The sequence below is a fragment of the Vigna umbellata genome, chromosome 1, assembly GCF_029865625.1.
Source record: "Vigna umbellata cultivar VRB3 chromosome 1, Vumbellata_1.0, whole genome shotgun sequence".
Classification (NCBI taxonomy): Eukaryota; Viridiplantae; Streptophyta; class Magnoliopsida; order Fabales; family Fabaceae; genus Vigna; species Vigna umbellata.
The window spans coordinates 57,496,837-57,568,925 of NC_142165.1; the positions used below are offsets into that span (position 1 = coordinate 57,496,837).

Below are 72,089 nucleotides of genomic sequence, written 5' to 3' on the forward strand. Positions count from 1 at the left end.
GTTATAAAAGTGTTTTACATTAGTCCTAACTTTTAAAATAGTGGGTCAGATTGGTCCGGATGATGATGTGACACAGCTTAAAGCTGATGTGTTAGATTGGTCCCTCGTTAGCTTTAAGTTGTGTCACATCATCATTCATTAATTTTGTTAACTTATGTTTAACAGAAAGGACTAATCTGACCCACTATTTTAAAAGTTAGGACTAATTCAAAACACTTTTATAACGAGGGACTAAATTGAGATTTTTCAACCAAAGTGAGGACTAAATTGGCTATTAAACCTATTTCAATATAAATAGGATTTCCAACGTCGTATTTACTGCCATTAATATTCGCCATGCTTGTTTATGTTTTTTTTACCAAGAGAACTTTCAGATCAAAAAAATAAAAATATAATTAATATCTTACATCACTAACGACCATGTTTTTTCTAAAAGCACACTGCATGATGCATTATTATGAAAAAAAACAATTTTTTAAAGTTTGTGAGTCCATTGCTAACAACATATCTGCATTAGGTGTTGACATATAAACTTGAAGAGTGATACTGTCTAAGTGCATTATTTTTTTGTTGATGAGATTAATTCTTTGAAGAGGGATCCTTTCACGTGATTTTATTGGCATAAAAGAAACCATAGAGCTCTGTTTTATTACCTCATGGCATTTGCTAGCCTTTCTCATATTCCTCATAGAGTGAATTTTATTTGTGAACAACCGACAATATTTACGCTTGTGAGATCATTAATCTTTTTTAATAAAGTCATTAAATTACATTCAAATTTATCCGTAAGTAATTAGAAGATAACTACATATATATTTAAATCCTATTTAACCTTTTTCTTTATATTTTGTAAAACAAAGATTTCAAAAGATTATCAAAAATTTTAAAATACTATTCAACCTTCTTTATATTTTTATCCTTTTTCATACATTAAAAAAAATATAAATTATAGAAAAACGAATAATTAGGATAAGAAAAAAAATATGTAGATCTATTCAGATTGTTATTTGATTTTTTTCTCACGACTAATTACAATAACATAAAATGATATTTGTATTTTATAATCAATCTTTTCACAACTATCATGGATGTTTATGTTTGGTAATATTAGAGCGAAATGCCTATTTTACAAAAGAAGGAATTCTTTAAGGAATGACGAGTCAGATATCATACACAAGCAATTGAAGTAGATAAAAGAGGAGGTTGCTTTAAATATTTTCCTCGCATTGTTTGAAAAAAAACATTAACATATCGGTTGAATATAAGAAATTTGCAACTGATTCACAGATCTTAGCTTAGAAATAGTTTTAAAAAATTATTATAAATATGTCCTAAAAGAGTAAAAGTCAAATTCTCGATCAAATAAACTAAATAAGATTTAATAGAAAACGAGTAAAGCCACGAAATGGATTCGGGACTCAACGACTTAAAAATTTTAAATTCTTCGCAAGTCGGTGAGAAATATTATTTAAGTGGGAAATGGAGGTTGCCAGGTTATTTCTTAAAGAAATTACTTAAATGAAAAATAAGATAATAAATCTATTTTGTACATGCTAATTGTTAATCATTCATAAGTTCCTGATTGTATTTATTGGATAAACTTAAATATAATAAAATTAAATGTGTTTAAGAGTTTTGTTTGTTTTAGACAATAAGGATATAAGGTGTCTTAGTGATAGAGTTTATGATTTTTTAGGTGAAAAATCTATATGTAAGTTTATAGATTGTAAATGTCTTATTGTACATACATATATTCATAAATATCTAGTGAGTGTTATATATTCTAATAAATTAAAATCAGAGTTGAGAGAATGAGTGTTGGAGTGAGAAAGAGATAGTAAGAGAGAGATAGTCAACCCAACAAACTGTGTGTCCTTGTCTTAGTGATGTGATCATAAATAGGGCAAAGGATGAAGAGGTTAAAATGATGAAAAAAATCATGACTAAATGAAATCATCTTATTTCTTGGCTCTTTTACAACTTTGTACAAAAAGAGTAGTGTATGTTTCATGGCTTGTACTTTTCCTTTAGTAGGATAAGATTTCTTAGGCTTCTATTTGCTTCTCTTGTTTCTTTTTCTTAGTTTTGTTGTAGACAAACTTATATATTCTTTTGTTCTTTAAGGTGAATGTGAAATTTCACATAGTTTGAACTTCAAAGAAAGAAAAATAAATAAGTCAGTTCTCCTTTTAGTTGCTTGTAATGCAAGTTATCTTATGTATAGTTTTAGTTTTGATCTTTAGACTAGTTAGGTAGCTTATATACCCTTAGGAAGTTATAGAATTAAGAGATGTGAGACTTAAAACAACCTTGAGAGCTATTGTCCATACTTGTAGGCCTCCAAGTCCTATATCTATTAGTTTTCTCCACCTATTTAATCTTCTAGTGTTATATAAGCAACCTAAGGTCTCCTTTATACATAAACATTCAAATTTGAATATAAAAAGTGTTTTGCATTCAATTGCATTACTTTTTTGAGAAGTTATTTTCTCTCTTTGGAAGAACATGTAGAGAGCTGTATCTTAATATCAGATATCACAGTCACGAGATTGATACAATTCAATATGGCTTGAGGTTGAAAGAGGTGGATGTGGAGAAAATGAAGGTTGAACTGAAGGTGAAGAGTTGGGAGACTGTAGTTCTTGATTCTAAACTTAAAGAGAAAAAGAATCTTTGAATGAAGTGAGCATAAGGGAGTTGAGCTTGAGGAGAAAGACAAGAAAGAGAAAGCATCTAATGTTTTTGAAAAAAGAAACAGAAAAAAAAAAACTTATATAATGACTAGTGAATAATAAGTCAGAAAAAAAAAAACAAGTGGGTCATAAAGTAGTTGAAGTAGATAAAATGGTGGTTGCTTTAAATAAATGTATTCCTCGTTTCCTCGCATTATTTGAAAAAAAACATATAGGTTGAATATAAGAAATTTGCAACTGATGAACAGATTTTAGCTTAGAAATAGTTCAAAAAGAAATTATTATAAATATGCAAAAGTCAAATTTTCGAGTCAAATCAACTAATTAAGATTTAATTGAAAAAGAGTAAAGCGGGCTATTACGAGTTAAAAATTTTAAATTCTTCGAGTCGGTGAGAAATACAATTTAAGTGGGAAATGGAGGTTGCCTGGTTGTTTCTGAAATAAATTATTTAAATGAAGAATAAGATAATAAATATATTTTGTACGTGGTAATTGTTAATCACTCAGAATTTTGTTATTTCTACTTCAGCAGCATATTAGATTTCTTTATAATTACTTTATGTTTCGAATATTAAATAGTTTTCAAATTAAATATTTAATAAATTAATTATTCTTTATGGAAGTTTCTTTATAATACTTTCTCTATAAGTTAAGTTTCCTAAAATATAAAACAATAATATACATTAATAATTGAGTTGACTTTAATTAATTGTTATAAAACTGAGTCGACTTGGACTATTAGAATTGATTTATTTGTATTAAAAATTAATCTTATTTTTGCGCGTTGTTAAAATAAAAAGAAAAGTATAGATTAACAAATTGAAAAAATATAATATTAGGAACTTGGAAATTTTTTTAAATAATATTGTATCAAGGAATAATTTTTAAGTTGATGGTGGTATTGTCACTATAATTAAATTCTTAAAAAGCATGCAATTTTAATGATAAAAAATAATTAATATGTTACTAATTTATAAAATTAAAATTATTGGTATATAAAATAGTGAGCCTCCATTATGAATAAAAAATTATAATTTACTTGTAAATTAGACTCTAAATTAGTCCTATTTGATTAGTGCTAAATTGGTCACTAATTAATTAGAGACCAATTTATAAATAATCTATTTGATTGTCAAATCTTTAATAATTAATGACTAATTTAGTATTTATTTACAAATAAATTAAAAATTTTGTTCACTATTTTAAATATTAATAACTTTAAGTTTATAAATTAGTATCTAAATTAATCGCTTAATTATTTTTTCTCTAAAATTGTTTGCTATTTAAGAATTTTCTTATAGTCTGTGGTATATTATTACTTTTTTCATTGGTTTAAATAAGTAGGAGTATTTTGGATAATGTTGTTAGATGTATGACTGTTTTCTTGAAATACTATATTATGTGATTGATGAAAGGTGATGCGGTTTGGTTATTTTAATGATGTTGGTTTTTAGATGTATGGTTAATTCATTGACTTACTATGTTTTATGGTTTCTAAGAGGTGATGAACAGAAGTTTAATTGTTCTTATCAAAATTGATCGTTTATAAGGTTTTGAGAGGAACAAAGAAAGTTTGATTCTTAAGCATGTCAGCTGAGATAAGTGGTTCTACTGTAGGTAAAATTTAAAATTATAAACAATCTTTTTAAAATTAGGAGAATGAGTAAGAATACCTAAATAAACTAAAATAGTCAATTGATGTAGTTAAGAGTGATATACTATTAGGAAAATGAGACTTTAGAAGATAAACTGAGTTTAAGTTTGGGATTAAGGAAATTCTTTAAGACCAGACGATGTTATTTTGCAAAGTTAAGATATATATAGAAGACAATGTTTCTAAATTAATACAGTCCTTAGTCGGTAAAAGTTAAGTAGATGAATACTCTCTAAACGATTACTTGTTGAATGTGGTATTTAATGGAGGAAGTACTGATCAGATCATGTACTTGATAAACAATCTATTCGTTAGACGATGTACTTGATAGATAATGTATTAGACGATGCATTTGTTGAAGGAGTCATGCACTTCTTGAGCAAAAAAGTAGTGTTTTAAAGTATTTGTAAATGATTTTGTTAAGACAAAATCGTATAGAAACTAGACCGTCTAACAATTCAGGTTTTGAAAGAAAAAACATTAAACGAAATATAGCTATGTAAGAAAAGTTGTTTTAAAGAAATAACGTCTAAGAAAAATATATTTTAGAACATCTTTTATAGACGAAAACAAGTTTATAATAATGTTTTCTAGACTATGTTGTTTGATGAAAAAGTTTTATAAACAGTGTATAAAGAAAAGAAAGAGTCTTTCTCAAAGTATCATCTAATAGAGGATTTGGGTAACAAACATTGTTTTTACAAACAACTTCTAAAACGTCTAAGTAATAACGTCTTACAAGCTAGCATTTTATGAACAAAAGCATCTATCTCAGTGTCAACACTAAAGCTTAAAATGTGTTTTATTTAAAACAATGTTAATTCAAGCAAGAGTCTTATGAAATGAATCATCTAACAAATGACCGCAAAATGTTGCATAACTTAAACAACTTTTGATAGCATCTAATGTTGTATATCATATGATGATCATATATGTTGAATGCTTTACCAAACGATACATTTATTAGTGAAAGGAAAAATGATAAAAATGTTTGAACATAATACAACCTAACATTTATCAATGTTCAAAATATTAATGCATGTACGATAAAGTGCTTTAACGCTTATATACATTGTTCTTGATATTAGTGCATATCACAAAATGCAGAAATACTTTATTAGAATCACTACATTTAAGAAAAAAGATGTTGAGAGATATGAAAAACATTTTGGAAATGTTTCCTTTGAAGCCTTATGCTCTGTCACATCGTACAAGCTACGTTTTGCTAAATGTTATGACAAAGCATTGTACCTCTGCAAAGTAGACTTGAGTCTGACTGCTGACCAAAAGGCTACCTACTCTATATGAATTCAACCTCTCAATCTAATGGTCACTTCTAAAAAAAAAGATATAAATAAATAGAAGCTTGAAGAGAAGATAATAAATACATAGTGAACTCGTGAACGCTCAAACAAGCTTATTGTGTTCATATATCGTCTAAAGCTAAATTTTGCAAAAGAGAAAAACCTTATCAAATTCTCAGATTTCTTTTTATTATTTTTATCTGTTCCTTGAGAGTTATCAATATGTATTTGCTCATAACACTGAATGTGTTGTACATTCTAAAGATAATTAAAACATTTGATGTTTAGCTTAGTTAAGTTAAATAGTTTAGACGAGTTCTGTAGGGTGGGACTAGAAGTGATTATAATACTTATATACCAAGAGTTGTTAAACTCGAACTAGTCGTGTTGACTAGGTGAACCAGAAATGGTGAGAATACTTGCTGTAAATCTGGAGAGGTAAAACTTGTGTAATCTTCTTGAAGAATAGTGGAAACCCTTAAGAGTTCTTAAGGGAGACTTGGATGTAGCTCAAGTAGAGTGAACCAATACAAAATCTGTGCTTTATTGATTTTCTATTTTAAACGTTTTCCATATAAGTCAATCATAAAACTAACGTCTAAACATCTTATTTAAATTATATATCTTTTACCCATATCTCTCATATGGGTAAAAATAAGTCACTCGTTAGTTTTGATAACAATAAATTAGTTTTAATTAATTATGTTCATTGTTATGGTGTGTGTGTGAAAGTGCTAGAGACTGCATTATGAGAGGTTAAACTTTGTCATTAAAATTCTATGTGGTGAAAGAATTTTAGCTTAAACAAAGTTTTTAATGATTTTCATATTCCTTATGGGTGATGTATGATTTGTAGCAACACTTGATAAAAACACCTATATGAGTGTCGAGTTGGGCCGCTTGTATAAGATCTTGGCATGATCTCTAGAGCACTCATGAATACCGGGCATGCACATGGCCTAATAAGCGCAACGCTACGATAACAACAAGGATTGTTGAGGTGTATTTTAATTGATAAACCTCTAACACACGTCAAGTGTCTTTGGTTCTACACTGTCTATTAAGTTTTCTTGATCTAAGACTGGTTCATATAACTTGCTACACTAATTCTGATGCATTACAACCTATGAAACTCGAGATAAAAGTTTATTATCTTTCTTTTGCAATATGTAGGGGATTATTATAAAATAATAATAATTACAAAAGAAATGTTAGTTTTAAATGTTGGCCAACAATTTTTATTTTCTCCTTAACGTTCATAAATGCATAGTTTTTATTTTCTCATTAAGCCTATGTTCACTTGAATGGATTTAAGGGAGAGTGATTGAATGGATTTGAGAGGATTTGAAAGTAAATTTTTTGTTGTTTATTTGAGTGGATTTTGAAGGTAAGTGCGAGTGAATTTGGAAGTAAAGTTTATGAGAATTAATGTGAATTTGATTAATGTGACAGATTAAAAAAATTTACTTCCAAATCCACTCTCACTTACCTCCAATATCCACTCAAATAAACAACAAAAAATTTACCATCAAATAATCTCAAATTCATTCAATCACTCTCCCCAAATCCATTCAAGTGAACAAGGGCTAAAGTTCATAAGTGCCAACAATCAATTTTTATTATTCATTATTGTAGCAATAATTTTTGACCAGGTTTATGCTCTATAAATAGAGAATTTCCTGCATTCCATAAAATACACCAAGTTAAGCTTTCCTTCTTCTCTTAAAAGGAAACTTTATTTCTCAAGCTATATTCTTAGTTTTTCTTCCTTTCTTTTCTTGTCCTCTTTATATCTCGGGTTTATTCTTTTGCTCTTTTTAGAGTTCCTTGATAGTTCTGAGATCCTTAGAAATTTCTAAGAAGTTCCTCTTGTATATTGGGGACTTGCGTAATATACCGTGGATAAGTTCTTAAGGACAATGAACTACGCACCTTAGGAAATACTGTTCGTGATTTTGTTAACAATTTTTACAACAATTTCCATACGATCTAAGTTAGGAGTGTTATGATAGTTAAAGAACTTGTCCGCTTTAAAGATCCACTCTAACAATGGAGTAGAACTATCAAAATGAGGGAAACCAAGTGAAATATCATTACAGGAACAATGTTGATCGGAGTAAATTTCATTGTTGATCTTGAGTTTGTTAAACTTCCATTAGATTGAGAAGCATTTTCTAAAGATTACTGCAATGCAAGTTGGATCTGATCTATCTTCTTTTCCTGTGATTTGGATTGAATTACAAGAGCTACTTTGAGCTTCTTCACTGTTACCAATAAAGAACACATATCATCCATATTGTTTTTTACATTATTTTATAATTCCTTCATACATGTGTTCTCAACCATGGAGTCAATGAAAGCAACAATATAACAATGCTAAAGTTGAGGGGAGCTTTAATGTCCTTTTGTATTAATTGAAAATCGTAATAATGTTTGAATCTACAATCAATAGAGAAAATGAAACAACAACGAATTAAGGAACGATGAATTAATGGCAGTAGAGGGTTATAAAGGGCGTGTTCTTGAAGGGAATAACTTGAGGGACAGGAAGTGAATGGATTTGAGAGTAAATTGAGTGTTGTTTTTTTAAAGGATTTGAAGGTGAGTGAGGGTGGATTTGGAAGTAAAGTTTGTGAAAGTTAGTATAGGATTTAACCGATGTGATAGATAAAAAATTGTTTTAATTGATAGAAAATAAAGATTACCAAAATGACCTTAGTGATAAAAGTAATATAAAATGATATTTATTAATAATATATTTAATGCTAGAAAAAAAATCAAAATTAATATTAATAAAATAAATTTGTATTTAAGTAAAATCAAATAATTTTTGTTTATTTTTTTAAGAATATAATTTAAATATTTATGATAAATCAAATAATGAAGTAAAGCTATAATATTGCATATGAACATGTTTTCATTGACAAAATTTTTAAAATTATCATGCAAATCGCTTTAGGCATGTAGTTCCTTTCATGTGTTTTAAAGTGCATGTTTTCATTTACTAATATTCATATTATCTTCATTTTTTTTCTATTGCACATAAAAATGCTGACTCGGAGAAATATGGTTATCATTACGTGAATTTGGTGGTTCATTTTCTGCATTATTACAACTAACAAAACAAATTCGTTCCTTCCTTTTCCTCCTTCCAGCGGACATCAGTAATACTATTATTTCCTTACCCTCTGAACAAATAACTTTCACAGCGTTGCTCCCTCACCACCACTTCCTACATCTCCCCCAACTTCTTTTAATTCCAATTTTATCTTTAGGTTTAAACTTTTTTACTATTACCATTTAGGATATTTTAATTTATTTGAAACACTACTTCTCCTTATTTACTCACTATGCAGTTGCACCTCGTAGTCTCACAGATCTCTCTTTCCCATTTCTGTTTCACTTCCTCTCCATTGTTCTTCCTTTCCTTTCTTTTTCCTTCATTTGTCTCTTCCCTATTTTCCTTTTGGGTTTCATTGCTTCCATTGTTGTTGGTGTTGAGGAGCGTCGAAGAGCGTGGATCCAGTTTTTTTGCGGCTTGTTTTTGTCTCCAGGTTCACTAGTTTTCTTCACCATTCTTTTGTAGCTTGTTTGTATGTTAGGTAGTTTAATTTAGGGTGTACTATTGTTTGTGTGCTTTGAATCTGTGCTGTTTTGTCGCTACTTATGCGCTATTGTTGCTGGTGGTTGGATTTTTTGTCGTCTGAACAGAGTCTGCGGACACCAAAATAGATATGGGATATTCGTTTGACCTTCAACAGATATTTGACTTCCGTCGACAGATGTGGGATATCCATTGAAGGCCAAACGGATATCCCACATCCGTTTTGACCTTTCAGGTTCTGTATTTTTTTTTCTTTTAGTATTTTAATCTTTTAGAATTTATAATTCATATATATATATATATATATTTGATATATTTTTCTTAATTTTTTTAAACAGTAATATAATTAGAATATATAGAGTTATTTGATATATTTTTAGATTTTTTTTGACGTTTTAGATTATTAATTTAATATTTTATAAGTATTTCTATTTATAGTTTTTAAATGAATTGATTAAGTTTTGATTAGTTACGTAATTTTTTATATATCTAAATTATTTTTATTTGTTGAAATAAATATTATTAATTTAATTATAGTTAATGTTAGTAAATTTGTATTTGTAATTAATAATTAATTGGAAATGTATTTAATTTTTTTTAATTAATTAGTGTAATTGTTTATTTTATTTTATTTTATTTTTGTAGTTAATAAATCAATTATTATTAGTTTAATTACTTTGAATTGTATTTTTTTATAGTTTATTAATGATATTTAAAATAATAATTTATTTAATTTTTAGAATGAAACAATTAACTTTTTGTCAGAAATGGCAAGAATACGCGGTATATCTTTTAGTTCTCGAGGTGAGAGTTTTCGAAGAGAAAGTTCTGTGCAGGGCGAAGCTCGGAGAAGACCTACCGCTTCCGCTCGTAGAAGGTGTGCAACTCCTATTGAGGATGACCCTATAGTTGAGGAGTGAGCCTTTGTGGAGCAAACATATAAGGCCTATGAGACTCATGGTTAGGAGAAGGCATTTGAGGCCCCTGACGATGATGATGAGGAGGAGCATGCAGATGTTCCTAACATACAAGAGGATGTCAGTGGATTTACTAGAGGTCCACGTGATGCTTCATTGCTGACGCACTATGTTTAGCATGTCAGCTTATGCTATTTCGTAGGGCCGACTGAGTTCAAAATTTAAATTTTAATTATTGCTTTTTTTTTGTAATAGAAATTTTATTAAATAGTGATGTGTAGGATCGAGGGGATATGTTGAAGTTGATCTCCCACGAAAAAAAAAAGTTAGAATCGTGCCACGAGGGAATTCAACACACTGTGTTGAATACCACTTTGATGTCTCTCACACATATTTCTTACGATTACGTCAATAAGGGCTTACTCCTCGGATTCATAGAGAGGTGGCTTTTCGAGACTAGTAGTTTCCATCTCCCTATAGGGGAGATGTCAGTTACTCTTGATGACGTCTCGACATTACTTCACCTGCTCGTGATGGGACAAATGTGGGATTTGGAGGAGTTGGAGTTTGAGGACGCTCGTACAACCCTTGTGGACCTCCTTGGTGCTGATGGTGATAGTGCTCGTGTTAGATGGAGGAGGTACATGGACCGAAAGTCAGGCTGAGTTAGCTCAGATAGATCTATGTTCAGAGTTGTGAGTAGTAGCAGTAGGACTATGCTGCCAGAGCATACCTTTTGCGCCTATTTGGATGCACCATGTTTGCAAATAAGAGTGTCACTTCTATACGCGTGACTTACTTACTTTTATTTAGAGACATACATGCGTGTGACAGATACGCTCGAGGCGTTGCTGCACTGGCCCATTTATACGAGCAACTCACGGATGCGAGTCTGGCTTCCACGAGGAAGATGACCGGATATTTGACTCTGTTACAGGTAAACTTATACCTACCACATTTATTTCATGTACTTATTTCCATGTTCGAAGATGGATGAAATTTAATTGAATAGTTATTCTTTTAGAGTTTGAGATACGAGCATTTCCTTGGCATGGGAAGGAGGCGATTGATGTCTTCTTACGATGACAGCACACCGCGCGCCACTAGGTGGCAAAGCCCTAGGAAAAGTTCCACTCTCGCGGAGATTCGGTCACAGTTGGATGCCTTGACATACAGTAGAGTTTTATGGCATCCATATTAGGGACATTGGGGCATTCGACCATTCTTCGACATCTGTATGTATTCTGGATGGATTCGGATTGGAGACACCCTTTGCCTTCATTTTCCTGAGCGTGTGCTGAGGCAATTTGGGTTTCAACAGGATATTCCACGATCACTCACTGTCGTTCCATATATAGTGGCCATTGATCAATGATGGGGCTGTCGCGGCCCATACAAATTTGATGTGCATTAAAAATGCAGTATAGTGCTAGGAAGTGACTCCTAATCATCTCTCAAGGACCAAATGTGGTTCGAGTCTTAGGTCAAACACGTAGTAAGAGAGGTTTTGAAAATGTTTTTTTGATTCGAAATGAACTAAATTAAAACTAGAAATTAAATACAACCAAACATAATTGAAAACAATGAAATAAATGGACAAAGCATGAAGACCGAACGGTCCTACATTGAGACCAAACGGTCTCTAAAGCAAATGAGGAAATTGGAAATGCAGGAAGATAAAAAAGCCGAACAAAATAAACAACATAATAAACAAAGGTCCTAAAATAAGATGTGTGAACTAATTAAAATGCATCAGTTAATAAAGAAACATTTGGTGTGTTATTCAAATGCAACACTTTAGCTGCTGCATTTAAACACAAACCAACGGGAATTAAAAGAAAATATACAAAAAGTGCTTGAACTAATTTTAAGCAAGGAAAATACATTTAATAATAAAATGCACGTGCTAGCTAAAAGAAAGAAAACACCGTGATCTTTGCTCCTTATTCCCCTGCACACCTATTCCTCCAACGTGCTTCACTTCTCCCGTGACCGAGCCAAATGAACTCTCCTCTTCCAAAATCAAATCAGCATCACATCACCTCCCGTTTTTATCTCCTGGAATCAATTTAAATGCACCGTGTGATGTTGTGACCGTGAGCTGTGTGCTTCCAAAATTATCGTAACAGATTCTCAAATAAAGGAAGAAAAATGCTTATGAAATCCCCTTAATCTAGAACCGTCCTTGATCTAGAACCGTACAGCGTGCAAAGAGTAAATGAATCACTTCATGCTTATCTAAAAGGAATTAATTAAATGCCAGCCCTTTTCAAGAAATGTGAATAAAAATCCGTGTGTGCACAATGCAATAGAATGAAAAATGGAATACGTCTCTTCTCTCCAACACATATGAGTCAACACCCACTTTCTAAAAGCAAATAAATTGATCCTAAAACTTTGCTCTCCTAAAGCTGGACGCGGCAGCCATATGCCCTCCGTAACAGTGTGCACATCCTAAATTAAATGAATGCTTGCTTTTCTAACAACACCTACAAGAAAGAGAAATTCTAATGTAACGTGAGTTCCTTGGTGTGTGGCAGCTTCCAACAAAATAAAATGCATAGGTCGTGACACCACTTGCTTCTGCTGCTGTGACCGAGAGCTGCTAGAAGAAAAGAAAACGCGAGCTCCTTCAACCGTAGCCCTCCATCCTACTCACTGTCTCCGTGTGTTTTTCTTCCCCCCATTCAATAAAAATGTTCAAAAGAGAAGCCAAGTGAAGGTGGCGGCTGGACACCAGCCCGTGTGTCTCCCCTTTTCCATTTAATAGAGCATGCCCTATTCACTTTGGGCACGTCACTGTCATCTCCAATTTTGCTGGACGCGTCAGCTATTGGACACTCCTCTACTCTTTGCTGGACTAGCTGTTGTTTTCTTTTTCCTTGCTGCACCGCCCTCTTATATGAATAATGAACGCCTACCTCACGTGCTTGCTGGACCTATTTCATTGCTGGACACCGCCCGCTGTTGCTGCTTCTGCTGGACGCTCCAAGTGTGGGTCATGTGCTGCTTTCCACGTTTTTCCTCTCGGTGGCTGCTCCTTTATTATGAAGGTTGAATCCCATCTTCACGTGCTAGTGTCCAAAGATTCCTTCTCATGGGCCCTGCTGGATGAAGAATTGAATGAGTGCAGGCCGTGACGTGTTGGACGTGCTGCTGCCTTTTTATTTCATTCAGCACCTCTCTTCTTTTGAAGCCCACATGGACGCTCCAAATGCATTCCCCAGGCCGTGGCAGCTACTGTGTGCACCTTCTAATGTTAATTACCCCTTTGCAGCCAAGTGTCCGTCTTTTTCAGCAATGAAGAAATGTACTTTTCAAAAGGAAATTGAATGAACATTGCTCCTAGGCCGTGACCATTTCCCCGTGAATCAGCACTTTCTTTCTTTCTTAAAGCCAAGAGGGTTTTACTCCCTACACCACCGGTGGAGGGAGCAACTCTCAAGCCAAGATTGAATTCACCGTGTGACCTCTTTTTCCAACTGGCCCATTCCAGCTCCCTGTCCGTGTGCACCCCAAAAATGAAATCCGCACCTCCTCTCTCACAAGCCCAAAGAATAAAATCACCGTAGTGCGCTCCTTCTTTTGCACACTCTTTTTTGGAGAGTCTTGAATTATGTGATAGCCCTCCAAATGTTGCAAAATATTATCGAACAATTTTCCTGCAATTAATAATTCAAATAATTAACCTCAGATAATTCAAATTAATTAAAATAAGAATTTCTGGTCAAATTAAACACAATTAGCAAAAATGGGAAAATACTGGACATTCAAGCACAATTTCCTAACTAAATCTAACACAATAAACTAAGTGAAATCAAGAAAATATTGACTCATCAATCATGTTTGTTTGCACTTTAGAGTTCACATTGTGAGTAATGTTAGACATGCAACATCCCTTTCTGATTGTGTCTATGGGTACATTTAGTGGTTAAGGAGGGTTTCACATCCTTTTATTATTGTTGCTGCAGATGACGCGTGACCAGCTCTTGTGCTTACACAGCGCCCCAATGTTCCACAGGAGGCACGACCCCATCGTAGACCGTCTCCACCTTCACCATCTGGCACCCTGGTATGTTATTTTTCATTGCTTATATTATTAAATTTTCTTCACCTTGTTTATTTAATTGTTAGACACAATTATAATGCAGGCTAGACTAGGCAAATGACGAGAATTTTATAGTCCATGCTATTGTGTCGTCATGTGACCGAGAAAACTGTTGTACATCAGACGACCTGCTTCAAATTGCTAATGAGGGCATTGCGGAATATTCTCCGAGTAGGAGAGGTCAGAAGCATGTATGTGGTAGACGGTCAACGTCTAATTGATAAGACTCTGTGTTTCATTGTTTCACTTTATATTAGGATTATCAGTTTGTATTTGGTTTTTTCATTTCATTTCACCTGTTTAAGAGTCCAATGAATAATGATATCGCTTTCACTTTTTATTAACGTTTTCATTTTCATTTACATGTTCTTTTATTGTTTATACAGATCATACGAGATATATGATTTAAAGTAAATGAATAAATACTTAATTAACAACAACTAATAGTGTATTTTTACATATCATCAGACATAATATAAATATCACAAGTCACCTAAGTTAATATAAGATTTTGTTACGCCCATCAATTGTGCAAATGTTTGCATCCTACTAGTATAAATAGATGACCACGCTCGTGCCTGAGGATAACAGGGTGAGGAGATGATATCCACCATGGGCAGAGGACAACCTTCTTGTAGCTTAACATGCATTATACAAATTACAATAGTTAATTGAGTGATAAGTAATTTTAAAATGAAAGCACAAAATAATACAATATTACCTGCACAAAATGACATCCATGAACATGTCTTATGCAAATTAAGCGATGCTAAGTTATATCAGAAGGTGGTGTGGAACGTAGTGGAAAGATAGTATAATTTTGAGAATATGACATACACACTAAGATGACATTATATTGGTTAGCAATTGCATAACCAATGTCTAGTAATGTCATCCACTTGTTCCTATTAGCTTGTAATGAATAAAACAAGTTGTTAGAAAAAATAAATATAATAAATAAAATACATAAAACGGGAAACATTTACCGTTGACTATGACTGCACCAACAAAGACTTCCTCAGTTCTTCTAGCCTATCATAGCTTCCTACTAGACTTGCGTATTCATCACGCCATTGATTGAGTTCTTTGTACAGATCATGTCTGATAATGGACCATGAATCTTCTCCGAGTCCCAACGACGCAACAATGCATCTAATCCACAATGACCATCAGCCACAACATCAACAACGTCCACAATGAAGGGGTGAGTAATAAAATGAAACTAGTATATCATTGGAACTCTTCTTTTCTTCACTGGATTTGGCTTTGATTGTAATTTACTTCTCACAGAAGAAGATTTATAGGTTGAATGAAAGGTGTCCACATGCTCAAAATATGATGGATCCGGCGTAGTAGACCTTTCTCTTCGTTGAACTTTACTTTTTTGTGCACCCTTTGTCTTGACTTTATGTAATGGAGGGACCATTGATATCATTGTAGGACAAGTAATGTCAAGTAACTTCTGCTTGATGGTGACTTTACCTCCAATGTTAACCTCATTGAATCGTTCTTCTACTTGTTTCAACTCATCTTTAATGGATAATTAGGGCTCGATTTCATTTAATTCAACATTTGAGAAATGCAATTTTCGCCACATGATCGATATGAGATTCACCCAGAAGGATCATCCCAGGATCATATCGTGCTAATTCACATGCACAAGGGACACACCAAATGTACATCTCAATACACATCCACACTTTGATGAGTCCAATCCTATCTGCTGCACTCTTTCCAATTCCTCAGCAATGAGATCCAATGCATATCGAGAGACACACCCAATAAGTTTTCTATATCCATATCCTTTAAAAGGGTCAATCGTGAGCAACAAACTTCTTTCAAGTGACGCCTTAATCTTGTTGTGTTGTAGGATAACAATGTTATGAATACTATCCCAACAAGAACACAAATCACCCATACTATTGCCCAAAAATTTCTTCAAGCTCCAATGAGCAGATTCAACCCTGATATAAAAGAAAAACCATCATCAAGTGCAAAAAAATATTTATCTACAAAACAAATAAGTAAAATAGCATTACAACATATCTATTTGTGGTTGTGTTCCCTAAATGCATTACTATGTTCGTGTAGAACTTTACAAAGTATGTATTGTACGAAATAATCCATGTCTGATTCTCATATTCAGAGAACAGAGGCCATGAACTGCTTGCGTATTGAAGACCATTCACATACTCAACAAACAAGCTCTAATCAACACAATCTATCTTCCCATGCATCCATCACCACATCCCAAGCCTCAGTAGAATCAACTAACATTTTTCATTTAGCTTTAACATTTTTAAGGATGTGGAACCGACATCACATTTGATATGACTCAGAAAATACATTTGCATTGAGCATTCATCAAAGCCAAGTCTCGGTCAGTGATAATGACTTTAGGACCACCCTTAGATGTTAAAAATAAACCTTTCAGCTTTTCCAAAGTGTCAGAGCGGCTGTAGCGGAATGGTTAGAGTGGAATAACAAACGACTAGGGTTTTTATAACGAACATGTGCCTTTTAATTTCTACTCAGTTTTACTTACTAAGCATATAATATAAATTAATAACAAGAGTAAGGTTGAGAGAAATTTGCACAGATGATTTTATCCTGGTTCGGATCTTACCAATCCTACGTCCAGTCGCTTATCTCAAAACAAGATAAAAAGTTTACTACTCAAAAAACAATTACAAATTACAATCACCAATTTGTAAAAGTTTAGAAACCACCTCTCTTGATACCACAAGAGATGAACCTGCACCTCCTTTGAGTCTTCACAAAGGATGAACACCTCCTCCAAATACTTCACGAAGGATGAACTTCTTCTTTCGAACACCTCCTTAGACACACTAAGGATGAACCGACTATTTCCTCTGTCACCGTAACAACACTTCACCAGTTCCACAGACACGAGTTTCACAAGCCGAACAAGAACACACAAGTATCAATGATTTTTGAGTACTAGAGCACAAGGGAAGAGTTGCTGTTGGTGGAAATGTAGAGCCTATTTATAGACTCACGCAAATACTCTTCTGTTCTTCGTTTCCAGCCATTTAACGCTTTTAATCGATTAATAAAGTGTTAATCGATTAAAATAAGTACAACGGCTAGTTTTCAAAAGTAAGAAAACTCCAACGATCACCTTTAATCGATTATTTTAAGGATTAATCGGTTAACTGATTAAAATAGGTATTAATCGATTATTTCCATGTCAGTTGAGTTTTCAGCACCTACAACGTTTTAATATATTAATACTTGATTTAATCGATTAAAACCGTGTGTTTTTTATTTTGAACAACAAATACAAAGTATGAAAGTACAAGAATCAAAACCTACTACAAATTTAAGTTCTAAACCTTAAACTATAATTATTACAAAAGATTTTTATAACAAAAACAAGTCTTCAAAGGATCTTCATGAATCTTTATATATCTTGACTTGATTTGGACATCCTCAAAACTTCATCTTCATCATTTTGCTAACACAAAGCCCATGTGAAATTACTTTGCCTTTCAGTAGACAAGAAAGCAAATGCGACTGAGAAGGTTAACCCTGTAGACGTCATGCCCACAATCTCAAGGAATGAAAATCTATATTTGTTTGCTTTATATGTGGAATCCATCAAAAATACAACATTAAATGTGTTTAACAATTTCACCGCATCAGGATGTATCCAAAACAGGTCAGTAACAACCTCTGAATCGTCAGCACACCTGATCCAATGAATGTACTTATCCCGATCCAACAACATCATAAGCTGTTGTAGTTCAGTTCTGGACCCTCTCAATGATCGTCTATGCACTTGCCTTGCGTTGTAGATTTGTTTAATTGTTGTGACATTTCGATGATTATTTTCTTTTAGGGTTAACAAAATATTTGTAGGTGTAACTTTACTCTTTGTCATATCAACCAGTAATGACTGCTCACTCATATTTAACCTGCCAGCATAAGAGTGACCAACTAAAGTTTCAGCCAACTCATGGTTGTGATGTCCACACATCACCTCAACACCCATCCGTCCCCATCTGAACATGGTTTACCCTTTAATATAAACGGACACTCACATTTATGAGTGCCATATACACTAGCCACCACATCGGCTTTGTATTTTCGATATTTCCCCCCTCTTTCACATCCAAGTATGACGAACGTTTTTCTTCCCCGTACACTAGTAGCTATGTCAGATCTTACTATTACCACAACAAATCCTGAATCATAAGTCATCCCTCTTACCCATTTAAGTAAGTGCTCCCGTGAACAAAATATTTGATTTGTGGTAAATTTATTTGTCAAATCTCCCTCTACAACTTCATTGATGAATGAAGAGAAATCGAATATGAAACTATAATCAATTTGAGAATCCATACGAAGATATTCAAACATTTTAAACAATAATCACCTATAAAATTAGAGGTGTCAATTTGACCCATGACCCCGCGGCTAGCCCTAACCCACTCTTGAAAAAGCCCCCTTTTAAGAAGCCTCTCAAATGAGGGCCAAAAAAAAGCCCCAACCCCCAAAGCTCCCTCTCAATGGGGTTAGGGTCAGGGTTAAGGTGGGTTTAGCCTACTAAAATTTTTTTGGAAACTAAACTTCAACATTCTTAATAGTAACTATTAAAAGTACTAAATTTTATATTCATGTAATTGATTTCTTATTTCAAATTATTAAATAAAACTAATTAATTATAGTATAATAGAATATTTAATATTCAAAATAACAACTTTTTTAAATAATTAAAAACAATTGCAAACCACACACTTAATTTTATACAACTAAATAGTATTACAAATTTATTTTACTGAAATATTATAAAAATGCTTTATTTTGTTGTCAATTTTAATAAAATTATGTCTTATGTTGCAGACACCAATTATTAGAAAATTATATATAGTTAGTAATATCAAAATAACCCCAAAGAGAGATAATAATATATTAATTTGATTTAATATTTGCACTGCTTTTACAGTTCTTAAAAAGAATCACTGTTTTGTTTCCTCGACTTCTAAAATATCACTCAATCTGCTTTTAATTATTTAAAATTAAAAATAATTCAAAAATTCATTATCTAAATTTTTTTGATAAAAAATAGTATTAATATTTTATGTGTAAATTAAACTTATGTTTTATTTTGTTTTTTTCTCTCTGATAATCTTTTCTCAAAATCACCATAAGATATATTATAAAAAGAAAGTTAAATTCTTAAAAATTTATAAAAAAATGAAATTTTTAAATAGACCTAAAGTACTAAAGAATGACAAATGTTATACTGTTTCAATTCTTTAACTAACACATTAAATAATTTATTTTTAACTTTCAATTAGAACACATAATATAAATGTATGTTTATGTTTATGTTTATATTTATGTTTATGTTTATATTTATGTTTATGACATTTAAAATGTAAACATTTTGAGTGAGTAGTACGACGAGATTGAATTCTATGGGCGAATACAACTTCAGTCTGCACAAGGTTTATGAGTTTTTTCTTTTTATTTATTATTTTTGTTATGAACATGATTTGTTGAGTATAAAATGAAAAAGAAAATCATTTATATTTAATTTCTTTTTCAATAACTTTCTAAGAAAATAAAGAAGCCTATTTTTTTTTTTTAAATTAAGAGCTTCAATTAGAGAAAATCTTCTCTTAAATTTCAATTAGGATAATTTTAGATAAAAAGTTAATTTCTTACTTATAACTTAAAAAAAAGTGAAATTAAATATTTAAATTTCAAATTTATAAAATGATCTTTTAATTATATACTTAGAGAATCTAACTCAATAAATATTGTCATTTTGCTTTTGCTTCTTGATTGTAGAACTCTCCTCTTATAAAAATTTCAATTTATTTTCTATAGTAACTATTTTTGTAACAAATTAGGAGTTAATTATATTTTTTCTTGTATTCAAACACTACAATAAAATCGCATATTACCGAAGGTTTATTACCGAGGGCCATTTGCCCTTCGGTAATGTCTACTTACCGAGGGCCGTTTGCCCTTCGGTAATGTTTGCTTGATATTCGAACCACATCTTCATTTAGCCATTCTCTGGAGAGATCCACCCGCACACATTTCTTTTTCTCTCAAAGCTTCCCTCATCTTCGATCCATATTTCAAGTTCCTCCGCCTCAGATCTTAATCCACCCAGCCATGGTTAGTCTCTAGATCTTCATTCTCCTGTACATTTCTCCCTTACCTTGGCCTAATCCACCAAAGAATCCATTTTTCACCGATTGTTCTATCTTTTGCCCGATTAAAACCGCTGTTCATTCCATTCCATCGATTCAATCGTTGAATCCTTTCTCTCCACCGATCAAAACATCCCAAATCCCTAACCCTAGAATGTACACCGATCAAACCATTTAATCTAGGGTTTGCCTCCGTTTTCCGTCATCTGCTGTTCTTCTTCTTCGATTAGCTCGATCTGTGCCAGTTTCCATGGTTCCTCGTCGATCCGCCTCGATCTGTAAGCATTACTTCTCTCTAATGATTTTATTTTTCATAAACATTGCCTTTATTTCCTTCCTTCATGGTGGCCAAATATCAGTTGTTGTGTTTTGTTTTTTGTATGAAATATCCAGTAGCATTGTTATTCTTTTTCTGTTATTCCTTTTCTGTGTGGAAAGAAGTTTGGGAAAAATACGCTCAATTTACTATTTGAGAATCCCTGCATGACAAATATGATACATCAGCTTCCCTGTCTATTTGAATACAAAATAAAAATCCTTACATATATATTCACGAACAAAAATATAACAAACTTTAATTTTTCAAATATAAAAAATCCCAGGAAGCAATTGGGATGATGAAAGGGGGATGGTGTTGACGGGTTTGGGAGATGAAAGGGAGATGATGAAGTCAGTGAGTATGGATTTCTAGGAAGGTTTGAACTTGCCATAACAAATGATGTTGACGGAGATTTTACCTGTGAGAAGAGGTGCTCTGTGGAATTGGAACTTCAGTTGGGGCTCTGACTCAGTGAGTTTGCTGGCCGAACTGAAAGGAAGAATTAAAACAACCAGAAATAAACATAGGAGAAAGCTTAAGGATGTCAGAGAGGCAATTTGTTTATGTTGTCTAAGAAAAAAGTGAAATGTTGTTGGTGAATTGCTGTGAAAGAGGGAAGTGTTGGCGAATATATATAGTGGGAGGGGTGAAATAAAATGAGGGAGATGGTGTGAGTGGAGTGAATGAGGTGATAATGCGTTTGCGATTTGGTAGTGAAATTGAAGGGGATTGATTTGTAGGTTTGCATTAATCAAGTGGTAAGATTGGTGGAGACAGAGGATAGCCAGCTAAGGGGAGAGTTGGCGTGGATAATAACAACACGAGATGGCGACATGAGGACAAATCCCGTGTACCCTCAAACTCTTTGGCACATCACAGAAATCAAGGGGAGGGACCCTCACATATACAATGTTTCAATGCAGAAACTATCTCTCCAAAAATGATTGTCTTTCTTGCTTCGACACTGCCTCCACCCAAATCCGCAACTGCTCCAAAGCCAATGGTGCCAGAGTTATCTACAACGATTGCTTCCTCAGGTATCTATCTGTCTATTCATTCAAATATATTTAAATTCACTTAGATTTTGCTGTTTGAAATTCTCAAAATCTGACAAGGTTCATAGAGGTATGTAAATGTGGAAAGTTTTCACTTGCATGCAACGCTTGGTATAAATTAGTTCCTGCTTAATGTTTTTTCAAATAGAAATAATGACAAGCTACCAAAAACAGTATCAGATTGCGTTTTGTTCGAAGCAATTTAATCTTCGACAATTTTTTTGCATTTGATGTAGTATACTCCACAACACAACCCTTTTATTTGTTATTATCAACTATTTTATTATGAAAAGTCGTATCTATATCATTTATTTCAAAATCTAAACTTGTGTTCCGTTGCAGGTGACATACTGGGAGCAACTGAGTTAAGAGGACCAGTTAACTACAAATATAATGATTTGAAAGCTGCAACTAAAATTTTCAGTGCTGAAAATAAACTTGGAGAAGGAGGTTTTGGTGCTGTATACAAGGTGAATTTATGTTTTGTATATTTTAATAACATAATTGCAAGCATCCTAATGACATTGATTAATGTGTAAGATTTTTTTAAAAGCTGTCAAAATATTCTCTTTTATTTGAAGTTTTTGTTTATGTTTGCAATTAATAAACAAATAATCATTTTCCTAATGCCCTTTACAAGTTTTTAAAAGTATTTTAATTTAAAACTAGAATGTACCAAACATAGGCTAAAAGAAATGAAGAGCATTTTGGGTGGATGGCAGGGTCTATTCTGAGTGGAAAGGTCTACACCAATCAATCACCCATAATATATAAATATATATGCATGTTGTACCTTTCACAAAAGTTCAAAAAACCAGATTCAACCTTCTGATGAAGACTATAATTTATAAGGCAAAGTTTCCAAATAAAAGTAGGAAAAAGCTATAGCTAGCTAAGTACAGGTAGGTTTGATTGAAGAAATTAAGAAAATTATAATTTGTTTATATAGTTTTCTAATCTCAAATTTTGTGAAGTCGTTATCAGTGACAATTAATTTGTGGTTGATTAAGAGTGCAGAATTTTTATATTACCAACATGTAAATATTGATAAGCAGACATGATGGAATCCTACTTGACTTAGTTTTCCTTTTGTATTTTTACTTTTCCTAGCTTAGCTCTTAAGGAGTATGGGTTACTATAAATACCCAACTCCTCTCTTGTATTAGCACTTTTGAGCTTAATGAGAATTAAATTTTCTGAAATCAGAATAATTCTCTCTTGAAAGTCATAGGCTAGAGAGTCCAAAGACTCCCTCTAGCCACCTTCCAAGCACACTCTCATTCTTCCATTTTCTTCAAACTTCACGGTGCTTCTCTTTCGTTTCCACGCTGAGCCTCCACTGCCACATCTGGCACGCGTCAGCTGCCAGTACGTCTCCAGCTTCCTTGCATCAGCGCTCTTCAGCCACGCGTTCTCTGTCGAACGCATCACTTTCCATTTTCCCACTCTCGCATCCACATTTCTCTCATTTTCTATTTCGAAGAAACCTCATCTGCTAGGGTTTCTCCCTCTCAAACGCATCATCATCACAGTAAGCCTCTACTCCATTTCTATCTTCACAGATCCACGTCTCTTCCTCCGTAAGTTTCATTCCTCTTCATGAATATACATCTCCTTCCATATTTGCACCTCATCTTCACCATTTCTTTTGATTTCCACCGATTAAAACCTTGTTTCACCTTCGATCCAGACTTTTCACCGATTGTTTTCCTCCAATCTTATGTTTGAACCGATTAATCGGTTCATTTTGAGTTTTCCCTCTTTTCTAGGGTTCGTTCATGATTTTAGGATTTTCTATTCGAGTTTAACCTTCTGTTCTTGTTCTTCTTCGAGTTTTTGTCCATTCCGCTGCGTCTTCACTCGTCGGAGAAGCTTCGAGGAGTCCGAATCGAGCTCGCACAGCTTCGGTCGTCAGCTTCTCGGGCGCTCGTCCATCAAGTGGTATTCAGAGCAAGGTCGAACACGCTTCGAAGGTAAGTATCTCGGTTCGTCTGTTCTGAGTTTTCTTCCATTTTTGAGTTGTTTGATTTTATTCTGTTCTTGTGTTTGATTCGCGTCTCTGTCTCTGTCTTTGTTTCTAGTTTTGTGTTTTGATTCTGTCTTGATTCTGATTTTGTGCTTCAATTTTTCGCATTGTTCATTATCTTCATTGAATGTCTTGTGTTGATTTCGCGTTTGTTCAATTTATGTGTTTAGGTTTCCAAATTCTGATAAGGTTGTGTATCCTGTGCTTGAGTCATTATTTTTTAGTCTTTTCCTCATTTTAATCGGTCCATTTGTTCATTTGAGTCATTTTCATTGATGAATCATATTCTGTCATGTTTACAGTTATGTTTAATTGCTTAAAATGTCATAAATTCTGTGTTCAAAGCTGTATTTGATTTTTTTCCTGAGATTCTGGATTATATGATCAGTGGCTGTACACCATATGAGCTATGATACAGTCATTGTGAGCTCGGGTGCATGCAAAAGTGATATTAATCTCAGATCTGACTGGCTGATTGAAGTATAAGCTGTTTTGAATTTAACATTGAGATGCATCTGATTGATTGAGCCAGTACCATGTGCATACTATATAAGCAATGAATTGCTTTGGCAAAGCTTGGTTGCACTGAGAAAGCTCCATTAGAGTCTCATTTGCAGTTGGCCGATCTGTATTGCTTTGCTTGAGTCTAGTTATTTTGTTTCAAATCTGGTTTAGCACATAGATCATTGCTAAACATCTTTCATTGTTGATTTAGTGTCTTGTTCAAGTTTGAGTTGCTGTTTCTGGTTCAATTTAAGTGTTCAAAGGTCATTTGATTCATTAAGTCAAAATTTGAGTGGAAGAGTTGCTTAATTTGAGTAATTTGGGCCTGACTAAGTCCAATTTTGAGATAATGTGTTTCTGCATCTATTTGCTTTACAAACAAGTTTGTTTTAGTTGTTTGAAACTGATGATGCAAAGAAACCACGAATTATAGCTGCCTTAAGCATTTTCACTCTTTAAACCACCAAATTTTTGGCATTTTTCATTCACAAGTTGCTAGTTGGTTGTCTTTTCTGAAATCTGTGATTGGTGCATGTGAAATTGAGTTGTCATTGCAGCAAAAGCTTGGTCGTTCTGTTTTTATATAAAAAAAAAAAACAATTGACAAAAGAAACATTTATATAGTTATAAAAAGCTGAAAGACCAGTGCAATTAACTTTTCTGAAATCTGATGCACCAGAAAACTGTTGTTCTCTATTAGCATTTCATCAAACAGTTTCACTCAATTGCTTTGAGCTTAAAATTTTGATGATATTGCAACTTGTTTCTGTTTCTTGATTTAATAATCTGTTCTAGTTCTATTCATTAGGATTCTGTTTGTGTTCCAACCTTTCTAAATTGCCTGTTTCTTGCTTGTCTTGGTTGATAACTCTGGTTTTGTTTATCACATGTGCAATCTATTCTGCTGATCTTAATTTGAAGCTTTTACTTGCTTTATTCATCTGATCTAGAGTTGTCTTAAGCAATAGATCTGTTGTTCTGTCATTGTTTTGTGGCTGTCCTGTTCTATTCTGGTTTCTGATTCCTGACCTAGCCTTTGCCTGTTTGAGAAGTTGTTACACTCTGATTTCTGGAATTTGAAAGAAGGTTTGTGTGCTTGGTAGCATCTTAGGTGGTGGTGGTCTAAAAGACTCTCAAGCCTTGAACTGCCAAGGGAGAATCTCCCTTCCAAACCTTTTCATTTATGTGCTTTAAATTTCAAAAGAGAAGCCTTGAGTGTTGTGAGTTTTGTGAGGCTAACTTAGCCCAATTCCTTGGCATATTTGTATGAGAGAATCAGTTTTTACATAACTGTACTCTAACTGTTTACTTCTACAGAATCAATAATGTGTTTGGGATTCTTTTAAATAGTTGCAACAGACCAGAACCTTCACTGATACAGTTGTAGAACTTCAACAGAGTTTAGCTTAAGCAACCAGAAGCAGAATCAATTCACGTGGGAGTGTTAAACTGAAGGGAGTTTCTTTCACCTTAAACTAATTCTGTTTGATTGAACTATGCCTGTTATAGCTTGTCTTTGATTAGCATAATTTCAAGTGTTGAATCTGGTATGACAGTTCTTGTAAACTAAGATTAGCCAATCTGAATTCCGAATTGGAATTGTTCTGCCTTGTGTTGGATTAATCTGATTTTTGATTAGACTGGGTGGTTGTTAATCAGTTTGGTTTCAGCTTAGATTTTACATTTCTTTGAATCTGGTATAATGACCATTTACATGTGTTTAATAGAATCTGGTTTGATTTTGGTGTATGTAGAACTGATTTGTTTGAGAGTTTAGCTTGAGCAGGAAATTACTGAGAAAACAGCAACCTAAGCATTTAATTTGGAAGCTTTGAAATAAAGGGAGTTATCTAGTTTAATTGCTTCTGACTGTTTAAACTCTTTTGGATTTAAATTGTTCATTGTTGGATTGCATGATCTGCTGAATTGGTGTGAATTATCTGTGCAGAGTTGCTTTCATTGGAATTCAATTTGTGTACAAGTTTACTTGAGCAGCAGCAGAATTTTAATGGAAAGTTTAGAAAGCTTGTGCAGCCAAGAGAAAGGGAAGTTCTTACTGCCCTATATTTTTTTTGTGTGCAATCTGCTTAGCTAAGGTTTTTTTTTTTAAGTGACAGAAACTTTGTACAATTGTTTGTAGGATGAGACTAGCAAGGAGATTCAAGAGAATTGATTCCAGCAACATCAAAGTTGAGCAACAAAGCTGAATGAAGTGGACCAAGTACCAAAACCGTAGCAGCCTAGTATAGTTATTTTCTTTTGTAATTGTTTTCCTTTAATTTGTTTGTAATAGGCTTGTGTTAGCCTACTGTTAGTTTCATTTTTGTTGTGTAAAAGGGCCTTTTATAAAGTCCAAGTTCTTTGGAAGAGTCCTTGGTGCTCTTTCAAACTCTTGGCAACTTTATTTGCTTTTATTTTTAGCATAGCTAGACAGGTGAATGTGTCTTGTTAGCCAAAGCTACAAGCTTCACCATAGGAGTATATATTGATTTGATTTGTGTATCTCGTAGGGTCATTAGAGTCCGCTGGTTTCCTTAGTATTTTGTTTCTTTGATTTTGTGTTCTACGTTTAGGGGTGATTTAGGCTAAAAGGGATTAAACTCTAAGCCTTTTCACATTAGAGTCCGAGAGTCTAGTCTTTTATTTGTGCTTAATTGTTTGAGTTGTGTACTTTGTTTCTAAAGGTGATTTTAGTTTAAGGGGTAATTAGTTAGTAGCCTAAGACATTTCTGGCAAGGCAAGACTTGGTACTTAAGCAGCTCTTTAGCTCACCTCTCTTACCTGGGACTTGTCTAAGTGAAAGTTTTGAACCCTTTAGATTAAGAAAACTTTTAAAAACAAAGATGTCTTCTTATGGTTCATATAGGTCTTCTAGGTTAGATAAAGTTGATGAAATGTTTAAACAAGCTAGGAATCTTCCATCATTTGGTAAAGACATAGGTGCATTAACATATCTAGCTTGGGAAAAAGAAATTGATAAAATAAATCCTTGGTTTTGTGAAGAGAGTGAATATTATGTTCTTAGTATATATCTCTCTAAGTTAGAAGAGCATGCAAGTGAGTGGTGGGATGAAAGACAATATCATGTTAGGAAAGGTAGAAAGTCCTCAATACGTGATTGGCATGATTTAAAAGCTTGCATGAGAAGAAAGTTTTTGCCTTCAAGCATTAAAAGAAACCTAGAACTAATTAGGGATTGCATTAATAATGGAAAATTATTTCTTGAGAGTTTAAATGATCATGGGTTTCTTCGTAGAGAATTAGAATTTGGGGCAAGACTTAAGGAGATCAAGGATAAGAAAAGAGAACGAGAGATTGAGAGAAAAGAAAAGAAAGAAAAGAAAGAAGAAGAGAAGAGAGAGAGAGAACAAATAGAGAAAAGAGAAGAGAGAAGAAGAGAGGAATTAAGAAGAGAAGAAGAGAGAAAAGAAGAAAAGAGAGAAAGGCAAGAAAAAGAGAAGAAAGAAAAGGAGAAATTGTTACTGATGACAAATCCTATTCTTTCAAAGACGGTGGAACCTAAAAGGGAAGGTTTCCAAATCTTTACTTCTTTTCCAATAATTGATTACTTTTCAATTTTTATCTTCTCTTTCAAACAAATTGTCATCTCATATTCTATGCAAACTTTTTCAAAATATGACAATTTAAATCTTGAATTATTCAAATCTTTTAGGAAAGAAATAACTCAAGATGAAAGTGAATTTGGACTTCTAGAATTTCCAAATGTGATAACACAAAATATTAGAAGTCCTTATTTCCTTGTTTTTATAAAAAAATTCTTTCTTGGATTGGTATTAATTGAAAATATATTTGATGTTTATTGCAGATTTGTGTTTGATCCAGGAGGAAGAAAAAGTTAATATAAAAGAATAAGGCCACTCCAAGATGGCCATGCTCCCAAAGATTGTGTGGGGTTTCTTCATAAGGCGATTGCCAGATTTGAGGACAAATCTTTTCTTAAGAGGGAGGGCATGATGGAATCCTACTTGACTTAGTTTTCCTTTTGTATTTTTACTTTTCCTAGCTTAGCTCTTAAGGAGTATGGGTTACTATAAATACCCAACTCCTCTCTTGTATTAGCACTTTTGAGCTTAATGAGAATTAAATTTTCTGAAATCAGAATAATTCTCTCTTGAAAGTCATAGGCTAGAGAGTCCAAAGACTCCCTCTAGCCACCTTCCAAGCACACTCTCATTCTTCCATTTTCTTCAAACTTCACGGTGCTTCTCTTTCGTTTCCACGCTGAGCCTCCACTGCCACATCTGGCACGCGTCAGCTGCCAGTACGTCTCCAGCTTCCTTGCATCAGCGCTCTTCAGCCACGCGTTCTCTGTCGAACGCATCACTTTCCATTTTCCCACTCTCGCATCCACATTTCTCTCATTTTCTATTTCGAAGAAACCTCATCTGCTAGGGTTTCTCCCTCTCAAACGCATCATCATCACAGTAAGCCTCTACTCCATTTCTATCTTCACAGATCCACGTCTCTTCCTCCGTAAGTTTCATTCCTCTTCATGAATATACATCTCCTTCCATATTTGCACCTCATCTTCACCATTTCTTTTGATTTCCACCGATTAAAACCTTGTTTCACCTTCGATCCAGACTTTTCACCGATTGTTTTCCTCCAATCTTATGTTTGAACCGATTAATCGGTTCATTTTGAGTTTTCCCTCTTTTCTAGGGTTCGTTCATGATTTTAGGATTTTCTATTCGAGTTTAACCTTCTGTTCTTGTTCTTCTTCGAGTTTTTGTCCATTCCGCTGCGTCTTCACTCGTCGGAGAAGCTTCGAGGAGTCCGAATCGAGCTCGCACAGCTTCGGTCGTCAGCTTCTCGGGCGCTCGTCCATCAAGACATTTGTTTATTTGTGTAACTTTTGTAAAATTAGTTTTAATTTTTAAATAATTAATCAATTGATTCTATCAAACATCACTTTAGGAAATGAGGGTTTAACATTAAACTTGTTCTAAAATTCTTATCCTTATTTTATATGTTAAATTTATATTAATTTTCCCCTACCATATGGAAGAAGTTGCTTCCAGCTATGGTTAGTGTGCCTCCACTCTTATGATAATTTTCTATATAAATTATAATAGCAAAAGGAATTAAGAAAAATAAGTTAATTAAGGTAGCTTATGTTTACGTTCAAATTAACATAGTGTTGGGGATTCAATTATTTAACTCAAATATTTATCATGCTATGTTTGCTGTTCTTCAAATATTTAACTCAAATCCATATATAATTACATTCAAAATCAATTATTTATCATGCTATGTTTGTTGTTCTTTGACAGTTGTAATTTTTATTGTATTGTTATGTCATAGTTATTTTATTTATATATTTTATTCTAACTTTGAAATTCCAATTGCTTTGCCTGAGCTGTTTATGCATTTAAATTTCAAATGTGATTGTCAATCTGGTTCTTGCTCCATTTGCACTGAGATAAATTCTGTTACACAGCCAGAACTAAGAGTCCTAATAGATGCACCTAACTTTGAACTTGATTGTTGTGCAGAATTAAAGGAAGCAAAGAATGCTAAAAACACTAAGGCAATTATTTGGGAGGAGGAAAGTGCATAAAGGCTTGGAAAGATCTCCAGCCTACTGCCACACACACAACAGCTGCCAGTGGAAGGAGAGATGTTGCTGCAGTAGAGAGCTGGGAAGGAGGAAGGCAAGGAAGCCATGGAGACACTGCTGAAAAGAGTGGCTTGTAGTTTTAGTTTTAGTTTATAAGAAAAGAGTGGTCTATTTGAACAAATTTTCTTCTTACTATAGCTTGTAGTTTTAGTTTTCTTTTTCCAGCTTTATTCTTGTACATGTTGTGTTCAGTTTTCTTGATTCTGTTGTACATATTTCTTGTTAAATTCTAATTCTGCATGTTTGATCTGTATATATCTTTGGTTTGTCTGTGTTGTTATTAGGAAGCCTTACTCACTCACACATTAAGGACAATGTGCCTCTTAAGTGTGGGGGTGGGAAGGTATAAATTTAAAAATACTTGTTCTTATGTAAATAACTGTTTAGCATTAGTTTTAGTAATAAAATAGGGATAATTACCGAAGGCTTTTGCCCTTCGGAAATTACCGAACGCTTTCGCCCTTCGGTAATTACCGAAGGCTTTTGACCCTCGGTAATTACCGAAGGCTTTTGGCCCTCGGTAAATGTTAGCGACAAGGGATTACCGAGGGCTCTTTGGCCGTCGATAAGCCTTCGGTAATTACCTTTTACCGACGGTTTTGGGCTGTTTTCGAGGGCTTCTGGCCTTTGGTAATGCCTTTCTTTTTTGTAGTGAAAATGAACATTTTTTCTAAAAAAAAAGGCCATGGCCCACAAGGCTTTTGAAGATATTTTGGCCCCGTGGGCTTTTTCTACGAGGGACTTTTTGGCCCTGTAGATTTTTTTGGCCCCAACCCAAGTGGGTTAGGGCCAAACCATGTAAGGAGGGCCAAATTGACATGTCTATATAAAATTATAATGAGTCTCATTAAAATTAATTAATAATTAATCAAACAAATATAAAAATGTTAATATAACTAAATTATATATTTCATATAATTAAAATAATAAGTAATTTTTTATATAATTATAAAATTGTTAAAAAATTAAAAAATACAAAATCATATATAAAAAATATATATCTACATTATTAAAATATCATCATAAATAAAAATAAACTAATATATTATACAAAAACATTAAATTTATAAAATAATTATATATAACGTGCTAAATACAAAAGTATAAATATAAACTAATAAGATCTTCGAAAATACATTATTAAAATACATCAAAAATATATTAGAAAATAATACATCAAAACATGTAAATTACATTGTTAAAATATCTTCAAAAATAATATAAAAGTAATAGCAATAAACCAATAAAAACAAAAGTTTAAAAAATATTACCCTTAACGGGTCAACAGATGTCAACATCCGTTGAAGGTAAAACGGATATCCACATCCGTTTTACGTTCATTGGATGTTGACATCCGCTGACGGATGCTCACATCCGTTTAAGGGTAATTTTTTTTTAGGATTTATTACGCACCTAGGACGAACCTTTGAACTGCACCTTCACCACTTTCACCACTGCACCTTCAAGCACCACCATCTAGACTAACCTCTGACACCATTAGATGAGTTCCTTGCACCACCACCAACCTTTGCAACCTCTCATTAAGCATTCCACGAAACACACTCACACCACCACCACCACAGCATAATCCATTACACTCTCACAACACAATGAAACAATGAAACATCAGAGGTAAATAGGAAGAAGAGCTTATGTGCTTGCCATTGCATGCATTCATATAGGGGACCATTAATAGGTTGTTAATGAGGAAGTTGAAAAATATTAACCCTAAAAATTAAATTTTACTGAAGGACAAAATAGAAACGGAAAGGTACTGGGAGAAGTCTATGGTGGTGTAAGGAGCAACGCTCTAACTTTCATGCATTTTTGGGTCATCATGAAAGCCCATTAAAAAAAGTAAAATAACCTTTTTAATATATCATTTGGACTCACCTGAAAGGTGGAAAAAATGAAGAAGGACCTTTTGTACATTTGAAAAGATAAAGCTACTCCAAGAACCGAATACAGTCTATTAGAATCGAATACAACTGCTCATAGAACCAAATACAACCTATTGAAATCAAATATATTTTCTGGAATTAAATACATTTTTCTCTGAAATCGAATACATTTTTAAAATCAATTACATATCCGTTGAAATCGAATACATGTTCTCTAGAATCTAATAAATCTCCATTGTGTTTTGTTGTGAATTGGAATCAGATATATAGTTCTTGAAATCGATTCCAGCCACAACAAAAATTGTTTAAACATTTCTTCTTAAATCCTTACATATCCGGGCAAAGTGTCATGATTCAAAATTCACCTATCTCAAAATCTTCGATTTCATTAGCGAATAAATCACCACAAACACAAACAAATGTAAATTAGCTCGCAATTCTATCTTTGTTAATAAGTGCCATCTATGAAAACGAAGAAAGCCAAAGTCTTGCATTCCAGTTGGGAAGAGAATCATGGCTGAAATAGAAATTATGGAAAGAGAGGTAAAACAAGATTTCAGAACTATTGACTTTGAATTCAAATTGAATTAAAAAAAAAAACAAGAGTTTAGCAAAAAATATCCCTTGCATTGTTTGCCAAAACATTAGCAAATGGGTTGACTTTTCTGCAATTATGTTGCTTTATATCTTATAAAAAAATTGCAACTGATTTAAAGATTTCAGTTGAGAGAATAGTTTAAAAGGAAATGATTATAAATATGACCTAAATCAATCCGTAAAAGTCAAATTCTGGATAAAATCAACTAATAAAATTTAATAGAAAAAGAGCAAAGCCAGGTAATGGATTCGCGACTCAGACGACTTAAAAATTTTAAATTCTTCACAAGTCGTTGAGAAATACTATTTAAATGGGAAATGGAGGTTCGAAGGTTATTTATGAAAAGAAATTATTTAAATGAAGAATAAGTCAATAACTCTATTTTGTATTAGATTTCTTTATAATTACCTTATATTAAATAGTTTTCAAATTAAATATTTAATAAATTAAATTTTTATTTAAGTTTCTTTATAATATTTTCTCTATAAATTAAGTTTTCTAATATATAAAATATTAATGTTATTTACATTATAAATTAGTCTTAATTATTTTTATTTAGTTAAAATAAAAGAAAAAAAAACAGATTAAAAAATTGAAAAGTTGTAATATTAGTAACTTGGAAAATTTGTAAATAATATCGTATTTAAGGAATTAAATTGAAATTTAACATTTTAAATATTTAATTTAATGAAAAAGAGAGAGTTTATATTAAAGTTATATTTGGTTTCAAAACTGAAGAGTTTTTAGGTTTTTGCACCAAACTAGACATATTTGCCTTTAATATTATCAAAATGGGCAAATTCAACCAAATTTACGAAAATGGAGAAGTCGTGGGGCCCCCAAACGACTTCAATTGAAGAAGTCGTGCCCCCCTGCACGACTTCACACTGTTCATATGTACAGTGTGAAGTCGTGCACCCAAAAAACGACTTTTGATGACCGTAATCGATTACAATGTAATGGTAATCGATTAGAGAGTGTTGAAATCGTGACCCCCCTGCACGACTTCAAATCAGTATGGCAAAATCGCACTGGTAATCGATTACCAGGTTGTTTTTGGTGCAACAATCATTCTGGTAAGCGATTACAAGGTTGTTGTAATCAAATCGATGACTGATATATTACTATTAATATTTCTTATTAATATTTATTTTCTCTTTTCCTATAACACAACCAATACATAACATATGTAAAATGAAAAATCATTTTCATAAACCAATCAAAAACACACTGGTAATCGATTATAGCAACCCTGTAATCGATTACCAGAGTGCTTCTTGCAACACAACAAACCTGGTAATCGATTACCGAAATGTCGTAATCGATTACCAGTACGTTTTCTGCCTACTCATTTCAAGTCCTGCAGAAGTTGTTTTTGGGGTGCACGACTTCAACACTGTACATATGAACAGTGTGAAGTCGTGCAGGGAGGCACGACTTCTTCATTTGAAGTCGTTTTGGCCCACGACTTCACTTTGGGTCAAAATTTACCCATTTTAGTAATAAATAGGACATATTTACCTACTTTCGTGGAAAAACCGAGTTTTTAAGTTCCTCCTCGGTAATACAATGTTAAAATTGCACTGTGGTAAATTTGTCGTCTTCTTCCTTTATCTTAAATACGCCAAGAGTTGAAAAATAACGGTGAAGAAGATAATGGCAGCAACTAACCATATAGCAGCAGTTTCTTCCGCGTCATCGCAAGACACCGATGGCAATAACCACAATATCACGCGCATTGATCCAACTCTATACTTTGCTGCAGTGAAAGGAAACTTCCAAGAATTCATCAAAGTCCAGAATTTGGAGACTCTGGTCACCCCCAACAGAAACACCATTCTCCATATACACTTGACTTCTACAACAAGCCAAAAAATCCGAATCCGTTCACCTGCATCCTTTCTTCTGCAAACAATTCAGGGAAAGCGTCCAGATCTGACATTCAAGGTAGCTGTTTCAGAAGAATTCGTGAAACAGATTATTGACAAGTGTAGAGGACTAGTTCTACTGCCTAACGCCAAGGGTGAAACACCCCTTCATATTGCTGCAAAGAATGGACACTCCAGTGTCGCAAAATTATTGGTTGAACATGTCAATGCTTTTCCATCAGATATCGAGGATGGTGTTAGAGCAGAACAAAAGTTTATCAGGGCAACAAATAATGATAAGGACACTGCATTACACGAGGCTGTGCGCTATAATCACATCCAAGTAGTGAAGACCTTGTTAAAAATGGATCCTGATTACTCTTATCATGCAAATAAAGCCGATGAGACTCCTCTTTATCTTGCATCAAAAGGACGATATCAACAAGTGGCGTGTGAGATATTAACCAACATCAAATCACCCGCTTACCAAGGCCCCAATAATCAAACAGCATTGCACGCTGCAGTGATTAATCAAGATATAGGTAGCAAACCTTCCTATTTTTCATTTTAAGTTTTGATGGTAGTTTCTCATACGTTTTATTGCAGAACTAATATACTATCTGAAACCTCATATGTTTTACTTTAATTTCTTCTGTAGAATTTTTCTTCAAATGTAGATGGTAGTTGTTTTTTTTTTATTTAACTTTTTTAGTGACACGAGATGGGGTATAGGGGCAGATCAGTGACAAACAGGTGGGTTATAAATCATGAATAAGAAGAATTGAAGAATATTTATTGAACCGATGGTTTTGAGTGTTAATACAAAAGGAATGATAATAATTTCACATGACATGCAGAAATGGCAAGAGAACTTCTAAAGAATGAACATGTGAAACTGGCGGTGAAACATGCAGATAAGAAAGGTCGGAATCCTCTTCATTATGCGGTGAAAAAGAGGAACAAAGTTTTGACCGAGTTTCTGCTTGAACGAAATATGAGCATTGCATACATGCAAGATAACGAGGGCATGACAGCGCTTCACATCGCTGCTGCTGATGGAAGTTGGCAAATTATAGAAACCATTCTAAAACGCTGTCCAGATTGTTCGGAGCTAGTTGATAAAAATGGCAAGAATTTTCTTCATTATGCTGTGAATAAGGGGAGGCTGTTTACAGTTATTAGAATCACGCGCAACCAATCCATGGTTCATCTTTTCAATGAGAAAGATGTTGACGGAAACACACCCCTTCATCTCCCAAATTGCTTCATGCTTTTTGTCCCTATTATCAGTAACTTCAGACGCAAAGTCACGGCTAAGTTTGCGTACGCTAGGACAGAAGATTCAAATGCAATGTTGATGACACAGGTATAGAAGTTAGCACTTTTAATATTAACTCCGCTTCAGATTGAAACATTCTTCGCACTAAGTAGATATTTAGATATAACCAAGGTCCTTCAGTTAACTACAACGTTACCTAAGTGCAGGACCCAGAGGAATTCAATTTGGGTGGAGATAAACAAAATGAGCGATTTGATAAAAAGCCAAAGAATGAGGAAGAAAAGAGTGCGGAGCCATTTTTTACGAAGGAAGCAAAAGAGACTCATATATTAGTGGCCACACTCATTGCAACGGTGAGTTTTGCAGCTGGAATAACCCTACCAGGAGGTACCATACAAGATGGAGAACATAAGGGTAGCCCAATTATGAGAGAAAAAGCCTCTTTCAGAGCATTCATTGTATCAAACACAATAGCAATGGTTCTGGCAACTACTGCAGCACATATACATCTTTTCACGTCACTCATCACCAAAGCCAATTGGAAGGAACAATATGTCTCTGAATTGGCCCTCAACTTCACTTTATTCGCCTTATTAGCAATGATTGTTGCATTCGCTACGGCCACCTATGCGGTACTGGGGTCTTCCTTGCTTGGTATCGCCGTTATCACTCTTGCATTACTATATTTCTGTTTGATACCTCTGATAAAGGTATCCATGGCAGGGAATTAATTCATATGTAATGAATCTTCTTTTTTTCTTTCAATTACCAACTCAAATATCTATTTTTATTTTAAATTTTAAGATTAATTCATTATAAATTTTATAACTTTAAATTTCAAAAATGAATGAGATTTTAATATTTTGTTTTCCAAGACATTTGTGTATGAATAAAAGATAAATAATTTATGATTTTTTCTTTATTTCGACTGTTTCAGTCTATTAAATATTTTAATTTAAATAAACTAAATATATTATAAATCTTTCCTTCTTTGGATGAATCAATCACTATTCTCCTAATATTTCTTCACACGTGTCTTCATATATCTTTGATATTTCTTCCATCATCTTCAATGAGAATATCTTTAATAAACTAAGTCTTGTTACGGTATCCTGTTGATCATCTTGATATTTTCTGGATTGAGATCAACAAATTAAATGTTTTGATTTTATTGATCAATTCATTACTAATCTTTGTATTGCCTTTTGATTTGATATTTTTCTTTTGCATAATCTAAACTTGATTCGTATGATAGTTGTATTTAATATTTAATGCATTGAGTTGACTTTCACTGTCTAATAACTTTTCTTTGATTCATATGAGATTTTGTGTTGACTAGTTTAACACTTGTATGAGTCTCATACCTTGTCTAATAATGTTGACTTTTCTGGTCCATGAGTCTAATTGAGTCTACATTGTAGAATGTCTCATGATCTTTGTAGTCATACTTGTTCTGATTGGTCTAGTCTTTTTTAGAAATTCATTGCTTTGCCACTTTTAATTTGACTCGTCTAGTCAAAAGTGTTTCATCTTTACTCGTCTAGTGGTATTTCTTATCTTTAAGTATTCTTTCTTTCCTTTCTTTGGATTTCTTCTTCGATCTTCATGCTTTAATTTGTAAATTATCATTGTAATATAGAAGCATGTAATTTGATTATATCTTCAATATAATCTTCATATATTAATTCTCCTTTGAAATTTAACTCTTTGATATACGTTGTATATAGGATATTTTATCTTTTGATTTCTTTCTTTTACAACTTCTTTACTTGAATCTTCTTCAAATGAATTCTTCATATAATCTTTATTGTAATCCTTATTTGTAAGATATATTTTGTTGAAGCTTTTGTATGATTGAATATATTCTTTGAAGCTCTAATCCATTATTTCTTGTTTGAGATTGATGAGTTGTTGTTTCTTGAATTATATTTAGTTTATTGCACTTAAATAAACCAGGGAATTGTGTTTAATTTTCTGTTATTTCCCCGTTTTCCGAATTCTGCTTAATTTCGTCAGAAATTCGTAATTGTGCTAATTTGGGTTTTCTGAGCTGATTAAGTGCATTTCTGGTTGCAGGGAAGTTGTGGAAACATCATCTGGAGCATTGGGATATGGCGTGACACACTCAAAGGCTCAACATTTGGTCATTTAGATTCTAATTAAAGTTGTAATTTCGTTTTCTAGAAGCCCTTAATTAGAATTAGGTGTTTTGGACCCTTTTAGGGGCAATTTTGTAAAAAGACCCATTTGTAAGACATGTGCCTTTTTGGTTAGGGTTTTTAATTGATTGTGGACCCCATTTGGAAGAAAAATCTCGGCACTTTAGAGAGCCTTAGCCAGCCACACAAAGAAGACTCTTACACACTTGATATTTTTCATGTTTTGGAGCTTTTCTCTCTTAGGGTTTGTTGTATGAACACTCTTATGGAGAGCTTGACTTGGGTGTCTTGTTTTTGGCCATTTCAATGAGCAAGATGCAGATTTTATTCTTCTCTTAATTTACTCTTGGTTGTCTTAGCTTATTGGTGGTGAAAAACTATTCATTTCCACTTCCATTTGCTTGTTCTTGATGCTTGGAGTTTGAGTTTTGGAGCTTGTCTTTGCATTTCCATGGTGGATGTTGGGTTTGAGTAACTTTATATTTCGTTTTCCTCTCCCTTTGCTGCTGTTCCTCTCGTTTTTTATCTCATTCTATATGGTTGGATGATAAAAATGAAGTTCTATGTAGTTTTAGGTTGAAGAGAGCTTAAGATGATGTGTGGGTGTTGTGGGTTTAACTCTTTCCTTGCATATTTCGGTTTTGATGCTTGAGACTAGATTGGGATCAGATCTTGGTGATGTTATGGGAGGCTGGACAGAACTGGAATGGTAGTGTTGAAGATGGGTTGATGAGTAGAAGTTTGGGTTTATTGTTCTTGTGTTCATTTGTAACTTTAACTTTGGTTTCTTGAAGTTGTTCTCTGTATTGAAGAGTGGAAGAAAGCTTTTGGATGCATAATTCTTGAAGAAAAACCGTTTGGAGTTTGTAGGAGAGAGGAAATTGCTTCATTTAATTTTTACCACTTTTGGACCAACACAAAAGATGCTTGTTTTGACCCAAGGAATGTTTCCACTTTGAGATTTTGCCTTTGCTTGTTCCAGCCGTGAATTGCAATGAGCATGGAGGTTTTTGGAGTTTGTTTTCATTTGATTTAGCTTACTTGGCACATTGGTAGGAGCACCCATGGTATCTTCCATTTGCACATTGGTCTTTGAAGCATTCTTTGGCATTTCCACTTGGTGGTTCACGTAAATTGTGTGCTTTGGTGTATAAAATAATTTCTTTGCTGCATGGAAGGAGAGAGGGGACGGTCTTGGAGAGTGTGGAAGGCACATGCTTAATTTCTTGAAAAATGGTGCACATGGGAGAAGAAGTCAACACATTTTGTGGCTTATTTAAGGTGAAATTGAAGTTTGACTTGGGTGCATGGTGACTCACGGCCATGTGCTTTTTCTTTGGCCAATTGGACTTTTAAATTCATTTGTTAATTGCCATTATGACAAGTAATTTGCTAGGATTAAATTAGGCTTGTTGGTTTCTTTGGTTTTTAATTAATTTAATTAATAGGTTGAGTTTATGTGTTTGAGTTAGTGTTGCATTTAATTATTTTTAACTGTGTTTGTTAATCAGTTTGTAACAGTGTTTGATGTTTGAATGTTGTCTAAGGCTTTTAATAGTGCTAGTTTAATTACCATGCTAGCTTAAATTAGTTTGTTTACATCTGTGTCTTTATTGAGTTCTTTAATTTTTGCAAAACCTTTTCAAACCCCCCCCCCCTTTTTTTTGTGGTAGACTCGATTTTCGAACTGCAAAATTGGTCCTTGAGAGACGACCTAGGAGTCAATTCCTAGCTATACTGCATTTCTTTAATGCACATCAAATTTGATGGGCCGCGACAGCCCGCATCAAATTTTGGCGCCGTTGCCGGGGACCAACGGTTCAGTTTTGAGTCTTGTGTCTGTGTTGTGTGATTTGTGTTGTGTTGTGTTTGTCATAGTGTCGTTTTGCTATCTTGTGTTGATTTTTGTGGTTTGAATTTTTTGTGCTATTGTTTCTTGATTACAGGGTGTTGTGATTTAGTGCATGACTAGAGGAAATCCTGGATTCATACCACCCTTTGATCCTGAGATTGATAGGACGTTTCATAGGTTAATTAGGCATTCTAGGAATTTGTCTTTAGAGTCTATTTTTGAGTCTGTTCCATTAGATATTGTGCATCCCACTGCTGAGTACTTTGTGCATACTGCCTCTACTGCATTTGTTGCATCTGCACTTGATTCTGATTCTGATTCTGTTGTTTTTCACACTGAGAACAATATGGCACAACCTACACCTCGTGAGAGGACTTTCAGGGAGATGGCTGCACCTGATTTCGATATTGAAAGCTTGTGCATCCAATATCCTGATGAGGATGTTCCATTTGTTTTCAAGACTGGACTGATCCATTTGTTGCCCAAGTTTCATGGTCTTGCAGGTGAGAGTCCACATAAGCATTCGAAGGAATTCCACATTGTCTGTTCCACTATGAAACCACATGATGTTCCTGAAGAGCACATCTTCTTGAAGGCATTCCCTCATTCATTGGAAAGTGTTGCTAAGGATTGGTTGTATGGTTTGGCGCCTAGATCCGTCACTAGCTGGGATGATCTGAAGAGGCTGTTCTTGGAGAAATTTTTCCCAGCATCCTGGACCACAGCTATCAGAAAAGACATAACTGGGATTAGGCAGCTTGGTGGAGAGAGCTTGTATGAGTATTGGGAGAGATTCAAGACACTTTGTGCTAGCTGTCCCACCATCAGATACCTGAACAACTCCTTATCCAGTATTTCTATGAGGGTTTGAACAACATGGATCGGGGTATGATTGATGCTGTCAGTGGTGGAGCTCTTGGAGACACCACACCTGCTGAGGCCAGGCAATTGATTGAGAAGATGACCTCCAACTCCCAGCAGTTTAGCACCAGGAATGACGCCATTGTGGTGAGGGGCGTACATGATGTTGTTGCCCAGTCTTTATCAGCTGTTGAAACCAAGTTGGAAGGCAAGATTGACTCTCTTGCGAAGTTGGTGCATAGTTGACTATCAACCAGAGATCTGCAGCTCCATCTGCATCTGTTGCACGACTATGTGCTATTTGTTCTTCCAGTGACCATATACAGATGCCTGTCCTTCTTTGCAGCACCCTGATGGACAAATTTATGAACACCAAAATATGATGTCACAAACTTGTTTTTCAATCGGCAAGTGTGACCGAATCGTTTAAGTAATAAACTTGGTAAGACCAAGTATCGTTCTTCCCAAAGGACTCACGACCTAGTTTAGTTGTGTGGTTTCTTGATTAGCTAAGACTTAAAGACGAAATATTTGGATTTTATATGCAAAAGACGAAAATTAAATATGTATGCATGAAGTTTTAATCAATGGCAAAAAGCAAAAGATAAACACTTTCAATGAAATATATGTATGAATATGTTGTTGGGGGTCAATTTCATCTTATCCACTCTCATATATTTTAGGAATTCAACATTCAAATCATCATTGTTAATGCCACTCTCTAAAGTACCTTTCAAGAAGGCTTCTCCCTAATCACGAGTTCATACAATTCCTAGCATTCCTAATGATCAGTTCATAAGTGCAAGAGCTTAACGACAACCAATATCATATTGGGAGAAATTCCCCGGATCTAGACTTCCCCGTACGCGCCCGTATCGACAAAACCAATAATCATGCATCGAATGAGTTAAACAATGCAAGCATTAAACAAAGAGGAAAAACCCTAACTAATGATGAAAGAAAGCATAGATCTTAAATAAAAGATGTAAAAACAAATTCCATATATGAGAGCTTCAAAAGATTACATTGATTCCCCAACAAACATACAGAGTTTAGTTCACCATATTCATGGTGAACCTAGATGAATAACAATGAAAGAATGAAAGATAAAACCCTAAAAAGGTGAAGAGGAAGCCTCAACATCCAAGATCCTCCTTCAAAGGGGTGGAAGAGAGAGTGTTTTCTTCGTTCCAGCCAAAGATACAAACCCTAGGAAACCCTAAAGCTTATATATTATTCGTAAATTATAGAAAATTAGGTCCAAGCCCATTAAAGTGCCGCTCAGCGGTAAAATACCGCTCAGCGGTAAGTGCGTGTCACGCTTCTTCCCCTCAGCGGCCATTTTGCCCCTCAACGGTCCTCCCGTGAGCTCCTGAGTGCCGCTCAGCGGTAAACTGCTGCTGAGCGGTGACTTCGGCTTCTTCTTTTGCACTTTTTGATGTCTTTTCTGATTCCATATCTCTCCTTCTTCACTTCTTTCACCAAATTCACCTTAAAACCTGCACAAAAACACTGAAATCAAGCATAAATGATGGAATCCTACTTGACGTAGTCCTCTTTTTGTAATTTTACTTTTTATAGTTTAGCTTTTAAGGAGCATGGGTTACTATAAATACCCAGCTCCTCTATTGTATTGGTACTTTTGAGCTGAATGAGAATTATATTTCTGAAATCAGAATAATTCTCTCTTGAAAGTCATAGGCTAGAGAGTCCAAAGACTCCCTCTAGCCACCTTCCAAGCACACTCTCATTCTTCCATTTTCTCCAAAATTCCACAGTGCTTTCTCACTCCTCCACGCTGCATCCTTCACTGCCACCTCTCATCCAATCCGCGTCAGTGGCGTCAGCACACGCGTCCTCTTGTCTCTCGCGCCTCAGACACGCACACCACAGTCTCTTTCTCGTTCCTTCACTCACGCATCCACATTTCTCTCATTTTCCATTTTGAAGAAACCTCATCTGCTAGGGTTTCTCCCTCTCAAACGCATCATCATCACAGATCCACGTCTCTTCCTCCGTAAGTTTCATTCCTCTTCATGAATATACATCTCCTTCCATATTTGCACCTCATCTTCACCATTTCTTTTGATTTCCACCGATTAAAACCTTGTTTCACATTCGATCCAGACTTTTCACCGATTGTTTTCCTCCAATCTTATGTTTGAACCGATTAATCGGTTCATTTTGAGTTTTCCCTCTTTTCTAGAGTTCGTTCATGATTTTAGGGTTTTCTATTCGAGTTTAACCTTCTGTTTTTGTCTTCTTCGAGTTTTTGTCCATTTCCGCTGCGTCTTCATCTCTCTGGAGGAAGCTTCGAGGAGTCAGCGTCACGTCTTCGGTCTCTCCTCGGGCGTTCGTCCATCAAGTGGTATTCAGAGCTCAAGTTCGAGCACGCTTCAGAGGTAAGTTGTCTCGCGTTCTCTGTTTTTCCGTTGTTTTCGCTTGAGTTCGAGTTGAGTTGTTTCGATTCGGTCTTGGCCGATTCATATTTTGTTCATTTGATTCGCGTTCTGTTTCATGTCATCGTCTGATAGTTTCATCTCTTTTTGATTTTTTGCGTTTTGTTTCGTTCAATTTCTGTTTCGTTCATTGTTTCTGTTTTGAGTTTTGTTTCATTTGATTCAGTGTTGCTTTTTGTTTTGTCTCGCGTCTTTGATTCAAATCGTGTTGATCTGTTTAGCTTATGCATTGTTCATCATTTCTTTTACTGTCTTGTTTTGAGTTCTATATTCTGATTAGGTGCATCTGTGCATTTTTCTGTGTTTGAGTCAGTGTTTCATCATTTTAAATCGGTGCATTCTATTTTGAGTCAATTTTCTTTTGAAATCCAAGTTCAGTTTGTCTAAAAGTCATGTGCATTGGTTGAAACTGATGTAGTTTTTGAATGTCCTAAAACTGATTTCAGTTGTGCATTTGATCGTCAAATTGTGTTTGAGCCTTGGTATAAACTCTATCACACCGCAAAAGCAATGAAACATTTAAATGAATGAGCTGGTTGATAGATATCCATTGGCCAGTCCAATTGATTCTTTAAAGTTGAAAAATGTTTTAGTCCAGATTCTTTCGCTAAATTCATTTCTGGATTTTGAGCTGCTGTTAAAAAGCAAGTGCATACTGCAAAGATCAATGAAAGGCATAGCCTAGATTAGTAGCACTTGTGAACACAGTTAAACCTTGTTGCAGCAGTTGACCGATCTGCATTACTTTGCTTGAGTCTATTTTCTTTGTGTTTTGAATCTGGTCTGGCATATAGATCCTTGCTGGACATCTTACATTAACTTCATAGTGTGTTTTTCAAACTTTAAATTTTGTTTTTGAGTTTAGTTAGCTGATCAAAAGCTATTTGATTTCATTGAGTCAAAATTTGAGTGGTTAAGTTGATTACATTAAGTAATTTGGGGGCTGACTAAGTCAAATTTTGAGATAATGTGTTTCTGCATCTATTTGCTTTACAAACAAGTTTGTTTTAGTTGTTTGAAACTGATGATGCAAAGAAACCACGAATTATAGCTGCCCTAAGCATTTTCACTCTTTAAACCACCAAATTTTTGGCATTTTTCATTCACAAGTTGCTAGTTGGTTGTCTTTTCTGAAATCTGTGATTGGTGCATGTGAAATTGAGTTGTCATTGCAGCAAAAGCTTGGTCGTTCTGTTTTTATATAAAAAAAAAACAATTGACAAAAGAAACATTTATATAGTTATAAAAAGCTGAAAGACCAGTGCAATTAACTTTTCTGAAATCTGATGCACCAGAAAACTGTTGTTCTCTATTAGCATTTTATGAAACAGTTTCACTCAATTGCTTTGAGCTTAAAATCTTGATGATATTGCAACTTGTTTCTGTTTTTCGTTTTATGAATCTGTTCTAGTGCTAATCATAGGTTCAGTTTGAGTGCTCACTTTGATCAAAAGCTTTGTTTCTTGTTTGTCAATTGTTGGCTGTCTTGGTTTTGTCTTGCACGTGTAAACTCTGATCTGCTGTTCTAATTTTAGTTTTTGTTTGTTTTTGTAATCTGGTCTAGAGTTTATCTTGAGTCAGTTTCTCTGTTGAGCTGTCATTGTCTTGTAGCTGTCCTGTTCTGTTCTGGTTTCTGATTTTGACCTTAGCCTAGCCATTCTTGATTGAGAAGTTTGTACACTCTGGATTTCTGGAATTTGAAAGGAGGTTTGTGTGCTTGGTAGCATCTTAGGTGGTGGTGGTCTAAAAGACTCTCAAGCCTTGAACTGCCAAGGGAGAATCTCCCTTCCAAACCTTTTCATTTATGTGCTTTAAATTTCAAAAGAGAAGCCTTGAGTGTTGTGAGTTTTGTGAGGCTGACTTGGCCTAATTCCTTGGCACTTTGAAATAGAGAATTCATTGTTAATCTAACTGTTTTGATTGTTCATTGTGCAGGAAAAGAAATTGGATCAGTAGATTGGAGCAGTTGTGATTTGCTTAAACTGACATGCATTCATTTTGGCTTATAAACTGTTTGCTGAAATCATTGAGATATTATTATGTCTGAATGTGATTACTGATTTCATGTTTGCTTACAATTGTTGAAATCTGTTGAGTTCTTATTAGCACCATCATTCTTTCTTTGTTGAGATCATTTTCCAAATGCATATAGAAAATATTTTTCTGGTATTAATCACATGCAGATTTCAGTTTTATTCAGATTGATTGAATTACATCCATTGCATCTGGTTAATGTCCATTCCTATTTGTATTGCTGGATTGGGGTTTGATTTTGTATGGCAAATGAAACCAGTGCAAGGGTGTCCAATAGGAGTTGATATTAGTGTTAGAATGATGCAACCAGAAGCAGAAGCAATTCACGTGGGAGTGTGGAACTGAAGGGATTTTCTTTCACCTTAAATTGCTTTTGTTTTGGTTGAAATATTCTTGCTATAATGTTTGAATCTGGTATGACAGTTTTTGTACACTAGGATTAGCCCATCTGATTCTGAATTGGAATTGTTCTGCATTGCATTGGATTAATCTGATTTTTGATTAGACTGGAACTGATTTGTTGGTAGTTTAGCTTGAGCAGGAATTACTGAGAAAAACAGCAACCTAAGCACTTCATGTGAAAGCTATCTGAACTAAAGGGAGTTATCTAGTTTAATTGCTTCTGAATGTTTAAACTGTTTTGGATTTAAATTGCTCATTGTGAATTACATCATCTTGCTGAATTGGGTGTGATTTTCTTGCAGTTTATTCCTAGAGAGCAAAAGACAATTTCTTTGTAACTGCATCAAGGGCACAAGACCGAGAAAAGGGAAGTGCTTACTGCCATACACATCACCTTGTGTAATCTGTTTTGGATAAGCAAATTTTGATTGAAGATCCGTGCATTTACTTTGTAGGAAACTGATCAGGAAAGACCAAGAGAATTGATAGCCGAAGCACAAAGTGGAACAACAAAGTTGAGCATGAAGTGGACCAGTACCAAGACCGTAGCAGCCTAGTATAGTTATTTTCTTTTGTAATTGTTTTCCTTTAATTTGTTTGTAATAGGCTTGTGTTAGCCTACTGTTAGTTTCATTTTTGTTGTGTAAAAGGGCCTTTTATAAAGTCCAAGTTCTTTGGAAGAGTCCTTGGTGCTCTTTCAAACTCTTGGCAACTTTATTTGCTTTTAATTTTTTTTTTTTAGCATAGCTAGACAGGTGAATGTGTCTTATTAGCCAAAGCTACAAGCTTCACCATAGGAGTAGAATTTAAATATTGATTTGCTTTATGTTTCACGTTTAGGGTGATTAGGCTAAAAGGGATTAAACTCTAAGCCTTTTCACACATTAGAGTCCGAGAGTCTAGTCTTTTATTAGTACTTAATTGTATGTGTTTGTTTGTGAGTTGTGTCCTTTGATTTTAAAGGGGTAACTAGTAGTAACCTAAGACATTTCTGGCAAGGCAAGACTTGGTACTTAAGCAGTCTTCATGACTCACCTCTCTTACCTGGGACTTGTCTAAGTGTGAATCTTGTATACCTTTACACTAGAAACAACTTTTAAAAACAAAGATGTCTTCTTATGGTTCATATAGGTCTTCGAGGTTAGATAAAGTTGATGAAATGTTTAAACAAGCTAGGAATCTTCCATCATTTGGTAAAGACATAGGAGCATTAACATACCTAGCTTGGGAGAAAGAAATTGATAAAATAAATCCTTGGTTTTATGAAGAGAGTGAATATTATGTCCTTAGCATATATCTCTCTAAGTTAGAAGAAAATGCAAGTGAGTGGTGGGATGAAAGACAATATCATGTTAGGAAAGGTAGAAAGTCTTCCATACGTAATTGGCATGATTTAAAAGCTTGCATGAGAAGAAAGTTTGTGCCTTCAAACATTAAAAGAAACCTAGAACTAATTAGGGATTGCATTGAAGATGGAAAATCATTTCTTGAGAAGTTAAAGGATCATGGGTTTCTTCGTAGAGAATTAGAATTTGGGGCAAGACTTAAAGAGATCAAGGATAAGAAAAGAGAAAGAGAGATTGAGAGAAAAGATAAGGAAGAGAAGAAAGAGAGAGAAGAAATAGAGAAAAGAGAAGAGAGAAGAAGAGAGGAATTAAGAAGAGAAGAAGAAAAAAGAGAAGAAGAAAAGAGAGAAAGGCAAGAAGGAGAGAAGGAAAAGGAGAAATTGTTCCTCATGACAAATCTTATTCTTTCAAGGGAACCTAAAAGGGAAGGTTTCCAAATCTTTACTTCTTTTCTTGAGTTATTCTTATCTTTAAGAAAACAATTAACTCAAGATAAAATTGAATTTGGACTTCTAAAATTCTCAAAGATTACTAATCAAAGTATTAGAAGTTCTTATTCTCTTGATTTTAAAGAAAAATTCTTTCTTGGATTGATATTAACCAAAGACATCTTTGATGTGTATTGCAGATTCGAGTTTGATCCAGGAGGAAGAAAACTAGATCTAAAAGAATAAGGCCACTCCAAGATGGCCATGCTCCCAAAGATTGAGTGGAGCTTCTTCATAAGGCGATTGCCAGATTTGAGGACAAATCTTTTCTTAAGAGGGAGGGCATGATGGAATCCTACTTGACGTAGTCCTCTTTTTGTAATTTTACTTTTTATAGTTTAGCTTTTAAGGAGCATGGGTTACTATAAATACCCAGCTCCTCTATTGTATTGGTACTTTTGAGCTGAATGAGAATTAGACTTTCTGAAATAGAAACTATTCTCTCTTGAAAGTCAGGCTAGAGAGTCCAAAGACTTCCTCTAGCCACCTTCCAAGCACATCTCTCACTTTCATTTTCCATTTTCACGGTGCTTCTCATCCTTCACGCTTCCTCTCCTCCACTGCCACATCTGGCACGCGTCAGCTGCCAATACGTCTCCAATCCAACGCGTCAGCCACGTTCAGACCGCGCCTCTCACTTCTTTCTTCACGCACATCAGACACGCACATTCCATATTCTCTTTCTTCTTCGCGTCTCACTCTCGCTCTCGAGAGTTCCATTGTCTACAATCTCAGATCTGCCTTTCTATTCCATTTTTCACCGATTGTAAGTCACTTTCCACCGATTAAATCAGTAGTTCTTCGTCCTCCTAGGGTTTCTCACCGAACAAACCATCTTCATTTTCCATACCTTCAACTTCCATCGACTAAACCTTAGATCTTAGGTTTTCATGAGTTTCTAAATACCCAGCTCCTCTATTGTATTGGTACTTTTGAGCTGAATGAGAATTATATTTCTGAAATCAGAATAATTCTCTCTTGAAAGTCATAGGCTAGAGAGTCCAAAGACTCCCTCTAGCCACCTTCCAAGCACACTCTCATTCTTCCATTTTCTCCAAAATTCCACGGTGCTTTCTCACTCCTCCACGCTGCATCCTTCACTGCCACCTCTCATCCAATCCGCGTCAGTGGCGTCAGCACACGCGTCCTCTTGTCTCTCGCGCCTCAGACACGCACACCACAGTCTCTTTCTCGTTCCTTCACTCACGCATCCACATTTCTCTCATTTTCCATTTTGAAGAAACCTCATCTGCTAGGGTTTCTCCCTCTCAAACGCATCATCATCACAGATCCACGTCTCTTCCTCCGTAAGTTTCATTCCTCTTCATGAATATACATCTCCTTCCATATTTGCACCTCATCTTCACCATTTCTTTTGATTTCCACCGATTAAAACCTTGTTTCACATTCGATCCAGACTTTTCACCGATTGTTTTCCTCCAATCTTATGTTTGAACCGATTAATCGGTTCATTTTGAGTTTTCCCTCTTTTCTAGAGTTCGTTCATGATTTTAGGGTTTTCTATTCGAGTTTAACCTTCTGTTTTTGTCTTCTTCGAGTTTTTGTCCATTTCCGCTGCGTCTTCATCTCTCTGGAGGAAGCTTCGAGGAGTCAGCGTCACGTCTTCGGTCTCTCCTCGGGCGTTCGTCCATCAATAAACCTGTCCAGCTCTCTTATTTCTGAAAATATGAAGAAAAGCATGATTTCAAGCTAGTTTCTACGTATAAAGGTTGCTTTTAGTATCAATTTTAAGTATGAAAATAACAGTTTTTCAACTGTTATCACACCCTGCTGCCTCTGATGCGCCTCAGGCTTATGCTACGAACATTTACAACAACAGGCAGCCACAACAACAAAATCATGACTTGTCCAGCAACAAGTACAACCTAGGGTGGAGGAATCACCCCAATCTTAGATGGAACAATGCGCCACAGCATCAGCAGCAGGCGCCACCTTTCTAGAATTCTGGAGCACCTAATAGATATGTGCCTCCACCTATGCAACAACACCAGAGGCAACAACAACAGCAGCAGCAAGAGGCACCTGCCCAACCAGCTACCCACCCTTCCACTTCGTCTGAACCTTCATTGGAAGAGTTAGTGAGACAGATGACTATGAAAAACCTGCAGTTTTAGAAAGATAACATGCAATTTCAGTAGGAGACTAGAGCTTCCATACAGAGTCTCACTAACCAGATGGGTGAGATGGCTACTTAGATAAATCAGGCGCAGTCTCAGAATTCTGATAAGTTGCCATCGCAGATGATAACAGTTGAAAAACTGTTATTTTCATGCTTAAAAGTGATACTAAAAGCAACCTTTAGACTTAGAAACTAGCTTGAAATCATGCATTTTGGTTATATTTTCAGAAATAAGAGAGCTGGACAGGTTTATGCTTGATTTGAGTGTTTTTGTGCAGGTTTTGAGGTGAATTTGGTGAAAGAAGTGAAGAATGAGAGAGAGGACATTAGAAAAGACAAGAAAGAGTGCAAAAAGAGAAGTCGAAGGCACCGCTCAGCGGCAAACTACCGCTGAGCGGCACTCAAGAGGTGGCGTTGGAACCGCTGAGGGGCAAATGGCCGCTGAGGGGAAGAAAGAAGACGCGTAACCACCGTTGAGCGGTAAATGGCGCTGAGCGGCACTTTTTGGGCTTGGGCTTTTGTAATCTTTTGTAACTCTAGATTAGTATATAAGGGCTTGCACGTCCTTTAGTTAGGGATCTTTGGCAGAAACGAGGCAAACACTCTTTCTTTCACCCCTTTTGAAGGAGGATCTTGGATGCTCAGGCTACCTCTTCACCTTTATTGGGTTTATTCTTTCATACTTTCATTGTTATTCATCTAGGTTCACCATGAATATGGTGAACTAAACCTTGTATGTTTGTTGGGGAATCAATGTAATCTCTTGAAGCTCTCATATATGGAATCTGTTGAGTACATCTTTGAATTAAGACATATGCTTTCTTTCATCATTAGTTAGGGTTTTTCCTCTTTGCTCAATGCTTGCATTGTTTAACTCATTCTAATGCATGATTATTGGTTTTGTCGATACGGACACGTACGGGGAAGTCTAGATCCGGGGAATTTCTCCCAATATTATACTGACAATATTCTATTGGTTGCCTTTAAGCTCCTGCACTCATGAACTAATCATTAGGAATGCTAGGAATTGTATGAACTATTTGATTAGGGAGAAGCCATCTAGAATGGTACATTAGAGAGTGGCATTAACAATGATGATTTGAATGTTGAATTCCTAAAATTATGAGAGTGGATGAGATGAAATTGACCCCCAACAACATATTCATTCATATATTCCATTGAAAGTGTTTATCTTTTGTCTTTGCCATTGATCAAAATTCATGCATACATGTTTATTTTCTGTCTTGCATTTTAAACTCAAATATTTCGTTTGTAAGTCTTAGTTAATCAAGAAACCACATAACTAAACTAGGCCGTGAGTCCTTTGGGAACGATACTTGGTCTTACCAAGTTTTTACTTGAACGATTCGGTCATACTTGCCGATTGTGAAACAAGTTTGTGACATCATATTTTGGTGCTTACAAATTTGTCCATCAAGTTTTTGGCGCCGTTGCCGGGGATTCATGGTTTAACTGGTTAATTTGTGTGATTATTGATTACCTTTGACTTTAATTTTGAATTTCTGTTTTTATTTTTTCTGTTTTTATTTTTTTATCTTTTTAGATTTGATTTTTATCTTTTAGGTTAGATTTTATTTTTTTAGATTAGATTTTATTTTAATTTCGAATTTTTATTTTATTTTTCTGTTTTCTGTTTTTCTGTTTTCTGTTTTTTATTTTTCGGTTTTTATTTGATTTTATTTTATCTTTTTAGATTAGATTTTATTTTATTTTATTAGATTTTATTTTTTATCTTTTTAGGTTAGATTTTATTTTATTTTATTAGATTTTATTTTTTTATCTTTTTAGGTTAGATTTTATTTTATTCTTATTCTATCTTTTAGGTTAGGTTAGATTTTATTTTATTTTATCTTTTAGATTAGATTTTATTTTTTAGATTAGGTTTTATTCTATTTTATTTGATTCTATCTTCTAAATCTTTTATCTTCTTATATCTTTTCAATCTTTATTTTCTTCTATATCTTTTTGTGCTAACAAATCTGTTCTAGGGTTTTGTTTTCTTGTGCATGCAGAAGGCAATTCGAACTAGAAGTAAGAAAACAACAGAACCACTACTTGAAGGGCTAGACGAGAGTAGAAGGAGGAGAAGAATCAGAACGTCCAGAGAACTTTTCCCTTCTCCTGAAACTCTCCTACAATCATCACCACAAGGTTCTGTTCATAGCACAGGGAGTATGGAGAACAATAATAATGCTAGAAGAACTCTTGCAGATTACACTAATCTTGCTGGACCTCAGCACTTCAATAGCATAGCTCGGCCTAGAGTCAATGCAGCCAACATGGAGGTCAAACCAGCATTAATTCAACTGGTAAAGAGTAATCAATTTAATGGGTTATCACATGAAAGCCCATATGAGCACCTTACAACATTTAATGAGATCTGTAACACGGTCAAGATTAATGGGGTGCCAGACGAAGCTATCAAACTTAGCTTGTTTCCTTTCTCATTGGGAGGCAATGCTAAGCTTTGGTTGAACTCTTTTCCAGAAGAAAGTTTCACGGAATGGGAAGCAGTGGTTGCAAAGTTTTTGAATAAATACTTCCCACAATCTAAAGTGACTAAGGGAAAGCAAGAGATATCTTCATTCAAGCAGGGCATGGAAGAATCACTTGGACATGCATGGGATAGGTATAAAAGCTTGTTACGTAAAACTCCCACGCATGGCTTTGAAGATCAAGAAGTAGTCCTAACTTTCCTTGGAGGGCTTGGTTCACAAACCAAGATGATGCTAGATGCCTCAGCTGGAGGCAATATCAAATGGAAGACTCCAGAGGAAGCAACTGAAATCATTGAAAATATGGCTACAAGTGATAATGAGCTGCACAATGAAAGAGGAGCTCCTATGCCACAGAAAGGGGTTCTACAATTACAAACGCATGATGCTCTGCTAGCACAGAATAAAATTCTAACTCAACAGCTAGAGACTCTGACAAAAACTTTGGCTCAATTACCTAAAGAGTTGAAGTCTGCTGCCCAGATACAAACCCAGTTGTGCGAACTATGTGGAGGTGATCACATAAATGGCCAGTGTGCTTTTCCAGTGGAGGCCTTGGAGGATGTTAACTTCATGGCTAATCAGTTTCCATACCGTCAAGGGAATTATAATCAGGGTTGGAAACCACATCCAAGCATTGGCCAAGGACAAACTGGGCAGGCTAATCAGTATAATAAGCAGCAGCAGCAACCAACCTTGTGGCAACAATTATCTATGCTTAATGACAGATCAACAAAGTTGGAAGAAACTCTTCAGCAATTCATTCAGAAAACTGAATCTTCTCAAAAGAGCACTGAAGCTGCTATAAAGAATCTGGAGATTCAGATGGGTCAGATCACCAAGCAATTGGAAGAAAGACCCAACAGAAACTTTGGGGCTAATACTGAGGTTAACCCCAGAGAAGAGTGCAAAGTGGTCAAGAGTGTAAATGAAGAGATCATTGAGTTGGAAGAAGATGAAACAGAAGAGAGAAGAGAAGAAGAAAGAAAGGACACTTTTCCTTTTCTAACAAATCAGGAGAAACCAATGGATTTCACAGATTTATTCAAAATGGTTGATAATGAAGCTCCTTGGGAACAAATTCTACAGAAAATAGCAGTTTACACCAAATCAAATGAAGGAACCTCTACAAAAAGAAGACGTAGAGAGGATGAGGAAGAAAAGTGTATAACTGTTAAGAAAGAATCATTCCCACCAAAAGCAGCAGATCCAGGCAGTTTTTCTATCCCTTGCATTATAGGGAAGAAAAAGGTAAAGAAAGCTCTCCTTGATTTAGGCTCAAGTGTTAACTTGATGCCTTATTCTCTATTGGAGCAAATTGGCCATGTTGAAATAAAACCTGTAAAGGTTAATCTTGTAATGGCTGATGGATCTTCAAAGGAGCCATGTGGGATTGCAGAAGACATTGTAGTTTGTGTTGGCAAACTTCAGTTCTTGGCAGACTTTGTGGTGATGAAGATGGAAACTGAGAAAATACCTTTCATACTTGGAAGGCCGTTTATGAAAACGGCTAGGGCTATCATTGATGTGAATGAAGGTATAGTGGTTCTCCAAGACAGAGAGGAGAGAGTGGTGGTGGATGTGTTCAAAGATGAGATACAAGCAAAGGAGGAAGAAGCCAGTTATAAAGCTGCATTTCGAGATGCACCCATAACTAGAGGTAAAAATAAAAATCTTAAGATTTCTGATAACCATTGTTTGTATTTTCAGGCACCCAAGGTAGAAGAGATTGGAAAAGGAGAAGAAGTTCCTAGAGACTGGAAAAAATTAAGACTCCAACTTGGCACACCTGTAAGACTCAAGAACAAGTTGTGGGTTATTAAAGGCTTTAAAGAGAAGGAGATGATAGAGATAGAGTCTCCATATTCTAGAGAATCTAAGACAGTCCAAAGGAAGCAGTTGAAAGGTTGGTGGAAGGACTACGTCAACTATAAAGAAGATGGAACGTGAGCTTTTACTGGGTCAAGCTAATGACGTTAAAGAAGCGCTTGCTGGGAGGCAACCCAGTAGATTTACAAACTTTTGATTTGGTTTTGTAATTTGTAATTTGTGAACATTATTCTGGACATTATTTTGTTGGATCTAGCATCTACTGAAGGATGCTAGGTGATTAAGTATCTACTGAAGGATGCTAGGTTTGTAACACCTACTGATGGGTGTTGGTGAGAAGATTTTGCACCTACTGATGGGTGCTGGTAAGTTTGAAACACCTACTGATGGGTGTTGGTGGATTTTGGGTCAGGCTCGTGACGTTAAACAAGCGCTACCTGGGAGGCAACCCAGTTGATTGATTGTTTTCTGTTTGTTTATTTTTAGGATTTGCATAAGCATTTTTAAACATTGAATTGCAGGGAACCTATGAGGGGTATGCTAGGAAGGCACGTAGGTCAAGAAAAGAAGGAGAAGGGCACATCACGAAAGTGCCGCTGAGCGGCATTTACCGCTGAGCGGTACTAACGCAGATGGGCTTAAGTTCCCCTTAGCGGAACCCGAGCCCATTGGGGTATTTTTAAACCCTAAGCTGCGCGTTTTTACACTCTTTCAAGTTCTTCTCTGCATAAACACTTCCACACCTCTTCTCCTAGGTTTTCCACATCTTTCTACTCTTCCCTCTTTAGAAGATTTCTCTTCCACTCACTTTTATACTAGTGTGTCATCAAAGTTTGGGGTTGGAAGAGAGCATTCTAGTTTGGAAGCATTCTCATATCATCTAGCATCTCCACCCAAGTAAGTAAAATGCATTTTGTTCATTCTAGGGTTCTTGAATTTGAATGTGATTGTCAAAGCATGAATACTTAGGGGTTTTAGTTTCTATGCATGATTTGATGATATATTTGATGTTTGAACCGATTAAACTGCTTGATTATGAACTGGAAAACTGAAAATTGCATTTGGGTGGAGTTAGGACTGTTTTAAAAAGAGATTTGCAAAAATCTGCAGATCACCGCTGAGCGGCATTTACCGCTGAGCGGCACTCTGCCAGATTTGCTTTTTCTGGTTTGTTGCGTGTTTGAATGTGGCACTGGTGGCGCTGAGGGGAAATTCTGGCCCTCAGCGGTGGTTTAGCTTCAAAAGGAGTTTTGTTTTGTGTTTACTAATGATTAACATCATGTTCTGTGGTTTTGGATTTATGTTTGAATGCAGGAATGGCATCCTCTTCAGGAAAGAGATTGAAAACCATGGCAACCAAGAGAAAGAAAAAGGAACCAGAGCAGCCCCATAATGGCAGGTTCCTCTCTAGGAAACATGAGAAGCACTTTAGGGTGGTTCAGGACAGGAGACTTCTGATGGAGAGAAAGGTTGGAATGATACCTAACTTTGCTCCTCAATTTGGAGAGCAAGTGTTAGGGAATGATTGGGGAAGCTAGCCACTTATCCATCACCTGCCAACATAGCTGTGGTGAAAGAATTCTACACCAATGCAAAGAAGATTGGTGATTATCCAGCTGAGAATTATTTGGGCTATGTTAGAGGCCATGCTATCAGGTATGATTCTGACTCCATAAATAACTTTCTGGATACTGTGTGGGCTGGTGAGCAATGCCAGTTTGCTCTTAGCATGGAGGAAGGTGCTGATTATGAGGATGTGGAGAGAGTATTGTGTATACCTGGAGGACACTTCCAAAGGAATAGATCTGGCTCAGTGGTTAACATTAGGAGGACAGATTTGACTCCTCTTGCAAAGTATTGGATGGCGTTTTCTCATGCCAACATTCAGCCATGTTCACATGTGTCAGATATTACTCTCAGCAGGGCACTATTCATCTACTGTGTTATCAGAAACTTGAATGTTAATATTGGGCAGGTGATAGCTGATGAGATTAGTGTGTGTGCTAACACCTCAAACAACAAAGCACCACTGGGACATCCTTCTTTGATCACTCACCTTTGCAAGCTAGCTGGGGTGGACACTACTGTTCCACCATTTGAGAGGCCAAGAAAAGCTATAGATGAGGCCTATTACAGACAGTACTGTGGAGGTGAGGAGGCAGCCCAGCCAGTGCCACCACGCCAGGCTCGTAGAGAGAGAAGGCCAGCACAGAGCAGGACTTCTGCTGATACTCATGAGGCAGAACCATTCCAGATGAGGGACATGTATATGTCTCTTATAGGTGCTCAGTTGCAGTCCATCCACAGAGGGCAGGTGGCCACGGCTGAGATGATAGTGGGGATGTATGATACCCCTCCAGCACACAGGTGGACTATGGATGAATTCCATAATGTGGTAGCTTGGCCAGAAGAACCAGTATATGGAGGAGCTGGAGCAGCTGAAGCTTCAGCCAGAGATATGGAGGAAGATGAAGCAGAGGAGGAGGAAGCATTTGATGAAGATGATGATGAAGAGGAAGAGGAAGATACAGAGAGCTCGGACTGATGAGGAGCTGAGATAGCATTTACTGATGAATGCTATCATATGATTATGCTTTTGTGGTTTAAGTTTTCTGAACTTATTTGTTTTTGTTTTTTTGATTAGGGTTTGATGTACTCTATTGAACACCTGGTTCCTTATGATGGTTTGCTATTAACTGTGATTGTGTGATAAGTAATGATTGAATGATGCTTATTGATTGATTGATGTTGAGATGATGTGCACATTAAAATGCTTATACAGGTGATTCACAAGCTTTGTGAACAAATGCATAATATCATGATTGTGATTGTGAAATTAAGCAGGATGTGTAGGTCAAATGTGAATGAGCTTATATGTGAGGTTTTGAGCTCCAGAGTTGTTATTGTTGAATGCTATTACTTTGAAAGCATGAATGACTTTGCCCAGGTTTTCTATGATTGAATCAATTGCTTGTTTTGCATCAAATGATCAAAGGCCGTGTTTTTGAAACCCTTTTTATTGGCCAAATTCATAAAGTTAGCCTTCTAAAAGAGAACACGTTGTGTTCTATCCTTTGAACCCTTAGCCTTAAACATACACTGAACACCCTTGATTGAAAATCTTTACCTTGAGTTAAGTAGAAGATCTTGTGTGGTATTGTTAAATGTTCAAGTTTGGGGTTATTGGGGAAACATGAAAAAGGAAAAGCATTGAGCTAAGAGCTAAAAGTAAAAATATGCAAAGAAAAAGCAAAGAAAAGAAAAAGAAGCAAAGCTCAATGCAAATGCAAATGCAAAAGCAAAGGCAAAAGAAAGTTGGGAATGAATAAGAAGATTGTGTTGTTATGATTCTCTTAACTCAAGGATTTTGTGATCCAGAAAAACCAATTTTCTTGTTAGCCCAGCCACATTATAAGCCATTGAAAAGTCCTTGTGATGATGCATGCTTGTGAATGTATTTGATTGTGGTTAAATGAAAGGCAAAGTTGATTCATGTGACATTGTGATAGTGGAGTGAATGAGTGAAACACTTTACCTCTTATACACTTGTGTGTTGAGTGAAACACTTTACCTAGTGAGGAAATATTCCATAAGCACATGAACATCCATGCTTAATTGATTGATCATTCATGAAAAATAGCATTTGTTGGAATTTAAATGACTTTGTGAACACTAAAGCATGTGCACATCTTGAATTAACTCTTGGTCATAAGTTTGAGTGAAGTTATTACTTATCTTGAAAAGAGGATTTTGAATGAGTGAACCATCATATGAATTGGTTGGAGATGGAGTTACATTTTGTTTGCTTGAGGACAAGCAAAGTTCTAAGTTTGGGGTTGTGATAACAGTTGAAAAACTGTTATTTTCATGCTTAAAAGTGATACTAAAAGCAACCTTTAGACTTAGAAACTAGCTTGAAATCATGCATTTTGGTTATATTTTCAGAAATAAGAGAGCTGGACAGGTTTATGCTTGATTTGAGTGTTTTTGTGCAGGTTTTGAGGTGAATTTGGTGAAAGAAGTGAAGAATGAGAGAGAGGACATTAGAAAAGACAAGAAAGAGTGCAAAAAGAGAAGTCGAAGGCACCGCTCAGCGGCAAACTACCGCTGAGCGGCACTCAAGAGGTGGCGTTGGAACCGCTGAGGGGCAAATGGCCGCTGAGGGGAAGAAAGAAGACGCGTAACCACCGCTGAGCGGTAAATGGCGCTGAGCGGCACTTTTTGGGCTTGGGCTTTTGTAATCTTTTGTAACTCTAGATTAGTATATAAGGGCTTGCACGTCCTTTAGTTAGGGATCTTTGGCAGAAACGAGGCAAACACTCTTTCTTTCACCCCTTTTGAAGGAGGATCTTGGATGCTCAGGCTACCTCTTCACCTTTATTGGGTTTATTCTTTCATACTTTCATTGTTATTCATCTAGGTTCACCATGAATATGGTGAACTAAACCTTGTATGTTTGTTGGGGAATCAATGTAATCTCTTGAAGCTCTCATATATGGAATCTGTTGAGTACATCTTTGAATTAAGACATATGCTTTCTTTCATCATTAGTTAGGGTTTTTCCTCTTTGCTCAATGCTTGCATTGTTTAACTCATTCTAATGCATGATTATTGGTTTTGTCGATACGGACACGTACGGGGAAGTCTAGATCCGGGGAATTTCTCCCAATATTATACTGACAATATTCTATTGGTTGCCTTTAAGCTCCTGCACTCATGAACTAATCATTAGGAATGCTAGGAATTGTATGAACTATTTGATTAGGGAGAAGCCATCTAGAATGGTACATTAGAGAGTGGCATTAACAATGATGATTTGAATGTTGAATTCCTAAAATATATGAGAGTGGATGAGATGAAATTGACCCCCAACAACATATTCATTCATATATTCCATTGAAAGTGTTTATCTTTTGTCTTTGCCATTGATCAAAATTCATGCATACATGTTTATTTTCTGTCTTGCATTTTAAACTCAAATATTTCGTTTGTAAGTCTTAGTTAATCAAGAAACCACATAACTAAACTAGGCCGTGAGTCCTTTGGGAAGAACGATACTTGGTCTTACCAAGTTTTATTACTTGAACGATTCGGTCATACTTGCCGATTGTGAAACAAGTTTGTGACATCATATTTTGGTGCTTACAAATTTGTCCATCAGCAGACTGTGCAGAATCCAAGGAATGTGAGTGCCATAACCCTCAGATCAGGGAAGCAGATTGTTGTGCCTTCAGAGCCCGCTTCTACACCTACACCCGTGCCTGCCACTTGTCCTAGACAGGACGACCATGACGGTTCACGCAGAACATTTGAGGTGGGTGGATCTTCTTCTCCAGCCGGTGGTTCTTCTTCAGGTGGATCTTCTCCCTTTTCCACCACCACCGCTGCCGCACTTTCTCCATTGGTTGACCGACCTATTCCTCTTCCATTCCCTTCACGGGCACTTCCTAGCAAAAAGATGGAAGAGGTGGATAGGGAAATTCTGGAGACCTTCAGGAAGGTAGAGGTGAACATACCTCTACTCGATGCCATCAAGCAGATACCGAAGTATGCCAAATTCTTGAAGGAGCTGTGCACACACAAGAGGAAGATGAAGGGCAATGAGAGGATTAGCATGGGAAGGAATGTATCTGCGCTTATTAGTAAGTCGGTCCCGCACATTCCTGAAAAGTGCAAGGACCCAGGTATATTTTGCATTCCTTATGTGATTGGAAACGATAAATTTGAGAATGCCATGCTTGATTTGGGTGCTTCTATTAATGTCATGCCTTTGTCTATATATGCATCTTTGTCTCTTGGTCCTTTGCAAGCCACGGGTGTGGTCATTCAGTTGGCCAATAGGAGTGTTACCCACCCAACAGGTTTCATAGAGGATGTCTTGGTTAGGGTTGGTGAATTGATTTTTCCTGCTGACTTTTATGTTTTGGAAATGGAGGAGGGATTCTCTCATGGATCCGCTCCCATTATCTTAGGCAGCCCATTCTTGAAAACTGCCCGAACTAAGATTGATGTGTATGCTGGAACTTTGTCTATGGAATTTGCTGATATTGTTGTTCATTTTAATATCCTTGATACAATGAAATTTCCAGCTGAGGACCATTCTCTGTTTAGGATCGATGCATTGGATGACATTATTGATGAATTTGTTGTTGACGACTTTCATTCTTTGCATGAGAAGAAGCATTCTTTTCTATCTTCTTTGCATTCATGCATTGAATCTGGATTCGAATCAGGATTTGAGAATGATGTTGATAACGTTTTGGATTTTGATGAGGATTGTGATGTCCAGGATATTGATGCTATGCATGATATTGATGATGTTGTTGACATATCTGTGATGGACATTGATTTGGACTGTGATGAGGTGAGTGTTTTGCCTTTACCTGTACACTCTTTAGAGTCAGAATGCATTAACCACGTTGCAGGAAGTACACTTGAATCTGACTTGTAGGCACCCATTCTTGAGCTGAAACAACTTCCAGATAACCTCAAGTACGTGTACTTGGAGGATGATGAGAAGAAACCGGTGATCATTTCTACCTCCCTTGATTTTGTTCAAGAGGAGAAGTTGCTTGGTGTGCTGAGGAAGCACAAGAAGGCCATTGGTTGGAGTTTGGCTGACATACCTGGTATTAGCCATCCACATGCATGCATAGAATTCTTTTGGAAGATGGGGCAAGGCCAGTGAGACAGCCACAAAGAAGGCAAAACCCTGTGATCATGGACGTCATCAAGAAGGAGGTGACCAAGCTTTTGCAAGCTGGGATCATCTACCCTATTTCAGACATTCAGTGGGTGAGCCCCATCCATGTTGTGCCCAAGAAAACTGGTCTCACTGTGGTGAAGAATGAGAGGGATGAGCTTATCCCAACTAGAGTGCAGAACAGCTGGAGAGTCTGCATTGACTATAGGAGGCTCAACCAAGCAACCAGGAAAGATCATTTCCCCCTGCCATTTATTGATCAGATGCTGGAGCGCCTGGCAGGTAAATCTCATTATTGTTTTCTTCATGGTTTTTCTGGTTACTTTCAAATAAATATTGCGCCTGAGGATCAAGAGAAAACCACATTCACCTGCCCCTTTGGCACTTTTGCCTATAGGAGGATGCCCTTTGGTCTATGCAACGCCCCTGGTACCTTCCAACGGTGCATGCTTAGCATTTTTAGCGACTTTCTTGAGAGTTGCATAGAGGTGTTTATGGATGATTTTACTGTGTATGGATCTTCTTTTGATGCATGTTTAGAGAGTCTGGAAAAAGTTTTGAAAAGATGCATAGAAACAAACCTTGTTCTCAATTTTGAGAAATGTCACTTCATGGTTGAACAAGGTTTGGTTCTAGGGCATATCATTTCTGAAAAGGGAATAGAGGTAGACCCTGCTAAGATATCTGTGATTTCGCAGTTGCCTTACCCCTCTTGCGTGCGAGAGGTGCGATCTTTCCTTGGACATGTAGGTTTCTACAGGCGCTTCATCAAAGATTTCAGCAAAAAGGCGCTCCCCTTGTCCAGACTGCTGCAGAAGGATATTGACTTTGCTTTTGATGACAGATGCAAGCAGGCGTTTGATTGCCTGAAGGAAGCTTTGACCACCACCCCTATCATTCAGGCACCGGATTGGACAGCCCCATTTGAGCTCATGTGTGATGTGTCTAATTATGCATTGGGGGCTGTCTTAACACAGAAAATTGACAAGCTGCCGAGAGTGATCTACTATGCTTCACGCACTTTGGATGCTGCCCAAGCAAATTATACCACCACTGAAAAAGAGTTGTTGGCTATTTTTTTTGCCCTTGATAAGTTTAGGTCATATTTGCTTGGATCACCTATTATTGTGTATACTGACCATGCAGCTCTAAAGTTTCTGTTGACAAAGGTTGAGTCAAAGCCTAGATTGATCAGGTGGATGCTACTGCTCCAGGAGTTTGACTTGCAGATTGAAGACCGGAGTGGAGCACATAATTTGGTTGCAAACCACCTCAGCCGGATTGAGAAAGCTGGGAATGAAGCTGATGTGTTGCCCATCTAGGATGACTTTCCTGATGAGAGTTTGTTGATGATTTCTTATTCTCACCCCACTCCTTGGTTTGCACACATTGTAAATTATTTGGTTGCTTCTGTTTTTCCTCCCTTAACATCACGTGCTCAGATTGCTAAAATTAAGAGTGATGCTAAGTATTATGTTTGGGATGACCCATATTTGTGGAAGTTATGCAGTGACCAGGTTACAAGGAGATGCATTCCGGACCATGAGATTGACTCGGTCCTGCAGTTTTGTCATGCTTCGTCACCTGATGGTCATCTAGGGATACAGAGAACAGCTCGCAGGGTGCTTGACTGTGGTTTCTATTGGCCTTCCATCTTCAAAGATGCGGAGAGGATTTGCAGCACTTGTGAGCCTTGTCAGAGAGTAGGAGGATCAATTTCACAGAGACAAGAGATGCCTCAATAGCCTATGCTGTTCTGTGAGGTGTTTGATGTATGGGGTATAGATTTCATGGGTCCTTTTCCTGTTTCTTTTGGTTTCTCTTATATTCTCCTTGCTGTGGATTATGTTTCAAAATGGGTGGAAGCTAGAGCCACCAGGACTAATGATGCTCGGGTTGTTGTAGATTTTGTTAGATCTCACCTCTTTTGCAGGTTTGGAGTGCCTAGAGCAATTGTTAGTGATCAGGGAACCCATTTTTGCAACAGATCCATGCAAGCTTTGCTCAAGAAATATGGGGTGACGCACAGAGTTTCTACACCTTACCACCCACAAACAAATGGGCAGGCTGAGATCTCCAACAGGGAGATGATGGACAAATTTGTAAGCACCAAAATATGATGTCACAAACTTGTTTCACAATCGGCAAGTATGACCGAATCGTTCAAGTAATAAAACTTGGTAAGACCAAGTATCGTTCTTCCCAAAGGACTCACGGCCTAGTTTAGTTATGTGATTTCTTGATTAGCTAAGACTTAAGAAAACAATGATTGAAATTTTAATATGCAAGACGAAAATAAACATGTATGCATGAATTGATCAATGGCAAAGACATAAGATAAACACTTTCAATGGATTAAATGAATGAATATGTTGTTGGGGGTCAATTTCATCTCATCCACTCTCATATATTTTAGGAATTCCTCTTTCAAATCATCATTGTTAATGCCACTCTCTAATGTACCATTCTAGATGGCTTCTCCCTAATCAAATAGTTCATACAATTCCTAGCATTCCTAATGATTAGTTCATGAGTGCAGGAGCTTAAGGCAACCAATATAATGTTGTCAGTAAAATATTGGGAGAAATTCCCCGGATCTAGATTTCCCCGTACGTGTCCGTATCAACAAAACCAATAATCATGCATTAGAATGAGTTAAACAATGCAAGCATTGAGCAAAGAGGAAAAACCCTAACTAATGATGAAAAGAAAGCATATGTCTTAATTCAAAGATGTATTCAACAAATCCATATATGAGAGCTTCAAGAGATTACATTGATTCCCCAACAAACATACAAGGTTTAGTTCACCATATTCATGGTGAACCTAGATGAATAACAATGAAAGTATGAAAGAATAAACCCAATAAAGTGGAAGAGGTAGCCTGAGCATCCAAGATCCTCCTTCAAAGGGGTGAAAGAGAGAGTGTTTGCCTCGTTTCTGCCAAAGATCTAACTAAAGGACGTGCAAGCCCTTATATACTAATCTAGAGTTACAAAAGATTACAAAAGCCCAAGCCCAAAAAGTGCCGCTCAGCGCCATTTACCGCTCAGCGGTGGTTACGCGTCTTCTTTCTTCCCCTCAGCGGCCATTTGCCCCTCAGCGGTTCCAACGCCACCTCTTGAGTGCCGCTCAGCGGTAGTTTGCCGCTGAGCGGTGCCTTCGACTTCTCTTTTTGCACTCTTTCTTGTCTTTTCTAATGTCCTCTCTCTCATTCTTCACTTCTTTCACCAAATTCACCTCAAAACCTGCACAAAAACACTCAAATCAAGCATAAACCTGTCCAGCTCTCTTATTTCTGAAAATATAACCAAAATGCATGATTTCAAGTTAGTTTCTAAGTCTAAAGGTTGCTTTTAGTATCACTTTTAAGCATGAAAATAACAGTTTTTCAACTGTTATCACAACCCCAAACTTAGAACTTTGCTTGTCCTCAAGCAAACAAAATGTAACTCCATCTCCAACCAATTCATATGATGGTTCACTCATTCAAAATCCTCTTTTCAAGATAAGTAATAACTTCACTCAAACTTATGACCAAGAGTTAATTCAAGATGTGCACATGCTTTAGTGTTCACAAAGTCATTTAAATTCCAACAAATGCTATTTTTCATGAATGATCAATCAATTAAGCATGGATGTTCATGTGCTTATGGAATATTTCCTCACTAGGTAAAGTGTTTCACTCAACACACAAGTGTATAAGAGGTAAAGTGTTTCACTCATTCACTCCACTATCACAATGTCACATGAATCAACTTTGCCTTTCATTTAACCACAATCAAATACATTCACAAGCATGCATCATCACAAGGACTTTTCAATGGCTTATAATGTGGCTGGGCTAACAAGAAAATTGGTTTTTCTGGATCACAAAATCCTTGAGTTAAGAGAATCATAACACACAATCTTCTTATTCATTCCCAACTCTCTTTTGCCTTTGCTTTTGCATTTGCATTGAGCTTTGCTTCTTTTTCTTTTCTTTTCTTTGCATATTCTTACTTTTTAGCTCTTAGCTCAATGCTTTTTCCTTTTTCATGTTTCCCCAATAACCCCAAACTTGAACATTTAACCATACCACACAAGATCTTCTACTTAACTCAAGGTAAAGATTTTCAATCAAGGGTGTTCAGTGTATATTTAAGGCTAAGGGTTCAAAGGATAGAACACAACGTGTTCTCTTTTAGAAGGCTAACTTTATGAATTTGGCCAATAAAAAGGGTTTCAAAAACACGGCCTTTGATCATATGATGCAAAACAAGCAATTGATTCAATCATAGAAAACCTGGGCAAAGTCATTCATGCTTTCAAAGTAATAGCATTCAACAATAACAACTCTGGAGCTCAAAACCTCACATATAAGCTCATTCACATTTGACATGCACATCCTGCTTAATTTCACAATCACAATCATGATATTATGCATTTGTTCACAAAGCTTGTGAATCACCTGTATAAGCATTTAATGTGCACATCATCTCAACATCAATCAATCAATAAGCATCATCAAGCATTACTTATCAAACAATCACAGTTAATAGCAAACCATCATAAGAAACCAGGTGTTCAATAGAGTACATCAAACCCTAATCTAAAAACAAAAACAAATAAGTTCAGAAAACTTAAACCACAAAAGCATAATCATATGATAGCATTCATCAGTAAATGCTATCTCAGCTCCTCATCAGTCCGAGCTCTCTGTATCTTCCTCTTCCTCTTCATCATCATCTTCATCAAATGCATCCTCCTCCTCAGCTTCATCTTCATCCATGTCTCGGGCTGAAGCTTCAGCTGCTCCAGCTCCTCCATATACTGGTTCTTCTGGCCAAGCTACCACATTATGGAATTCATCCATAGTCCACCTGTGTGCTGGAGGGGTATCATACATCCCCACTATCATCTCAGCCGTGGCCACCTGCCCTCTGTGGATGGACTGCAACTGAGCACCTATAAGAGACATATACATGTCCCTCATCTGGAATGGTTCTGCCTCATGAGTATCAGCAGAAGTCCTGCCCTGTGCTGGCCTTCTCTCTCTACGAGCCTGGCGTGGTGGCACTGGCTGGGCTGCCTCCTCACCTCCACAGTACTGTCTGTAATAGGCCTCATCTATAGCTTTTCTTGGCCTCTCAAATGGTGGAACAGAAGTGTCCACCCCAGCTAGCTTGCAAAGGTGAGTGATCAAAGAAGGATGTCCCAGTGGTGCTTTGTTGTTTGAGGTGTTAGCACACACACTAATCTCATCAGCTATCACCTGCCCAATATTAACATTCAAGTTTCTGATAGCACAGTAGATGAAGAGTGCCCTGCTAAGAGTAATATCTGACACATGTGAACATGGCTGAATGTTGGCATGAGAAAATGCCATCCAATACTTTGCAAGAGGAGTCAAATCTGTCCTCCTAATATTAACCACTGAGCCAGATCTATTCCTTTGGAAGTGTCCTCCAGGTATGCACAATACTTTTTCAACATCCTCAAAGTCAGCACCTTCCTCCATGCTAAGAGCAAACTGGCATTGCTCACCAGCCCACACAGTATCCAGAAAGTTATTGATGGAGTCAGAATCATACCTGATAGCATGGCCTCTAACATAGCCCAAATAATTCTCAGCTGGATAATCACCAATCTTCTTTGCATTGGTGTAGAATTCTTTCACCACAGCTATGTTGGCAGGTGATGGATAAGTGGCTAGCTTCCCCCAATCATTCCCTAATACTTGCTCTCCAAATTGAGGAGCAAAGTTAGGTACCATTCCAACCTTTCTCCCCATTAGAAGTCTCCTGTCCTGAACCACCCTAAAGTGCTTCTCATGTTTCCTAGAGAGGAACCTGCCATTATGGGGCTGCTCTGGTTCCTTTTCCTTTCTCTTGGTTGCCATGGTTTTCAATCTCTTTCCTGAAGAGGATGCCATTCTTGGGTGGAGATGCTAGATGATATGAGAATGCTTCCAAACTAGAATGCTCTCTTCCAACCCCAAACTTTGATGGCACACTAGTATAAAAGTGAGTGGAAGAGAAATCTTCTAAAGAGGGAAGAGTAGAAAGATGTGGAAAACCTAGGAGAAGAGGTGTGGAAGTGTTTATGCAGAGAAGAACTTGAAAGAGTGTAAAAACGCGCAGCTTAGGGTTTAAAAATACCCCAATGGGCTCGGGTTCCGCTAAGGGGAACTTAAGCCCATCTGCGTTAGTACCGCTCAGCGGTAAATGCCGCTCAGCGGCACTTTCGTGATGTGCCCTTCTCCTTCTTTTCTTGACCTACGTACCTTCCTAGCATACCCCTCATAGGTTCCCTGCAATTCAATGTTAAAAATGCTTATGCAAACCCTAACTAAAATAGACAAACAGAAAACAATCAATCAACTGGGTTGCCTCCCAGGTAGCGCTTGTTTAACGTCACGAGCCTGACCCAAAATCCACCAACACCCATCAGTAGGTGTTTCAAACTTACCAGCACCCATCAGTAGGTGCAAAATCTTCTCACCGACACCCATCAGTAGGTGTTACAAACTTAGTATCCTTCAGTAGATACTTAATCACCTAGCATCCTTCAGTAGATGCTAGATCCAACAAAATAATGTCCAGAATAATGTTCACAAATTATAAATTACAAAACCAAATCAAAAGTTTGTAAATCCACTGGGTTGCCTCCCAGCAAGCGCTTCTTTAACGTCACTAGCTTGACCCAGTAAAGCTCATGTTCCTTCTTCTTTTTCTTCTTTCTACTGAACTTCTTCAGAAATTTGATCAAACCAGGAACCTGTTGCAATGTCTCAATCATAGGAACTTTAATCTCCAATTTCTTGAAGATTTCCATAAAGCACTTAAATTTCTTTTCCTTCCTATGATTCTTCTTTAGATGAGGATGTGATTTTTCATGTGATTTCTTCTTCTTTCCTCTCATCTTCTTTTTCTTCCTTTTTCTCTCCCTAAATTTTCTCTTTTTCTCTTCTTTTATTTTTTTCTTCCTTTCTCTTTTTCTCCTCAACTTCTTTATCTTCACACAAATTTTCTTTCTCTCTTCTCTCTCAACCAATTCTTTTTCTTTTTCTTCATCTTTATCTTTCTCACTCAACTCTTCTTTCTCTTTTCTCTCTACCCTTTCCTCATCTCCCTCTAATTTTTCCTCATCAAGAATCTTGTCACTTTCAGTGATAATGACTTGCCCTTCCTCCTTAAGGTTAACATCAGTATTAACATCATCATTTAATATCTGACTAATGTGACGAAGTTGCATCTCCATTCTTTTACATGATTCTTCAATGCTTTTCTGAGTAGAGTCGGAATTTTTCAAAAATCGTTGAAGGGTGTCCTCCAACCTATCCAAACTTCCTGATAGAAAGGGTTGTTGCTGCCATTGTTGTTGTGGTTGGTTCTCAAATTGTCCAGCAGCTTGCCAAAATTGGCTTTGATCCATGCTTGAGTGAGGTTCCCACCATTGGTTGAGATTACTTTGGTAGAATTGAGTGCCCCTATAGTTAAACTCTTGACCAAATTGCATTCTGCAGACATTAGGCACAAAACCCTAAAAACAATTGTTAGCACAAAAAGATATAGAAGAAAATAAATCAAAGGATATAATTGAAAAGATAAGAAGATAGGAAATAAAAACAGAAAAATAAAAACATAAAATAAAATAAAATAAAATAAAATACAAACAGAAAATAAAATAAAATAAAATAAAATATAATCTAATAAAATAAAATAAAATCTAACCTAAAAAGATAAAAAAATAAAATCTAATAAAATAAAATAAAATCTAATCTAAAAAGATAAAATAAAATCAAATAAAAAATGAAAAATAGAAAAAACAGAAAATAAAAACAGAAAACAGAAAACAAAAAACAAAAAACAAAAAAAAAAATAAAAATAAAAATAAAAATAAAAATAAAAATAAAAGTAAAATCAAATAAAATACAAACTGAAAAATATAAACAGAAAAATAAAATAAAATAAAATAAAAATTCGAAATTTAAAATAAAATAAAAAAAAATAAGTCAAAGATAATCAATAATCACACAAATTAACCAGTTAAACCACGAATCCCCGGCAACGGCGCCAAAAACTTGATGGACAAATTTGTAAGCACCAAAATATGATGTCACAAACTTGTTTCACAATCGGCAAGTATGACCGAATCGTTCAAGTAATAAAACTTGGTAAGACCAAGTATCGTTCTTCCCAAAGGACTCACGGCCTAGTTTAGTTATGTGATTTCTTGATTAGCTAAGACTTAAGAAAACAATGATTGAAATTTTAATATGCAAGACGAAAATAAACATGTATGCATGAATTGATCAATGGCAAAGACATAAGATAAACACTTTCAATGGATTAAATGAATGAATATGTTGTTGGGGGTCAATTTCATCTCATCCACTCTCATATATTTTAGGAATTCCTCTTTCAAATCATCATTGTTAATGCCACTCTCTAATGTACCATTCTAGATGGCTTCTCCCTAATCAAATAGTTCATACAATTCCTAGCATTCCTAATGATTAGTTCATGAGTGCAGGAGCTTAAGGCAACCAATATAATGTTGTCAGTAAAATATTGGGAGAAATTCCCCGGATCTAGATTTCCCCGTACGTGTCCGTATCAACAAAACCAATAATCATGCATTAGAATGAGTTAAACAATGCAAGCATTGAGCAAAGAGGAAAAACCCTAACTAATGATGAAAAGAAAGCATATGTCTTAATTCAAAGATGTATTCAACAAATCCATATATGAGAGCTTCAAGAGATTACATTGATTCCCCAACAAACATACAAGGTTTAGTTCACCATATTCATGGTGAACCTAGATGAATAACAATGAAAGTATGAAAGAATAAACCCAATAAAGTGGAAGAGGTAGCCTGAGCATCCAAGATCCTCCTTCAAAGGGGTGAAAGAGAGAGTGTTTGCCTCGTTTCTGCCAAAGATCTAACTAAAGGACGTGCAAGCCCTTATATACTAATCTAGAGTTACAAAAGATTACAAAAGCCCAAGCCCAAAAAGTGCCGCTCAGCGCCATTTACCGCTCAGCGGTGGTTACGCGTCTTCTTTCTTCCCCTCAGCGGCCATTTGCCCCTCAGCGGTTCCAACGCCACCTCTTGAGTGCCGCTCAGCGGTAGTTTGCCGCTGAGCGGTGCCTTCGACTTCTCTTTTTGCACTCTTTCTTGTCTTTTCTAATGTCCTCTCTCTCATTCTTCACTTCTTTCACCAAATTCACCTCAAAACCTGCACAAAAACACTCAAATCAAGCATAAACCTGTCCAGCTCTCTTATTTCTGAAAATATAACCAAAATGCATGATTTCAAGTTAGTTTCTAAGTCTAAAGGTTGCTTTTAGTATCACTTTTAAGCATGAAAATAACAGTTTTTCAACTGTTATCAGGAGATTAAGAAGATTTTGGAGAAGATTGTCCAGCCCAACAGGAAAGATTGGAGTAATAGGTTGGACGATGCTCTTTGGGCCCACAGGACTGCCTATAAAGCACCCATTGGGATGTCTCCCTATCGGGTTGTCTTTGGAAAGGCATGTCATTTACCAGTTGAGATTGAGCATCGGGCATATTGGGCTGTGAAGACTTGCAACTTGTCCAATGACCAAGCTGGAGAGGAAAGGAAGTTGCAACTGAATGAATTGGATGAGATCCGATTGGAGGCCTATGAGAACTCGAAGTTCTACAAAGAAAGGACCAAGAGGTTCCATGATAGCTCCATTGTTAGAAAGGACTTTGAGGTTGGCCAACAGGTTTTGTTGTATAACTCTAGACTCGGTCTCATGGGTGGTAAGTTGAGATCAAAGTGGACTGGACCTTTTGTTGTGACTAATGTTTATCCTTATGGTGCAGTAGAGATCCAAGGTCCATCTGCAGCTAAAAGCTTCAAGGTGAATGGGCATAGACTGAAGCCTTTCCTCAACAATCCTTCTTTGTTGGATGCAGTGGTCGAGGAGACGTCTTTGGTCCACCCCACCTACCCTCCCATCTGACTCAGGGAGTTTCTTTTCTCCTTCCCTCCTCACTTTTATTGCACTTTGTCGATATCTGATGACTGTTCTGATTGTTTGATCTGCTGATTGTGACACATTGAGGACATTTTGTCGTTTAAGTGTGGTCTATTAGGGGCGGTTGTTTCTTTGTTCATGTTTCGGTTTTTATGTAGTTTGTTGTGTTTTGTGTATAGTTTTGCATGCTTTTCGTGAATTCTGGATTGTGATTAGGTTGTCAGTTTTCCTTCACTTCATTGATACTCTGATTTGTTGGATTCCTTGCTTTTCTTTGCTTGGAAGATGATCATGATGTTTGAGAGTTGAATTGATGGTGACCATATTACCTGTGTGAGATTTGAGCCATTTGATGATCTTTCTTGTGTGTGATATGTCTCTTGATTGCTTGCACATATGACTTAGCTTGACTCTTTTTGATGATTCTTGATTGATACGCATGTTTGAAAGTGATAAAGGCATTTTGTTGTTGAGCCTCTAGAGCCAAATGAGCCTACCCTGTTTTGATCCATTGATAACCCTTTTGAACCTATGCTTTTCCCCATTTCTTTGTTTTGAAGCTCATACACCAGCCCTAAGTGAAAAACCATTATTACCTTAGCCTTAGGGAATTTTGGAGCTTTGGAATTGTTTTTGGAATAAGTGTGGTCTCCTAGGAGTTTCAGATGAATTGGCTAGTGAGTCCTCTTCTTATCGTGTTTTTGTAAATATGTGGTGTATCTTGTCTCTTGAAATTATGTGCTGAATAGAGTAAAAAAAAAAAGAGACAGGATGAAAAAAAAAAGAGAGCAGAAAAACAGTGAAAAATGAAAAAAAAAATAATGGAGTCAAGAAGAGGATGGAATTAGAGGTTGTGGGTGTGTTTGAATGTGTTTACACTTGTTCCCCATTGCTTCTCTGTTCCTTATGGTTTGTAGCTTCTTATCCAGATATATCCTCCCTTGTCCTTGGCCGCATTACAACCATGAAAAGACCTTTTGATTTGAACATGCGTATGTGCTTGAGTGTTGATATTAAAGGCTTGCCAAGTCTATTTGTGTTTGCTTCCTTGAGTGCATTGAGTGACATTGATTTACCTTGAACACTTGAGAGAAACACTGATTGTGTGCATCTATGAGGCTCTGTTGCTTTTGATTCATCTCTTGAACTGATTGACTGTTTTCCTTGTACTGAACTGTTTGGACGATTCTTTAAGTATTTGCTTTCATTGACTTTGTGTGGGATTCTGCCTATACCTTTTACTGTCCAGATTTTGTGAGAATTGTGCAACTGTGTTTCTGTTTTGGAGTCTTTGTTGTCTGTCTGTCGAGTCTGTGTCATCTCCTTGATGTTTGAGTAGTTTCCTGGTTTTCGTCTTGGTTTTGCCCAAGAGTGCAAAAGACTAAGTGTGGTCTATTTTGATGAGTTGTTATTTCTTGAACTATATTTACTTTATTGCACTTAAATAAACCAGGGAATTGTGTTTAATTTTCTGTTATTTCCCCGTTTTCCGAATTCTGCTTAATTTCGTCAGAAATTCGTAATTGTGCTAATTTGGGTTTTCTGAGCTGATTAAGTGCATTTCTGGTTGCAGGGAAGTTGTGGAAACATCATCTGGAGCATTGGGATATGGCGTGACACACTCAAAGGCTCAACAT

General features: G+C 35.9%; 2 protein-coding genes, 1 long non-coding RNA gene and 1 pseudogene across 3 annotated transcripts; 3 read left to right on the top strand and 1 right to left on the bottom strand.

Moving 5' to 3' along the window:
* The first annotated feature begins 10,024 nt into the window (after positions 1 to 10,024).
* LOC148205868 (uncharacterized) lies at positions 10,025 to 11,549 on the top strand. Its single transcript, XM_088105537.1, has 5 exons — positions 10,025 to 10,165; positions 10,223 to 10,345; positions 10,456 to 10,814; positions 11,009 to 11,111; positions 11,376 to 11,549. The coding sequence occupies exons 1-5, from the start codon at positions 10,025 to 10,027 to the stop codon at positions 11,547 to 11,549; spliced, it is 900 nt and encodes a 299-aa protein (XP_087961663.1).
* Positions 11,550 to 11,891: 342 nt separating this feature from the next.
* Positions 11,892 to 13,825, bottom strand: LOC148205869 (uncharacterized). Its single transcript, XR_015785822.1, has 2 exons — positions 12,668 to 13,825; positions 11,892 to 12,232 (listed from the first exon to the last, which is right to left on the bottom strand). It is a non-coding gene; the product is annotated as an uncharacterized LOC148205869 (long non-coding RNA).
* Positions 13,826 to 34,173: 20,348 nt separating this feature from the next.
* LOC124846243 (protein ACCELERATED CELL DEATH 6-like) lies at positions 34,174 to 36,416 on the top strand (annotated as a pseudogene).
* A 3,371-nt stretch (positions 36,417 to 39,787) lies between these two features.
* Positions 39,788 to 40,890, top strand: LOC148205870 (uncharacterized). The gene is made up of 2 exons (XM_088112791.1): positions 39,788 to 39,864; positions 39,961 to 40,890. The coding sequence occupies exons 1-2, from the start codon at positions 39,788 to 39,790 to the stop codon at positions 40,544 to 40,546; spliced, it is 663 nt and encodes a 220-aa protein (XP_087968917.1). The 3' UTR covers positions 40,547 to 40,890.
* The last annotated feature ends 31,199 nt before the right edge of the window (positions 40,891 to 72,089 follow it).

Excerpts from the sequence above, each read along its gene's own strand:
- LOC148205870 (XM_088112791.1), top strand. The coding sequence starts at position 39,788 with ATGACTAGAGGAAATCCTGGATTCATACCACCCTTTGATCCTGAGATT. Across the intron at positions 39,865-39,960 it reads TTTCATAGGTTAATTAGGCA|ATTTGTTGCATCTGCACTTG; the intron begins TTCTAGGAATTT and ends TGCCTCTACTGC.
- LOC148205868 (XM_088105537.1), top strand. The coding sequence starts at position 10,025 with ATGGCAAGAATACGCGGTATATCTTTTAGTTCTCGAGGTGAGAGTTTT. Across the intron at positions 10,166-10,222 it reads CTATTGAGGATGACCCTATA|GAGAAGGCATTTGAGGCCCC; the intron begins GTTGAGGAGTGA and ends ACTCATGGTTAG. Across the intron at positions 10,815-11,008 it reads GCTCGTGTTAGATGGAGGAG|ATACGCTCGAGGCGTTGCTG; the intron begins GTACATGGACCG and ends TGCGTGTGACAG.